Raw genomic sequence first — 72,089 nt, forward strand, 5'->3', positions numbered from 1 at the left:
ATCGGATTGATCGGAATGGATTGGTCGGATTGATCGGAATGGATTGGTCGGATTGATCGGAATGGATTGGTCGGATTGATCGGAATGGATTGGTCGGATTGATCGGATTGGATTGATCGGATTGATCGGAATGGATTGGTCGGATTGATCGGATTGGATTGATCGGATTGATCGGAATGGATTGGTCGGATTGATCGGATTGGATTGATCGGATTGATCGAATTGGATTGATCGGGTTGATCGGATTGATCGGATTGAACAGATCGGATTTGATTGATCGGATTACTGAGATTGATAGGATTGGATTGGATGGATTGGAGAGATTGGATTGATGGGATTGGATTGATGGGATTGGATTGGTGTCAGTCTACATGCGAGGGTAAGGTAGAAAGCGAATGCTCATTTTCATTTCAGATCATTTCAAATTATGAATCAGGGGGCTGCGCCCTCCCCCCCCGAACCACCCCTCCTCGCCCTACCCTCCCCCTCTCCAGACATACCTTCTCCAAAATGCAAGCACCCCGAAGGCATGCAAATCCGACTGTGCGACCTCCGCGGGGTGCATGTTGGATGACGCTAACGCCAGCGGTATGCAGACTTTTCGAATTAAACGCCTTTCATCCCGGATTGGTATTCGTGTTGACCTTAAAAATTGCCCTCAAGGTCAAAATGGTAAAAGTTCGTCGGCACCAAGTCCTACCCAAGTATTTGTTTGCCCATGAATCTAAAGTTAAAAAGCTTCCAGACGATTCAACATTTGACCTTCTGAAGGTCACATAAAAAAATTATAAAGTACCATTTTGGACGCAAAATTTCTCGCTCTTTCCAAATCCGGTGTCGAAAATAGGACTTTCCATTTAAAAAAATCAATGTCACCTTCAAATAACCTTGAACATTGACTTCAAGGTCAGAACCAATAATGCACAATTATTGCCCCCTTTGTCCTGAACAACTTTTGTTTGAAACATTTTTCTCTAAAACATTTACTTTTCAAAATATTTCGGGTGGGGGATTAAAATGGGACACCCTGTATATATACTGTACAACATACATATACACAAAATAAATAAACATATTAATAAAACTAAAAAAATAAGCATTTTTTTACATATAAATATAAAAAAAATAATCTTATATGTATATTAAAAGTTGTATTAATATATAAGAACAATAAAATAAATTTATTTTGTAATAAATAAAAAATATTTTTAATTAATTAAAAAAAAAATAATATTATCGACTTTTTTTTTCGATCGACGAAAGGGGAAAATGCATTATGCACACCTCGCTAGCCGGTCAAGCGAGGCAGTGTGGGATTCTCACACTAAAAACCTCTCCTCCAAAAACAAATAATTAATAAATTAAATTAAAAAATAAAATAAATTGAAAGGAATTAGGCTCTATGTATTAAATAACACGACAAGAAAACTAGCGATTAAGAGCCACAACGAATGGTAATGCCTAAAAATTCTTTAATTGTACGCGAAAATTTAAACGAGAACGAGGCATGCATATGCATATATTTTACTTGGTGCATATGCCAAGATAGATTCTCATTTTTGAGAATTTTATAAACCCTCTTTACCCTCCTGAAGAGATGTAGACGAGAAAAGTATATATATATATTGCGACATTTTCTCCTTCTTTATTCTATTTTAAACCTTTTTAAAACGCCGTCAAACACCGGATGAATATAATATTTCCGCGCTCGGAGGAACAGGGATGAAGGGTGCTCGCGCGGGCCGCGGCGGAGCGGAGGCAGTTTTGATATCTCGATAGGTTGGGCGCCAGATGCGGTCTTTTACGCATCAGTTTTCCACGAAATTTTTAAACAGCGCGAAAAATGATAGCCTGTTTCGCTATGGGCTGACTAGCTCGCCTAACGCTAGAGGGGAGGGGTTCTTAGAGCGAGCCAATTGATTATGCGGAGATTTCACTAATTCGATGTGCGACAGACACATAAACGGATATCGACGACCACAAGGGACTAACATTCAAATAAATTACACGAATTTAACAAGGCAATGTAACAGATTTATTAATAGAAAAATAATAGATGAGAGAAAAATATAAAAGCCAAATTGAATGACAAATCAGATTGAAAACGAGATTCACAATAACTTCGATTAAAGATAAGCAAACGAAATATATAATCCAATCAAAAATGGCACGAATAATAAGATGTTGTCCACAGCAAATGTTCGCTTGAGATAACTTATCGAAAAGAAAGCGTTAAGACTTTATAAAGACGACAAACAGAGTCAAGCACGTATGATTTTACAATTACAGTAAACAGACTCGAATGCGCGAAACTTTATCATTACGGAGAACAGCGAGAAGTGCACCGAACACTACAGTTACGGAGAACCGAAAGAAGTGCGCGAGCTCTTGCAATTACAGAGAACGGAAAGAAGCGCGCGAGCGCTTACGATTTCGGAGAACCGAACGAGGCGCGCTATTGCGAGTACGAAGAACAGAAAGAAATACAAGATCTTATAATTATCGAAAACGGAAATGAACACTTAATACTTTATATTTAATTGCAGTAACAGAAATAACGCCAAGACGATGTAACGTACTGAAAGAATGGCAATATAATCTGGTCAGTCAGAACGCAGAATTCGCGTATCGAAATGATAAGACGCTCCCGCCGGTGCACGCACGGCACGGCGGGTGTCGACAGCTTGCGCCTCCGACAGCCGATTGTTCGCACGTCCGCGGTCGGCGGACTGCGAGTCGCAAAACGGGACGCACGGAGAGAGATGGTCGAGAATCGAGGCCCGCTTTGGTCGCGCAACTTCCGGCCCGCTGCAACAATTTCCAAGGTACTCTCCCTTTCCAGTCGAGAGGGGTCGTCTCGTTATGAACCGCCTCTGTGAAACGCTCTCTCAGAAATTTGCCGTTCAAGCGGTCGCGGAACTTTCCCCCTTGGGTGACGGTCGACAGCACTTCCGATCGGTCGGAGTCGCTCAACTCCGACCGGCGATAACCTCGATTTAAAGGTTCTACACGTAGACACCAACGCGCGTCACATGGATAACGGAGAGGCGAACGAGTATATCGGGTAAGACCGATCGACGGTTCACTGTCGCCCCTTGACTACGGTCGCACTCAACTTCTTTTCACTACCGCAAATTTTATACAAACGAAACACTAATCGTGACCGGCCAAAGGAGTCGACCCGCGAGCCGTATCGGTGGACGGCGTACAAATTTTCGTAATTATACACGAAGATAGCCGGGTGACCTCACCGTTGAACTCTCCACTCGTGGTTTCCGCCAATTCGTCTCCTTCCGTGCCGAGCGTCCGCGATACTCTCTATCAGATTTCGCCGAAAATCTCGAAGAACAAGTCTCGCTTTCTCTCGGAATCGCCGTATTTATTCCTAGCTATTCGCCCCGCACCTCATCAAGAGGGGTGCTAGGCCCATTCTCGCGCGCTCGGATTTTCGAGCGTGGCGCAAGGGCGCATCGTGCGGTCCCGCGCCTCCGACGGTCCGCTGCTCCTGTGCGTTTTTCAGCGTCAGCTATTTAAGAATTTCTCATCACGGCCGATTTTTGCTGCCTCCATCGCTTGCCGGTGGAAGGTAGTGAATTTCTTGGATCTTTCCGATGAGATTTAGACCCTTCGCGAGGTGTTTTCGGCGCCCGTCATAGCAGGCCGGCCCTGGGATGCTGGGCCGATGGACCGAAGTTGCACGAGGCTGAGCGAATATCGCCGACCCTTGTTTTCCACGGCCGATGTTTTGATCGGTGATGATTCGGCGATGTTGCTCTTCTTGCTAGCTTCCGGGTTATTCTTCGTATTGCCGGCGATTATTTATGGCACCCGAAACAATATAATTTCGACAAATAGGATTAATAACAATACTTTTGATTACAAACGCGCTCGCCTCTCTGAAAATCCCGGCGGGGCTCTCGATTTCTCGACCGGCGCGGCCGCTCGGCTCGCGCCCCCCGGTCCTTTTGGCGGGTGGACGTCCGTCGTGACGGCAACGTCACAATATATATATATATATATGTCAGGATGAAGATAAAATATCATTGAGCTTTAGTAAGTTCGTAAGATGTCTTGTTGACATCTTATGAAAATCGTAGGCTATATTTAAGAACCTTCTTAAAACTAAAAAAAAGTATATATATATATATATATATATATATATATATATATATATATATATACAGGGTTGGGCAAAAGTCCAGAAACGGTCAAATATCTCGAAAAGGATCAACTATAGCGAAAAATTGTAAATAGCAAAGTTGTAGGGCTTAAAAAAATGTACCTAATGATGACTAAAAATTTTACTTTGAGTGGAGGACGAAGATCATATAAAAGTCAAATTGAATTTTTTAAATGGAACTGCCTACTTTTTATTGCATATTCTTATAGCTGACCTCGAGAGCTTTCCAGAACACTATAATAAAATATTTTTCCCTCAAGCATTTATCGAGTTATGAGGCTTCAAATCATTTCTTAATTTTACATAAACCGTAAAATATCTTGTAAAATATTCACTTTTCGATTATTTTACCTTAATACTTTTATGTACAAAATAATGAGAGGAATCAATTGGTCTAAAAAAAAACACATAATTGTTCCGAAGAAAAAATATGTAATTGTTAATTGCAAATTACATATTTTTTCTTCGGAACAATTATGTGTTTTTTTTTAGACCAATTGATTCCTCTCATTATTTTGTACATAAAAGTATTAAGGTAAAATAATCGAAAAATGAATATTTTACAAGATATTTTACGGTTTATGTAAAATTAAAAAATGATTTCAAGCCTCATAACTTGGAAAGTATTTAATGAAAACTAACATAATTGTAGTGTTTTGGAAAGCTCTTGAGATGAGCTACAAAAATATGCAAAAGCATATAAGGTGTCCCATTTAAAAAGTTGGAGCTGACCTTCACGTGACCTTCGGGTGGCTCTTCAAGATTAAACTAATGACACCATCATATGTCCCCCTTGAAACCATACAACTTTTGTCTGAACAATTTTTTTGTATTCGGCTTACCAACGGAGTTATTCAGGTGGCCTGTTTTAGATGCCTCACCCTGTATATATATATATATATATACTTTATATACAGGGTGTCCCATTTTAATCCATCCAATCGAATATCTCAAAAACCAAGCTTGAAAGAGAAAAATGTTTCAGACAAAAGTTGTATGGTTTCTAGGGGGACATAAGATGGTACCATTGGTTTGACCTTGAAGAGTTATTTAAAGGTCACCTTCAATTTCTTAAATGGAATCTACATTTTCTCATTACATATTCTTGTAGCTTATCTCGAGAGCTTTCCAAAACACTATAATAAAATATTTTTTTATTGAGTACTTTTCGAGTTATGAAGCTTGAAATCATTTCTTAATTTAACATAAACCGTAATATATCTAGTAAAATATTCATTTTTCGATTATCTTGCTTTAATACTTTTATGTACAAAATAATGAGAGGAATCAATTGGTGTAAAGAAAACACATAGTTATTTTTAAGAAAAAATATGTAATTTGCAATTAACAATTACATATTTTTTCTTTGAAACAACTATGAGTTTGTTTTACACCATTGATTTCTCTTATTATTTTGTACATAAAAGTATTAAAGCAAGATAATCGAAAAATGAATATTTTACTAGATATATTACGGTTTATGTTAAATTAAGAAATGATTTCAAGCTTCATAACTCGAAAAGTACTCAATAAAAAAATATTTTATTATAGTGTTTTGGAAAGCTCTCGAGATAAGCTACAAGAATATGTAATGAGAAAATGTAGATTCCATTTAAGAAATTGAAGGTGACCTTTAAATAACTCTTCAAGGTCAAACCAATGGTACCATCTTATGTCCCCCTAGAAACCATACAACTTTTGTCTGAAACATTTTTCTCTTTCAAGCTTGGTTTTCGAGATATTCGATTGGATGGATTAAAATGGGACACCCTGTATATATATATATATATATATATATATATATATATATATATATATACTTTTTTTCGAATATGTGTCATCATATACATTCTGAATAGTCCTTCACACTGAAAAAAAATTTTGTTGAATATTGCCAAAAAAATATTCTGTTGTAGTAACTGTACATCGTTGTATTGAACTCTCTGTTTTGATGATTTGAATAAGCTTCTTTACATCAACACATTATTTCGGAATATTTTAATTATATTTATTTCAACGTATCGGACAATATATTTAGTTGGGCAAAACAAATTTTGCCTTTTTCAATCAAGTTTTTTTTCAGTGTAGATAAACATTTTTATATAAAAATCTGAAAAACTATTCAGAATGAAGACACTAATAAGATACATCGAGTTCTATAAAGATGTCAATACGTTATAGAAAAAAAACAGGGAATAAGGCTCTCTCATGTACATTCTTCAACTGCATATTGTCCCACGTATGATCTGATCTATAGATAATTCCTATTTGCGCCAATTGTACGTCGTCTTCATTGTATACGTTGTATATATCAATCGGATATTCAGTAATTCAAAAATGAACAGCGTACTGTGAAGGAAATACACAGATAATGCACAAAAAAGTTATGTTCGCACAGATGAGATACAGTCCAAATAATATAAAATTGTAAAATATACAAGTGAGATCCTCCTGAAAAGGTAATATTGGATCTGATAATTAATTAAAACATAAACAAATATATTAATATTGGAAAAAATATTATATATTGCACATATCAGTTACATAATATTCTTTGTTTACAATGCACATTAATGTTTCTTATATATTTCTTCAAAAAATTTTTCAATTCTTCTTATATCTAAAAACTTAACAATTACGTTTTTCAAAAATGGAAAAGTACATCAAATTTAAAAAAACACACACTTGACATAATAAATGAATATTGTTAATTACTGTTGAAAAACAAAAAGAAATAATTATGTGCTAAAAAAAAATATTATTTTACTAAAGCACAGTTTTACAAATAAAGATATGTGAAACAAAAATGAAAATAAATCTATTGATATGATTTAAAAAATTAAGTAATTGTGTACGTAAATATAATATTTGGATGTAAACGCACGGCAGTCTTATATCATAATAAAATATATTAATTGTTCTGTAAAAACATATTTAAATAAAATTGTATTTACTTATCACGCATTGTTTCTAAATTAAACATATTTCTAATAAATTAACGATACATACAATATCCATACGAAGAATGAATATAATTTTTATACTTGTTATTTTTTATGAACTATCAGATTCACAAAAAAAAATAGAATAATAGTAGATATTATTACTTGTTATATTTCCTCACCGTCGTTGCGTGTCATGTTCTCATCAACTACGTTACTATTAACACTAGTCTCAGCAGCTGCGTTATTAGCCACATTATTGTTCACATTTTCATTGTTACTCTCGTTGATAGATTCATCATCGGCCACGGTTTCCGAATTGTTCGCAACACATTTCTTGTTGCAGCCTTCCTGAATTGATCGCAACATTTCTTGTTGCAGCCTTCCTGAAAAACGTTTTTTATATGTCAACTAATATTTTCTCTAAATTTATTTGTTAACCTACTTAGCATGTTCATAATTCATTTCATTCAACTTTACATTCATATATCATAAAATACGTCTATTTACTTTTTTTGCAGAAATTACGAAATAGAACGAAGTGTAAATTACGAAATTCCATGTTTCACAGAATTAAACAATATTACAGAAATAATACATAAAATTCTTTTAAACAGTGTTCTACAATTAATAATAAAAACAAAAAAGGCATATTCAGAATAAATTAAGAAAAAAATATCTTATAAACATGTGTCCGGAAATGCATCCTGTATATACATACAGGGTGTCACAAAAGTCCGGGACCGGTCGAATATTTCATAAACTATGCACTTTAGAAAGAAATGTTTCAGATAAAAGTTGTATGGCTTGAAGGGGGCCATCAGATAGTAGTAATGATTTGACCTTGGAGAGTCATTTAAAGGTGACGTAAAGGTCACTTTCAATTTCTTAAATGGAACCCTTTATTTTTTATTACATATTCGTGTAGCTTATCTCGAGAGCTTTCAAAACAAAACACTATAATAAAGTATTTCCTCATTGAGTACTTTTCGAGTTATGAGGCTTGAAATCATTTCTTAATTTTGCATAAACCATAAAATCTCTAGTAAAATATTCATTTTTCGATTATCTTACCTTAATACTTTTATGTACAAAATACTGAGAAGAATCAATTGGTGTAAAAAAAACACATAGTTGTTTAAAAAAAATATAATTGTTAATTACAAATTACATATTTTTTTCTTAAAAACAACTTTGGGACACCCTGTATACTGAATTTAGTAAAATTCAAAGTTCATATTTAGACGGTGCACAGGAAATAAAAATTTTTTGGGAAACTTTGGAAGCCTGTAACTCAGAGGGAATACGTTTCAGATACATATTCATAGGATATTTTTATCTTAATTTGTTCTGTAGAATATGCCCCTTTTGCTTCTACTATCAATTTTGGGACACTCTGTATAGTGAACTATATGTAAATATATAGTGTCCCATTTTAAGTGTCCACCCCAAATATCTCTCTCATTTTTTATTTTAGAGAAAAATGGTTCAGGCATGTTTTGTATGGTTTCGAAGGGGCTATAAAATGGTACCATTGATTTGACTTTGAAGAGTCATTTGAAGGTCACGTGAAGGTTACCTCAATTTTTTTAAACGGCACCCCTTATTTTTTATTACATATTCTTGTAGCTGACCTCGAGAGCTTTCCAACACTATAATCAAATGTTTTTTCGTGAAGTACTTTTCGAGTTATAAAGCTCCAAATTTACAAAATTTTGATAAAAATACAAAATATTTCGTAAAACATTCACTTTCCGATAGTCTTATCTTACATGATCCAGTCAGTCGAGGCAAGATCCGACAATGATCCAGCCAGTCCAGGCAAGATCCTGTATTGCCTGATAATCAATGAACTGTAACAATTGTGAAAGTGCAATTGTCAATTCTTTTAATGAAACAAATATCAAGAGGCATGTTTCAAATTTCTTACTTGGGCAACTTTCGGTATTTTGGCGAAGTCTCAGAGAGACTCATATTATTATCCATTGACTTTTTTTTGATAAGACAGGAAGTTTTGGTATTTTAGCGCTTTTTTCCTTATAATTATGGCTGCTTATCCACCAAATGAAATTGTGGACATGATTCGCATTTTGGGTGCGGCCAGGAATAATTACTCGTCAGCAGAAAGGCTTTATGCTGAAAGATTTCCAGACAGACGCTATCCTGATAGGAAAGTAATAAAAAGACTGCGACAGAGCTGAACAGGGTTTCCTTAGAAAAAACCGGCGAAAATCGGGCCCTGATGAAGTCACATCATTGACTGTTATGCCGTTGCTTTGAATCCTCAAATCTCTACGAGACAAATTGAGAGGCAACACGGTATATCTAAATCAACAGCCAATCGTGTGATCAATTTTAACAAGTTTCACTCATATCACATTCATCTAATTCAGCAATTGGAAGAGAGAGACTACCAACGCCGTGTATGTTTTTGTAACTGGGCTCGAGATCAAATCCAACAAAATCCCCGGTTCATTGTTGATACGCTTTTTTACTGATGAAGCCCCTTTTTGTAATAGAGGAGGCGTTAATAGACATAACTGCCATTATTAGATGTTAATCCACATTGGCAGAGAAGCCAAGAGTTCCAACGGCAGTGGTCCATTAACGTTTGGTTAGGCATCCTGAGAGATGTTATTGTTATTCCAAATTTTTTTAAAGAAAATCTCAATGCGGCAATCCATCTAAAATTTCTTCAAGATGACCTGCCAACCTCTTGAAACATGTCGACAATGATTTACTTAGATGAATGTGGTTCCAACAAGATGCAGCACCGGCTCATAGATCTCGAGCCGTTACACAATATTTAAACAATAGATTCCCGAATAGGTGGATTGGTATGGGCAGTCGAGTTCAAAAATGGCCCCCAAGATCACCCGACTTGACGCCACTAGATTTTTATTTCTGGGGCTACATTAGAGATATAGTTTATTCGCAAAAGCCTACAACCGTTGAAAATATGAAAAACCAGATCAGACAGGCTTGCAGAAATATTAATGTAGGTGTTCTTGAAAAAGTTAGGGACGACTTTCACCATAGACTAGAGCTATGCATACAAGTAAATGGCCAAGTTTTTGAACACTTAAAGTAATTGTACACAAAAGAAGATCTTGCCTTGACTGGTTGGATCATGCTCGGATCTTGCCTTGACTGACTGGATCATGTAAGATAAGACTATCGGAAAGTGAATGTTTTACGAAATATTTTGTATTTTTATCAAAATTTGGAGTTCTATAATTCGAAAAGTACTTCACGAAAAAACATTTGATTATAGTGTTTCGGGAAGTTCTCGAGGTCAGCTACAAGAATATGTAATAAAAAATAAGGGATGCCGTTTAAGAAAATTGATGTAACGTTCACGTGACCTTCAAATGACTCTTCAAGGTCAAATCAATGGTACCTTCTTATGGCCCCCTCGAAACCATACAAAACATGTCTGAACCTTATTTCTCTAAAATCAAAAATGAAAAAGATATTTGGAGTGGACGCTTAAAATGGGACTTGCTGTAGAGTGGCATTCACTTGGACACAATACAATTAGACACTTTGCAAATGGACACGTTTTAAATGGACACGAAATTTTGGACACCGTTCTTTTGGACACCATTTAGTTGGACACAGAAAGATACAACCTGTTCAGTTGGACACAGGAATAAGCATCCTATTCAGTTGGACACAGAAAAACGCAACCTGTTCAATTGGACACAAAAAGATGCGACCTGTTCAGTTGGACACAGAAAGATGCAACCTGTTCAGTTGGACACAGTAATAAGCAACCTGTTCAGTTGGACACAGAAAGATGCAATCTGTTCAGTAGGACACAGTTCTTTTGCGCACAGTTCTTTTGTCCACAGTTTTATAAACCTATGTGAAATCCCCTTTGCATTGCAAAGTACACGCACAGACTGCATCCGCCACCACCCCGTTGCAAACTCATGTGAAACCTCCCTTTGCATAGAAAAGTATATGTGCGCAAAAGAACTGTGGGCAAAAGAACTGTGCGCAAAAGAACTGTGTCCAACTGAACAGGTTGCTTATTCCTTTGTTTAACTGAACAGGTTGCATCTTTCTGTGTCTAACTGAACAGGTTGCTTATTCCTGTGTCCAACTGAACAGGTTGCATCTTTCTGTGTCCAACTGAACGGTGTCCAAATGAACTGTGTCCAAGTGAACAGCGCGCATTTTTTTCGTGTCCAAATGAACGGTGTCCAAAAAGACGATGTCCAAAATTTCATGTCCATTTGAACTGTGTTCATTTGCAACGTGTCCAAGTACACCGCCCCCACTCTGTGTATGCTGAACAAAACTTACTTTTCTTCTCGTGACAAACGCGCATGGCGCAACCATGATTTGATAGGACCAATTATATTTTTGTTGATGACGAGAGGCTTCATAAAGCGGCAGCGAACGACACCTATACAAACTAAATTTAATTTAATTTGTATAATTTATAATTACTAATTTAATTTATAATTTAATTTATATAATTTATAATTACTATTTATAATTATTATTTATTGTTATTTATATAATTGTTATTTTAAATATGCTATGATACATTAATAATAAAATCGAGAGAGAAAAGGTTATAGTCGAATCATCATAAAATTATACAGCATAAAATTATATATATTACTTATTTTGATATAATTAGACTTACTTGATATAACATCATAACGTCATAAAGTAACATCATTAATTTCTCAAATGCTTTTTTCTTATGAGTTCCGTGGAAGCTGTAATTAGAAGCCAGAACATTGCTCATGATTTCTTGCATTAGTTTTGACACGGGACTTTTAACATCGTTCTGCACAAAAATACCTAAGTCTTTAATCTGCAATAATATTCAAACATTTACGAAATGCACAGTTAACGTGATATTATTTGAGGACACTATTCAATAAAAATGCTCTGTAATTCTGTACCTCTATAAACAATGTAACTGTAGAGCAAGAGAGAAAGAGCAAAATAAAGAAAGAAATAAAGTTACAGAGCTACAGAGCCTATGATTTTTTAACAGAATATAAGGTTTAATTAATCAGTTTTATTTTTATGATTTACATGTGACTCGACCAAATGGCACGAATTTCCCTCTTTCGTAATGTAAGTAAAATACTAAAAAATATACACAACACATATATACATAATATATATACGAGTAAATCACAGACGTCGTTCTTCCTTTTGTAAATCATCTTCTGTCGATAAGGGATAGGCTTTCAAAATTTTACTTTCCGTTTTTTCTATTGCCTCGTCTGTCGTCTTTACTATTAATGTTTTTGTAATATTACGAATCTCAGATAGTAAGTTATCCATTTTTAAATCTATATTGGCTATTGCCCTAAGAACTGTTTTGTTGCAATTCTCATCTATAAAACCAATAAAAAATAGTTTATAAAGTTAAAGGATAAATATGTTATTACGAATATTTACATTTTTTTACAATTTTTTAAAATAAATTTACTCCTTACGATTATGAGTTTCATGCGTCAACATGCTTGACTCTTGAGTAGAGACAGATGGTTCCTCATTAGGAACATCTTTATTTTTATTTCTTTTTATATAAGCATTTGCACTTCGATCAGTATTTCTGCCCACAGCATTATCTTCGTTACTGAAGACACTTATTGTGTTGACACTTATTAAAATCAGGTATCGGAAAAGGATCAATTACAGATGACGATTTAGATCGTAACTTTATCAGCATCTGAATCAGTGTTAATATCAAACATTTTAAGACCATGTCTGCATTTCTCTTTTCCACGTTTAAAAGTTTCTAAAAATAAATAAAATAATATGGTTGGAAGATTAATATTTAAGTTTTGTAGAATCTGTTTTTGCAAATGCATTTGTGGACGGTATTCATAGTCTAATCTTATATTTGAGATCGTCTTAAGATTTCAATGATGCTATGTGATCATTTCACTGGCTGAATGGGATCTTAAGACAATTTAAGATACAAGATCGGATGTAAATACCGTCTTTAAAATTATAGAAAATATAAAAAATTAATTTAACATACTCGTCGAAGTCAATATTGCTTTAATATTAATTAAATTCCAATTTTCTACATCCGCAGCTTTTTGATTTTCTATAGCCTTCCAAATTTTTGCTTGACTTTTATATCAAAGCCAATAACAATGTGTCTTTCGAGGCGTCATCCATATTTCTGGGATAAGACAAACGCCATCCTCAAATTCGATAACCATATATCGATTAGGTGATGCCATCTTGGTAGGAGCTGAAAATTTAATAAATTAAAAATATTCCATGGTTTATATGAACGACATGTCTCATAATTGTATATAATAAATTATCTAATAGCGTAATTAAAATTTTAAATTTTATTTATCACACATTTGAAAATCTCATGTCACATATTGTGTGTGTTCGATCCCCGTGTTGTTATACGATATTTATATCAGTGCAATATTTATACATTTTGACCAGATATTGTAACATGTCTATAGGTTTCTGCACACGGAAATGTTTGCCGCGTTCTGTGGGCAAGAGCCCTATTGCTCCCTACTCTTATAATTCTAGTTAAAATTTATTCATTAGTGTGGAGATATGGAAACACAAGAAATCCTGATTTGTGTGGCTGTTTTACACATTTGTTTACAATAGCGCTGAGTGATCGTAAAGATAAGCTTTTACTGCTCGTATATTTAACTTTATATATGCCCAGCAATATTGATTGACATAGAATCGTGAAAAAAATCTTTCTTCGAAGTGAGTTGTCGACCTATTATCATTAATTCTCGGGTTTCACGACAGAAAGCTATATTTTGAACTTCAAATATATCATCATTTTTCAGAATGCAGCAATTATCAGCATTTCCAGTAATTTTGATAGTAAAATTTGACGATTGTATAATTGTTCAGGATTCGTCTAGCGCAGTGCTGGGATTTAGTTGCAACTTTCGGCCGGATTTCTCGACTCACTGGCCCCCCCTTACCGCTCGCGCCTTAGCAACCGCGCCGCCGAACGTCCGTAACTAAGAAGCGCTCAAGAGCGTACGCGCCACAAATGTAATATGACATAGGCCATGTGGCAATCTATCTGTCTAAATTCTTTTTATTGTTTATTAATAATAAAAATAATTATTTCATTATTAATTACGTACATGTTCTACAACAATTTAAAACAATTCAAAATAATTAAAATTAAATAATAAATAATTAAAATAAAATAATAAATAATTAAAATAAAATAATAAATAATTAAAATATTAACAAAATTCAAAATATTAACAAATAGTAATAATTTAAAATATTTATGTTTTATTCAAAACTTTTAACGCGCTGTTAAGAACATATCAATTTACGTGTAAATATTATTTATTTTTACAACATATATTAAAAAATATAAATTAAGTATAAATAAATATATTGAAATATATTTCGATTAAAAGAAGGCACGTCTATTATATGTGTAATTATATATCAAAAAATTTTAATTTTAATTTTAATATTAAAAATCATATTATATAATAATATAAAAAGGGGACAATAGATTTCCACATCACCCATGAGGTACTATTGTTGATGCGTTTTTTTTAAAGTGGTTTCCCCAGTAGGCCTATTCCACTAGAGAGGATATAACAAATAATAATAATAAAATGTGGGAAGGAAAATTTTATATATATTAATACAAAGTTAATAAATAATGCAAAAGTTAATAATATAAAAATATAGAATATTTTCAGAAATATTAATTTGATTTTCTAGGCCGTTTACAATTTACTAGAGACGAAATATCGATAGGAATATTAGATGAACTGGTTCGCATTAGCGAAGATAAAGATGTATCACTCAAACACGAACGTTTATCAGTTTTTATAGATTTTAATTTTGAAAAGGAGCATTCGCATAAATATGTGGATCCAAACATTGAAAAAATTCTGAGGCTAAAGTTAATAAGTCTTGGATAATTTGATCTATTTAAAATTTTAAAAAAGTCTATCCCTTTTTCTGACCGCGTTTTGAGACTTATATTATTTTGCAAATCGCAAAGTTCTTCTTGAAATTCTAAATTTTGTTCCTCAATTTTAACCGTAAAAGGATTTTCAAAAAGAATTAGATCTTTTCTAAGTGTTTCAAAATCACGGAAACGCGTATCAAACTGAGCTATTAATGATTCTATTAAATGGAGATGTTTCTTAAAGTTACAATCTTTGCCATGTTCTGTAAAAAGAATTTGGCAAGAAGGATAAAAATGAAAGGTATCGCTTTCTATATGATTTTTGAATAATAATAATTTCCTACGGAATGAGTCAATATGACTTACTAATTGCGAAATTGTTTGATTTGCCTTTTGCAGCTTTAGATTTAAATTATTTAAATGGGAAGTTAAGTCGGTGATAAAGGCAAGTTCAGAAAGAAAATCTAAATCTTCAAAAAGAGGTATAAAATCGTCACATTTTGCTAGAGACATTTCTTGCAAGAAAATGAAGATTTCTTTTCTTAGCGCAAAAAATTTCTCTAAACATCTTCCGGCACTAAGCCACCGAACCTCACAATATAGAGGTATATCTTTATAAATAGCATTATGTTCCTGTAGAAAAGATTAAAATTTTCGATGAGAGAGGGATTTATTACCGCCTTTAATTACATTAATAATTTTCGAAATAATTTGCATTGCGGTACACAGTTTAATTGCTTTTCCACATAATGCTTCTTGATGTATGATACAATGAATAATAGGAAACTTTAAATCTCGCTGCTTTATTTGGTCGAAGAATCCAATTTTTGAATCTGTCATCGCCTTTGCACCGTCAGTTACGATAGCGGAACATTTGGAAAAATCAATGTTAAATTTTTTTAATGTTTGTTCTACAGCTTTGAAAATATCTATACCCGTTGTTGTATCGTGCAATGGTACGAAATCTAAGAGCTCCTCGACACATGAGAAATCGTTTTGTACGATTCGAGCAAAAATACTCAATTGACTCACGTGTCGATTATCGGTGCTTTCATCGAGACATAACGAGAAATATGAGCACGTTGCCAATAAATATTTCAATTTTTCTTCTAGGGAAGACGCGATATGAGTAATTCTCGATGCTACTGTCTTTTTACTCAGTGGAATACACGAAGCTTCTGAAAGAGTTAATGAATTTCCGAATGATTTTACAGCTTCGATAAGACATTCTTTTACAAATTCGCCTTCAGTGAATGGTTTTGAATTTTTCGCGATAAGATGCGATATGGAATACGAAGCAGTAACTGCTTTTGCAGAAGATGTAGCGTCATTATCGATGTCAAGAACTGAAGTACAGTTTTCTCCGTATACTAATTTTAATCCTTCTATCAAATTAAATTTTTCTTGATCCACATATTTTGCATATTCCTCGAAATGTTTTCGTTTATAATGTTTTTCAATTACAAATTTTTTAACAATAGAAGGTTCATATCCGCACAAAAGACAAATCGTTTTATTAGAAATGCATGCAAAAAAATTATCTTCCTACACTTTATCATAATGTTGTACGTACCTCTGTTCACCGGCCATCCTTCACGTTTAAAAAGATTAAATGTGAAAAATATGCACAAAAAACACTCTCTGAATAAAGTAAGATACTTCGAACGCAAGTTTCACAAGAAACTGACTGCGCGGCGCGCACTGCAAGTACCTCTGATTTTTCGACCGTTAAAACAAGTGAATATTGCTTATCAGTGCGATATTCGGCGGCGCGGTTGCTAAGGCGCGAGCGGTAAGGGGGGGCCAGTAGGCGTGAGTCGAGAAATCCGGCCGAAAGTTGCAACTAAATCCCAGCACTGGTCTAGCGAATCGAATCGAAAATTCCTTTAACGTTAAACCCGAATCGATGGCACCATCCGTTCGCGATCGATTGTACTCAAACACACGTATAACCGTCCTTCTTTCTCAAAATCAGTCAGGATCTTCGCGATCGCGTAGGATTACATGGTCCTGGCCAATCGGGAAATCGCGATATCACGCGATTTGACGTGTCTAAACGGGATAGGCTCACTCTAATCACCCGACTCGCGGTCGAGCCCTTTTCATCACGGAGAAAGCTTTTCTTGGGTCGAGTCGTTTAGCTACCTCAGAAGCAGTAAGAACGCGAACACACAAGAATCTGAAAGTCATTGTCGCGAAAATCCACATAGTATCGTATTGGAATAACAGTATTCATCAATCGATCTCGTGGCAAGATAATTGCGCCCCTATTTTCGCGTGTGGAAAACGGCATCGGTCAGAGTCGTTATACTGCTCCCAGCGTCGGCTCTTCCGATATCAGTGCCGTCACGAACTCAAACGATTGAGCGCGAGTGCCTCCACTTTCTCGTGACTAGGAGGGGCCTTCTCTATCTCGGACTTCGCTCAATCTAGTGCGCTGTATAGCGCTGTCTCGCTTACTCTCGCGAACCGCTGTATAGTGCGGTCTCGCTTACTCTCGCGAACCGTTGTATAGTGCGGTCTCGCTTACTCTCGCGTACAGCCGTGTAGCGCTGTCTCGCTTACTCTCGCGTACAGCTGTGTAGCGCTGTCTCGCTGACTCTCGCGTACAGCCGTGTAGTGCGGTCTCGCTCATTCTCGCATACAGCCGTGTAGCGCTGTCTCGCTTACTCTCGCGTACAGTCGTGTAGCGCTGTCTCGCTGACTCTCGCGTACCGCTGTATAATGCGGTCTCGCTTACGCTCGCATGCAGCTGTGTATTGCTGCTTCGCCCGCTCTCGCGTATCGTTGTGTCTACCTCGAGTGAACCTCTGTGTATCGCTATCTCGATCATTCTCGTGCGCTTTCGCATAGTGCGCTCTCGCTTACTCTAGTGCGACTCTCGATCAGCTCAAAATTCTCGAATTCGCGTCTGTGCACGCTCAGAACATTATGCTAAATATTGTGAAATATCGTGTGCAACATTGCAATAAATCATAGTAACTCTTGTGGACGTCACTATGTAAACCGAAGAAGCAAGTTCACATTATTTGATCTTATTCCTCATCCTTTGCTGAGTGATTTGTCTTTCCATCTCGCGATACCCACTCAGGTATGTCCCGGCATTAACATTTCAAATTGCATTCTCAAACAATAATTTTATATTGTGGATTAATGCAGTTATCAGGTTAAGGACCGTAGACATGAAGAGAAGTTGCAACAGGTACTAAATTATCATTCGTGCTTTCATTATAATGTGAACATGTAGTTTTTGTATTTTGGATTTCTTCATATTGTCGGGCTATTTGTTGAAGTGGTTTCTCTGGTTTATCATCAGGTTCTATGGTTTATCAAATTTTTCAATTTTTGCATGAAATTCTCGAATTTAAATGCACTAAACTTTTCTATAGATCCATGTAACTTTGCATCTTCTACGAGATGGATAATACCATGTTGTGCGTATGCATGATGGACACCGTATATTTTAGCAAATCACCTGATAAAATGTTTCGCAAGACTTTCTACATAGTTCCATTTATTTTGATGCTGTTCCGCATTGCATAATATTTTTATCAAAATGTGGAGCGTCATGAAATGGTTGTACATCGCTTTTGGCAAGCTTTTTCTTAAAACAATTGGCCCTGTGTGAAGAAGAAATTGCCGAAATTCAGCTTTCCATAGCTTCAAAAACTCCAAGCTTTAAGGTCTTCGACTGAATTCTTTTGAAATAAATGGTTTCATATCGCTTTCAAGTCGTTTTGAGATTTTTAGAATCTGTAAACGACCGAGTCTATATGTGTTTTCGCCATGAATCCATAATGTTAGCATCTTTTTACAACGCCTAATAATATTAAGTGCATATAATCTAAAGGTACATTAGATACCAATCTCAGTCCTAGTATAGAGTCGAGAACTGTTCTCTTTTCATAATATTTTTTATCACAATAGTCCAAGAAATCTTGATCCCTTCGTTTTTCGGCATTCAATTTAGGAAAACACCTATGTTTTTTTGTTTTCCCTTTTGTAACAAATTTAGTACAACTATGAAATCCGGTAAAACCTTTCACGCACAAAATAAATGATTTTGCAGGAGTAGGGATGCCGTCAAGATTCGAGATTTCAAGAATCTCGTCTTGTCTCGTCTCGAATTCGAGACAAGATCGAGACGAGATTCTTTTGTTGAGATTTCAAGACAAGACAAGAGTTTGCATTCAAGATTTTCGAAAATCTCGAGTCTTGAAAATTGTTGAAATTTGTCTATATCTTCGTAAAATATTTCCCAGCTTATAGAAAATGTTGATTTAAATCGATATTTATTCCTATTATATATATATATATATATATATATATATATATATATACATATGCAGGGTGAGCCATTTTAATTTATCCACCCCAATAACTTTTTTATATTTGAATGTACAACAAAATGTTTCAAATAAAAGTTGCTTGACATCGAGGGGGACAGAAGATGGGTAGCAAAAATTTGACCTTGGATAGTCATTTGAAAGTCACATAAAGGTTACCTTCAATTTCTTAAATGGAACCTCCAACTTTTCATTACATATTCTTGTAGTTTGGCCGCATTTGTATTTTATATGTGTATTGTATCATCCGAGATATTTCCACACTTATTTCCAACGGGAAAAATTGCTGTAATTGACACGAGATCACATACTATCATGGAAGCACACCCACTGGCCAATAAACTAGCAGGGGGCCCACATGGTTTCAGTGTGTCTCTGCAATTAATTTTAACAAAGTTTTTCCGTTTTGTTTTTATTAATGCGCGCTTTTGACCATAATTTTTTAACTTGTAATTTTGTTTAGTTTTTATTTATTGACGATTATTTTATTGCGTTATCAGACAACCATATTTAATGCGTTTCATTTGGTCATATTTTTAACTCTTTTTCCGTTTATTTCACTCGCTGTTCATGTATTATTATATTTTTGCGCTGAAGAGGATCGAAAAATCGATTGAACCGTTCGCCTTTAACATACCTATATTTTGATCTTTTCTGTATTATTGTAATGTCACCGTCGACATAAACTTATTTTGATGTACATCATGACATAATTAAACTTTTGTAATATACTTATTTTCTCGCTCTACAAGCCCTTTATAACTAATTGTAATTTTGTATAAGTAGAGCCTCGATTACTTTTATTTTAATATTCTTGTAGCTTATCTCGAGAGTTTTCCAAAACACTATAATTAAGTACCTTTTCATTAAGTACTTTTTGAGTTATAAGGATTGAAATAATTTCTTAATTTTACATAAACCATAAAATATCTAGTAAACCATTCATTTTTTCATTATCTTACCTTCATACTTTTATGTACAAAATAATGAGAGGAATCAATTCGTGTAAAGAAAACATACAGTTGTTTTTAAGAAAAAATATGGAATTGTTAATTGCAAATTACATATTTTTTCGTAAAAACAACTGTATGTTTTCTTTACACTGTCACGGACGACTTCCGCGAAAATGGTATCGGATAACCCGCAGTCTGGATCAGGATTCGCGATTTCGGATAGGCAAGCTAAATGATCAGGCGCGGTGCTCAGAGAAAAGATAAATGTCTTTATTACAAAAAAAAAGAAAAGAATACAAAGATGTGGGTGTAGTATAAATTCAAGAGCGTATGTGTATAATTGCCGGAACGTGTGCGTAAATGTGAGAACGTGTGCGGTGTGATTTTCGGTATGAATTTTGCGCGTGAGAATCAATCGAGGGCAACGGTATCCGGGGTATAATCGGTAGCTTGGTATATAAGGAAAAAAAAACGGTAGCTCGGTAGCGTTTATGCGGTAATTCGGTATCGTTAGTGCAGTTCGGGAGAACGGTATTGTTTATATATAATGCGGTAATTCGGTATCGTCAATATATCGCACCGTTCGGGAATCGGAATGCGTTTAAAGCCCGTCGTATACACCCGTGCGTCAGCTATGTTGTTATTTTGATTGAGGGCAATGCTCTCGCGAGTCGTGTATCTCGGCTCGTATAACGGTCTATATTCGGGCGATGTTCGGATTTCGCTTTAACTTATTCGCTTTTCTAAACGTTTCCGCGAGGAATGGATGTCACGGGATTCCGCCGGGCGAACGAGAACACCCGTTGGAGGCAGCTCGGTTCTCTACCTCCTGATATTTTGCAACGGCGGTAGGGTGGCGGGATGTGTTGCCGGGGTCGAGATTTTTCGACGGTGCCGGAGTACGCTCCAGCGCGATTTTCCATAGGCAGAGTAGTTTGAGTCTAGGAACTGCGGCCCTAAGTCCGAAACTGCGAAAACACAGCTGAGGCAGAGTACTCTCTACCTTCTGTTCGGGGCTCGGCAGGCTTTGCTTCTAGGAATGGATTGTGATCTGGATTATTGGCTTGGAGTAAGCGGAATCGGGGATCTGTGTCAGATTTACTCGAGGGCCCTTTTTATATCCCGGCTAATTAGTCTCGCGCCGGCGTACAAAACGGGTGTCCCCTCCCAACGAGAGATTAAAAACGGTAACGGTACGGTAAATCGGGCGCCTTCGGCTTTCCTCGGTTCGATTTTAATCCGTTCGAAATGTTTGAATTTTAACGGAAATTCGGCGCGGTGCGCCTCTGCCTTTGCTCGGCGGATCTTTTCCCGGGCGGTAGCTGTGTTCCGGGAATTCGTAACGTGCACTGGGGGTGCATCGTTACAACACCAATTGATTCCTCTCATTATTTTGTATATAAAAGTATCAAGATAATCGAAAAATGAATGGTTTACTAGACATTTTATGGTTTATGAAAAATTAAGAAATTATTTCAAGCCTTATAACTCAAAAAGTACTTAATGAAAAGGTACTTAATTATAGTGTTTTGGAAAGCTCTCGAGATAAGGTACAAGAATATGCAATGAAGAATAGGGGGTTCCATTTAAAAAATTGAAGGTAACCTTTATGTGACCTTCAAATGACTATCCAAGGTCAAATGTTTGCCACCCAACTTCTGTCCCCCTCGAAGTCAAGCAACTTTTATTTGAAACATTTTGTTGTACATTCAAATATAAAAAAATTATTGGGGTGGATAAATTAAAATGACTCACCCTATATATATATATATATATATATATATATATATATATATATATTTATACAGGGTGATTCAAAATAACCCCTGTGTCCGTGAAATGACACATTGTTGAGTCAATTCTAACAAGGAGAGGTCGCGACTTTCGGGTCACCAAATTAAATAAAATTTTAACTGCATGTAGTACTCGACCAAAGAAGTTTTTGAGGAAAGTGAGAGGACGCAACGCTCAGCCGTTTAAAAAAAAACCAAGTGAAAAATAGACCGTATCTTGTATACCGGTAAGTTTAGACTGATCGTCAAGTAAGCGGCGTAGCTCGGGCGGTAAAGCCCGATACTATTATGCTGCTGATCACAGGTTCCCGACCTGTGGTAGTTTCTTTTTTTTTCATTTTTTTTACGCGAAACGTACAATATTTTTTTAATGAAAAAAATTAAATAAATAATTTAATTTTTTTGTTTTTATTTTATTTTTATTTTAGGATAGGCAATTATTTACGATATGTTAATTTATATTAAATTTTATAAAACGTCACAATTCTATATATTCTACTCGATACTAACAAAAAAAATATATAAAATTATATTATGCCACTTATTAATTAATTATAAAATTTAATATAAATTAACATATCGTAAATAATTGCCTTTCCTAAAATAAAAATAAAATAAAAACAAAAAAATTAAATTATTTATTTAATTTTTTTCATTAAAAAAATATTGTACGTTTCGCGTAAAAAAAAAGAAAAAAAAAAGAAACTACCACAGGTCGGGATCGAACCTGTGACCAGCAGCATAACAGTATCGGGCTTTACTGCCCGAGCTACGCCGCTTACTTGACGATCAGTTTAAACTTACCGGTATACAAGATACGGCCTATTTTTCACTTGGTTTTTTTTTAGCGTTGCGTCCTCTCACTTTCCTCAAAAACTTCTTTGGTCGAGTACTACACGCAGTTAAAATTTTATTTAATTCGGTGACCCCAAGGTCGCGACCTCTCCTTGTAAGACGATTTTTCCATTTGCAAAATGTCTTCCGAAGCTTAGTTTTCGAATTATTAAAGAAAATAGTTAACGCATGACGGGTCGGATACAAGAGGCAGGCAAGGGTGACGCGATTCACCGTCAAATGCGGACGCTTACGCGGGGCGCCTGCTGTGATCAGCTGGTCGCTATACACATACAGCCACACATGCGAACACATACATTCTCTCTCTGTCTGCTTTCTCTCTCCCCCTCTCTCACTCCTCTCCCTCCCCCCTCTCTCTTTCATTCGCTCACTCACGTGTAATTTTTTTTTTTTACGAGAGAGGGGAAAATGCATTTTATGCATACTCACCTGTCGATCCAGTGAGTTAGTTGTGGGACTCGAGTACCAAGTCGAATTACCAACTCGGTACTTCCTACCCACTAAAAACCCCTCTCTTTTCACGAATTTTCTTTGACGCACTGTCCCTCTGTCCTTCCCGAGATCCGTTTTCACATAACGTCAAAAAATAGTTATTATTATCTTGTTCGATGACTTCTGATGTATTGCTGTAATTGCTTAAAGGAGAAATGAATTTTCCGATAGATCGTACGTTCTCAAATTTAACGTAGATATCACGTTGCACAAGACAGAAATCCACACTAAATTATTAACTGAAAGTTAAAGTAAATTATTAACTGAAAGTTTTTCTTCTTTCATGAACTGCATTTTTTTATAAACTTTAACGTAATCACATTTATTTACTCACTCGATGAGACGAGAAATTTACTAATGACTCTATCACTAATCACTGTCGAATAATAACTGTTGGCGATTAAAAATCACTCGATGAAAGAAACACGCGCGGACACGTTACTACACGACGCAACAATGCGACGATAATTACTCGGTGACTACAAGCGCCGCTTTCTTGTCATGGTAGGTTGCGATAGGTTAAGGTACTACTGGCGCTATCGAACGCGATCATGTGTTCGATTGAAGAATGCGTGGTAGAAATAATAAACATTTAGCATATTAATATTATTATCATGAATGTGTGTGATGTCCATACATCGTATGATATCTATTTAAAAATTAATTAGATTAAATAAGTGTTTTTAAAATATTTATTACTTTTATCATATTAAATATTAATATTAAATATTTATTTAACTATTTGATTTATTTATTTATTTATCTATTTCACCTATTTATTTTTAACTATTTATTATCAATGATCGAAAATCGGTCATTGATAATAAATATTTAAAAATAAATAGATGAAATAGATAAATGAAAAAATATTAATTAATCGCGTTTTATTCTCTCTCCTCTCTTTTTCTTATGTTTTTAATTGCAAAATAAGATACTCCATACGTTAAAAAATTGGTCGCTCTGTAAAGAGCGGATTGTTTTTGATCGCCTTAAAAAGGGCGGATTAATTTTGAACATTTATAATAAATGTTCGAAGTGACCTCCATCCATTCTAACGCATGCTCTCATGCATTTCAATAAATTTTGTTGAACATTTTCCATTACGTCTTCTTCTATGGACCATATGGAATATCGCAATCTTGTTTCTAATCTTCTACTTTCAGGAGCGTTTGTATATCGTTCTTGCAGTATCCCAAGAAAAAATCCATGATTAATCGTCCGGGGGAATCTAGCAGGCCAACGTATCGGACCATATCGGCCCATCCAACGTCCAGAAAACTTGTTGTTTAGAAAAGTTGTCACAATCCTGGCATTGTGTGGACCAGCACCGTCCTGTTGAAATATAATTTCTTCTCTTTCCGATAGCGGCACTTCTTCCAGGAAATCTGGTAAATTATTCTCAAATAATTCCAGATATGCTCCGCTGGTTAAAATATCCGGGAAAATAACTGGGCCCAGTATTTCTGTTCCCATAATTCCTGTCCAGATATTGAGCTTCTAACGAGTCTGAACATTTCTGACTCTTGTAGCTCTAGGATTTTCTTCGTTCCACAAATGTATGTTATGTGGATTAAATATTCCTTCTCGTGTAAATAGCGATTCATCGCTAAATATTAGGAGTACAAATAAGTCTCCGCCTTTTTTATCAAAAATTGAGCATTTATTGTGAAAGAACGGTACCTTATGTTTTATTCAAAGTATTGTCCATCGCTAGCCATTACTTTTTCCCATCTTTCTGGCAGCATACGGACACCGCGTCGGAAGAACTCTTCATCTTTTGAGGCTATCCACGAATCGACCCAATTTTTGGTATCTTCATATGATGTGAAGTGCTGCTCAGACAGGCCATGTGCCATCGATCGGAACAAGTGATAATCTGAAGGGGCAATGTCTGGTGAATACGGCGGGTAGGACTTCCCAATTGAATGTTTCCAAGTAGGTTTTGACCGGCGCCGCAACATGTGGACGAGCATTATCATGCAGGAGAATAATTTTGTCGTGTCTGGAGTAGTGATGGGCGCGTTTTTCCTTGAGTGCTCGGCTCAATCTCATCAATTGTGTTCGGTAGAGAGCCCCAGTAATGATTTCGTTCGGTTTGAGCAACTCATAATACATAACACCAAGCTGATCCCACCAAATGCACAACATGAGTTTTTTTTCATGAATATTCGGCTTGGCTGTCGATGGTCACGTGGTTCCCATGATTTCCTCTTCTTTGGGTTATCTTAGTGGATCCATTTTTCATCACCAGTGACTATACGATGCAAAAAACCCTTTCGTTTATGCCTGGCAAGCAGCATTTCACATGTGCAAAATCGGCGTTCAACGTTTCTCGGCTTCAGTTCATATGGAACCCAATTTCCTTGCTTTTGAATCATTCCCAACGATTTTAAACGATGTGAAATTGCTTGTTGAGTCAATGTAAGTGCAAGTTCTTCTTGCGTTTGGCACGAATCTCCCTCCAATAATGCTTCCAATTCTGCGTCTTCGTACACTTTCGGCCTTCCGCTACGTTCTTTGTCTTCGACGTCAAACTCACCGTTCTTAAACTTATGAAACCACTCACGACAACTTCTCTCACTTAAAGCAGCCTCACCATATGCTTCTACAAGCAATTGATGCGCCTCAGCTGCAGATTTCTTCAAATTAAAGAAGTAAATCAAAAGTTCCCGAAAATGACGCTTATTCGGCTCAAAACTCGACATTTTCGCACGAAAAAAATTATGTGCTGCTAATACAAAATCGCTAATATTTCAAGGTTATCGTGTTGCCAGATGTCCAAACTTACGATATGACGTTTTACATCTGACAATTTCAATCATAACTTACTGGTGAGGCCATCTTTTGTCAAACGGCGGATACTTTTTTTTCTCTTTTGCTTGTGGTATGTCATTTCTGAAGATTTTTGATCACATCTTAATAAATATATAAACAATTTTTTTCTTAGAATAATAAGTCATTCTTTCATATTAATAAATCACTTTATTGCACTAATTATAGATATTTAAAACGCAGCAAAAAGATAAAATAGATCAGTAAAACAGCTGTGGTTTAATGCACGAAGAAGAATTAAACATGTTTAATAATCGCTTATTAACAATCGACGGCAGGCTGGTAACCGAACGCGGTTCGCACCGACTTGCGCACGCGCGTGCAGAGACGGCCAAAGTGTCGGGACAAGCACACACACACACAAATGGCCGGTGAAATGGTCAATCTCGTATCGGCGAGCAAGTATTGGTCATACAGTTTTCTACTTCACGTTGAGCAATGCTGCATGAGTCCGTCATTGTATGCAACATTCACACACAGCACTTTCGTAATAACGTGTATATATATAAGAGCGTATAACAATATGAGTTTTTGTTGTCGAGGATTAGCATAAGCACGTGGCACACGCGAGCAAACAGCTCGCGTGCTGTGAGCAGATATTCTTATGGTGAGCAGATACTAATAGATTCCGACACCGATGAGCAGAAGTAAGCGTACTAACACAAGCAAGCGCGGGGCAAAAACACAGAATGCAATTAAGAGCAGCTAAATAGTGAAAATGATAAGGGAGCGACACAATGCACGTGCACTAGAACTACGTTTTGAGAACGACAGAATGGAGCTTCCGGAAAAGAAGCCCCACTTTTGGGTCCATACAGGGCCAGTGCAAGCTCGAGAAATGGTGCCGCCAAGCGGGCGTTACTTGTTAGGCGGCTAGCAACAGCGCGCTCGATTCTAAATCACCCTAATGCTGCTCGAATTATTCGCGAACGAAACATGTAGCCATGAATTTAAACAAAGTAGATATCTCGTCGATTCCTTGCATAATCTATTTTTTTGTTTAATTATAATTAGCCCTGCTACAGAGAATAATCTCTCTGATGCAACGGATGTTGCGCAAATACTCAAAAAGTCTTTTGCCATTTCAGATAGACATGGATACACATGGGTGTGCTTTGACCACCATTTTAAAATATCTTCATTTTTATCTGCTCTTTTACAATTCAAATATTCATTAATTTCTTTATTCCAATCATTGTCATTTGAAGCTGAATTGTTCTCATACAGTGAATATATATCAATTGTATCTGGATCAGAATTAAATGTTGCATTGGTTAAATCTGGAGAATAACTTTGTTCGGAAGATGTTTTAAAGTAATTTTCTTTATATATTTTTTTGAATTTTTCCAACGATTGACTTAGCAACTCTTTTCCCCAATTAGTTAAATTAAATGTTTCTAATTTATATATATATATATATATATATATATATATATATATAGGATCTAAGAGTATTACAATGCAATAAATCCAATTTGTCTTATTATAATATTTAATTAATTTATCCCTTGCTGCTTGAAATGCCAAAAACAAATTTTCATCGGTTCCACATTTTTCTTCTTTATGTTTTAATAATTGCATCATATTTTCTATTTTATCTAGTAGCATATTAAATACTACTATGACTAGCGGCAAAATAGCATACTTGTCTCCTCCAAGAAAAATGGAAACTAATTTTAAAAAATTTTTTAAAAATACGCTAATCTGTTTTAATAAGTACCATTCATCATCTGTTAACAGAAAACGTTCAATGTTCATATCATTACTAGTGCTACAAAGTGCATTCAGAGCTGAACGCATTGATAATTCACATTCGATCATGTCATATGTTGAATTCCAACGCGTTGCTACGTTAATTATCGGCGATGAGTACTTCGTGTTTGTTATGTAATAACTACTTTTTAATTTATTGCGAAGTTGTTTCGATCTGTTTAATTTTATAAAAATGCTTCTTAATTTAAGAACTGGTTTTAACAGATTCATAATCGTCGTCATTATCTATTTTCATCTTCGCGCGTCTCTTCACTGACCAATTTCTTTAAAGAATCCTGCAAAATTTAAAATGTGCGCAAAGCAGCGAAACTGTTGGTTTACAACCTCAAAAACTAGTGAATTGTTTATCATAAGTTTTCCGAATTGTTCAATGAATGTAGAATTTGACGCAGCATTATCTAACGTTATGCCTTGAATTTTTTCTAAAATGCCTCTATCTTTTAAACATGCAAAAAATATTTCTGCGATATCTTTTCCTGTGTGGCGACCATTCGAAGCGACGAAATCTAAAGCAACGGAAACCAATTTCCAATCATCATTGATAAAATGTGCAGTTATTCCATAATATGATTTTCCTGCAACAGATGTCCAACTATCTAATGTGAATGATATTTTAGATTTGTTTTGCATCAAGGTGTCAATTACAGATTTTTGTATATTTGTAAAGACTTGTACAACTTTTGCACGCATCGTGGTACGCTTTGGCATATTAATTTTAAGATTGAAAAGTGTAAAAAATTCTTGCGTTTCTTGATCATCGAAAAAGTTAAAAGGTAGATACTTCATTGCTATCCATTTCGCAATCTTGCGATCTAAATAGATCTGATTTGTTATAATTGGCATGGACTGTAATAAAAAAAATAAAAAATGAATTAAATTACCGGTCATCGGTCAGTTAGTAAAAATAAAATAATTAATAATCGTATTTCATATTTATATAAAGCATATATACATTATTCAGTTTTTAAATTTAAATGAAAGATAAAATTAATTATTTAAAAAAGATTATATTGTATATATGTGTGTGTGTGTGTGTGTGTGTGTGTGTGTGTGTGTGTGTGTGTATTGTTGATTGGATAAATATGTATTTTATATATATTTGTGAGAACATTATTATCCAAAATTAATGCGTAAATTCGTCAGGTTTTCATTGTATCATAATTTTTCCACCTCTAAATTACGACTCTGTATATACTCAATTAACTATTCTCTATCTTTTGTAATGTAACACTACAAAAACATACCTGCTTAAACGTATCATGAATAGATAATTGTTTCGAAGATACTCCTGGAGAGTTGGAATTTCCGAATATGGTTTCATAAATCTTTGCATGATTCCTTTGCAGATGTTTCTTAAGACCAGTTGTATTAGAATTTGTCATTTTTATTGTCTTCTTTTGAGTTTTACACAACTTGCTCTAACTTTTGCGTCTTTTATAATCTTGATGTCAAAATAACTTTTAACTTTTAAGGTTGTATTTTTTTTATTGATTTCGTTAATTTCTTGTTTTTCACTATAATTACTTGTCACTTCGTTTACATCTATGTCACTGTCATTATCACTGATATCTAATTCATTTTCTACGCTTCTTTTTCTTTTTGTAGACATTTTAAAAATTCAGTAAAGCTCCGTAGTCTGCTGACGTTTGGCCTTACGAAACACAATACTGATTTTATGTGATGCTGTAGTTCGATTCTGAATTTAACGAGTGCTAGAATCTGTGATATATCGTGCGAGCGAATCTTCTGCAACTCATGGCGTGTACATGCCACATGCTTATATAAGCTTATTTTCAAAAGCTTCGCCGCCGTTTCCGCCGGCTAACGGACTTGCGGTGCGGCTTCTGTCATCGGATCTAAGTGAACGCCGATCAGTGAAATTATGCCGCTATCGCTATACGGCAATTGATAAAATTACGCCGCTATCTTAAAAAGTATCACTATCTTAAAGAGTCCGTTTAAACAAAAGGAGGAGAAATTGTGACTGATCTTTCTGATCCTACAAACCAATTCATTCAGATCCATAAAACAATTTCTTTTGCAAATGGCATTTTGGTTTTCGAGAAATTTCGAGAATTTCAAGACGAGACGAGATTCTCGAGTTCGAGATCAAGACAAGAATATACATTTCAAGATTTTTTCGAGACAAGAACGAGATTGTCCAGAATCTCGTCTTGTCTCGTGTTGTGGCATCCCTATGCAGGAGCATCACAAATGATAAATTGAATCGAAAATTTATACAGTTTTTCCTCAATAATAATGCCATTTTTGCATAACTCAATGGCTTTATGGACAAATTCGTCTAAATATCTTCAGGTTTTTTGTGTCCATAATATACTCCAATCATAAAAACTTCTTTATAAGGTATATTTCCCAAAATAGGCCAAAGTAGCTGCCGTAGAAGAATTAAATAAGGGAACTCCATCAATATTTATAGCAATAGCTATTTCATCAACAATTAAATTTCCAATTCTATTGCAAGAGTCCCGAATACTTGCAGCAAGACCGAAATGGTAGTACTCTCCAGGAAAGACTTCTCGAATATTAATCTGTTTTGCAGTCTGCAATAATGTACGAGGACCATGTGGTAATACTGTGGATAAGCTTGGAACTAATTTTAAAATGGCAAGCAATTTTTTCAAGCTGTTATGCAAAATTCTTTTAGTAACAGCCCATTCTCCCAGGTTCGCTTTAACATAATCCATGCTCTAAGAATTATTTATCAATGCCTCATTTATTATGGGAACTTCAACGGAGGTGTACATCTCGATTAATATCGATATTTTTATTGCTGCTTGAATAAGTGTCTGTTGAAAGAAATTTATGTATAGGTTGCACTGAAATATAGCTTTCATTCGACGAGGAAATATTAGGCAAGTCATTTGAATTTATTTCAATGTTTTGTGGTCAAAATGAGTCGGGAATAAAATTTTACGTAAAAAGCAAATCAGTTGATGTATTTTTGAGTTCAATTACTTATTTCAGATACAAAGTTATATTTGAAATGTTAATGAAATATTTTGTTAATGAAATATTTTTTGAACATTACAATATTTTAATAATATTGCATGCCGAGTAGGTTAGTACTCATGCACATATAAGCGTTGATTTCACTCAGTCAAGATAGTAAAAAAAATGTTCTAAAATTATCCAAAATGTATCCAGTATGTTTTAGGAAGAAGTTTTATAGGATGTATTCGGGATGTCCTCGGATTATTAGGATTTTTTATGTTATATTTGAATTTAGTTAATATATAGTAGACATTAATAGAAGACATACCTTATTGAAATTTTAAATATTTTAAAATTACTTTAAATATTTCATTATAATTAATAAGTCTCCAAATATACACAAAATATACAAAATATTTAACATAATACACTTAAAATATTTAATATAAGTATCCTAGAAATATCACAGGACATTCTGGACATATTTAGAATGAACTTCAGAATGTCTTGTGCTATCTGACAACTCCGATATATTTCGCGTATAGCTATATGTAATGCCTCGCTGTTGCTGTGCATAAACTTGGCGCGAGACACTACCGTGTTTCTTGATTATTAACTCATGTATATGATAATTTATAAAATATTTGTTCTAAAGATTTAGAAAAATGATAAATATTCATAGTAAACATGGTAAATATTTATTAGTAAATATTATAGTCTGGCCTCGCAAATGTCAAATGATGTTGACGTATTATCAGAGGTCACCCTTCTAAGCAATCTTAAGTCGTCGCTTATTATTTAAAGAAAATTATGACCCAAAAAAGTTTCATAAATCATATATAATTTTTAAAGTTTCATAAATCATACATAATTTTTAAAGACCATATACATTGGTTGAAATGTCTTACAAAATACATGCGTGAATACAATGAGTTCTGCCTCTCCTACAGAGAGCTCTATTTTTTTATGAGGGAAGAGAAAATGCGTTACGTATACCCATGGGGAATTTGCCCCTGCGGATTATATGGGACTCCCCTGAGCCGGAGCTAGGTCCAGATATACCCACTAAAAACTTTCTTCAAGTAAGGCCCCACTGCCTTAATGGCGAGCGTCTCGAGAACCGTTAAAGCATTATTTCCGGAGCGCTCGTTAGTGACACCATTTACACGGTGGCCACACTCTGTGCTTAACTACTCTGGTTCTAATCGACTGTGAAGGAGTCTAGAGAAGAGGCTTTATCAGCTACCATGTTTCCCCTTCTTACCTCATCTTTAACGATTTCCATGCACATCTATGACGACCATGTCATCGGATCCGGAAGTTCCCGCAGATAGCTGAGTCTCCTCAGCTTTCAAAGAGCCCTCCCTTTGGCTTTTTGGTTGGAGGATTCACACACCCCCAACCTCGATCAAAGTCGAGATCTATCAAAATATGAGATGTCCAAAAATATTTGTAAACAATAACTTGACAAAATGTTTGTTACAATAATTTGCAAACTACATATAGACAATAAACAGAACCATTGTGATACGTTCACTTACCATAAATACCAAATACTCGTTCAATTGAGTAGGATAACCAACTATCTTGAGGCGATTGCCGTTTCTTTATCGCTTTATTTATGTCTTATCAGTTTTAAAATTTGGACCAACATTCATTATTATCTTTGTATCCAATTATTAGGTACAACCTGCACCCCATCTTCAAATTTTATCAAATGAAATGTATTTTTTAAAAAAGCCATTTCACGAATGTAATATATTATATCTGAAAAATAAAACACATATACACAATGTATATAACAACAGGACATGCAAATACATACACACACAACAGATGTACATACATTATGCAATAATGATAAAAGTACAAATGTATTAGAACTGCATAAGTCAAGTTTCACATATTTTATCTTAACAGATGTTAGAGACCAAGCCGATAAATTTTCATATCCTTTCGATTTATATATTCCCAACAAGGAGGAATTACATGGTTCAGAATATAGATCATTTAAACCGGAGGATTTTCGATCAATAATGAAAAAATCATTAGCAGTAGTAGTGACAATATTCTCTATCTTAATAATCGAACCATCGTTTAAACCACAACAGTTATTTGGATTATGAATAGACAGAGTGAAATCTGCTCTATAGTATGTTGAAGACCAATTATTCCAAGTATCATTGGGCCTGCTTTGTGTATTCCATGTAATTCTATTTTTTAATGTTCTTTTTGAACCGAAAAGTAATATTCCAATTCTGTTAAACTTGTGAATTTGTTGTAACGGATGTTCAGCTTTTTTAAGTAATTGTTTTATTTTTCTTAAATAATTTTCATATCGAAAAGCGCTGAATGTATCCAGTGCGCCAAATTTTTTAACATCATCTGCTAAATGAGTTAGTGCATGTACATTGTGATATATATGCTGTGGCTCATATAAGATTGCGAATGACTGCACAAAGAGCTTCAGCAAGGATTCCGCATAAGAAATATGTGAAAGATCTGGAGAACATAATAGCCGAATGGCTACGTGCAGTGTTAAAAAATTATTGTAAATTATATCTTTATTTACGTAATTCCTCAAAACGATGGGACTAGTATATAAAAGAAATTGTCTTAACTCTGTGGCTTTCCAAGCTTAAGAAATTTAATTCTCGTGGTTTACGAAAAAATTCTACAGATATCGATATTCGATATTCGCATTTCAATTAACAATTTCGAAATATTCTTTATTAATCGTATCAGCAATTGGACATTTAACGGTCCGGATAACCAAAAATTCAACATTTTTTTACCACACCAATGCAAACTAAGTGCATATATAATAATCCAACGGAATGTGAATTATCATTCCGAAATTCGATATATCTAATAAAATACTCTTTCCAGTATGGTGCTCTATTTATCTTTGTTCAAGAAAGCTTTCATTTGTCCGTTTACAACAATTTATATCCAGGAAGCACATTCTTCCATCGATATATTCACCTTCAGTTGTACATTTAACACAACTAAAATAGCCTGTATGTCCTTTTGTGGCAATTACAAAAGATTTCGCGGGCGCATCAGCAGTTAATAAATGTATGGCTACAGATATATGTTTTCCTTTATATTCAAGTCCTTCAGTTATAAGAATTTTTGCTTCATCCACAAAATCACGCAAAAATTCGTTACAATTGTACGGTTTCTTGGAACCAAAATAACAGCCAATCGTAAAAATGTCATTAAGACTGGGTATCACTGACCCTAAAATAGGCCACAATTGATTAGTGAAAGAATTTGAAATTGGTAAGCCATCTATGCTGATTTACATTTCAATTAAATCTACGTCATCTTGACTTTTTTGCAGAAATGCCATAATTCCTGATCTTAAGCCATTGTGAAAGTATTCGGACATACTAAATCCTTCAAATCAATATTGTCGTAATGAAGATCATGTACATTTTCTTTGTCAGAAGTATTAATATATTATTGCGATAGTTCATTTCTTAGTGTAATATTTGTTTGATCAAGATTGCTACTAATATATCCGGCTTTCAAATCGTCGATATTAGGCCATTCATGCTTGATATTTATATCGCATGTATATTATTATTTTTTCGTATTACTTACATTTTAATCGTCTTTTTGATATTTATGATAACAACTTTCGTTTTGGCATGGCTGCAATATCCTAGAAAATAATAGAGTATACCATTGTAACGTCCAGACCCTGAAAGGATGGGCTGTATGGAAGAACGTAACTTACCCCGTGACACACTTTATTCGGACGTGTGTATGGATCGGGTCGAACGAATGTGAAGGGCCTGACACAGGTCAGTGACCGAAAATCTCTTTAACTCTGCGTTTTTACGCCTATTCGTTCGGTGGTCCCTTTTCGGTAAAGGAATTTAATCCTTGTTACGCGGGATAGGACCTAGTGCGATCTCAAGGTTTAGGGAAGAGAACGGATTAAATAATTAAATTCTACATTAAATTAAAAAATACATATATTATATAAAAAAAGATAAGGAAAGAAAAATACATCTTAGCAGTTGTAGTTATGCATAAGTGAGTATGTGTGCGTATATGTATATATTCTCAGGTATGTGTATAGTTAGAATTAAAATTTTCTAAATTCGGCGAAACACAGGTTCAAATTAAAATACAATAATACAATTAAAATAAGATTCGCCAAGTCTAAGTTCGAAAATTATTCATCTATTTCAATGATTTCTCCCAAAGTAGTGATAATATAAAGGAAAATAATATAAAGAGGAAGAAAGAAAGAAAAAAAAATAATAATAATAATAATGCAAGGAATGGGAAATTAAAAGAAAATGAAAGGGAGTAAAGAAAAAAAATAGAAATGAAGAGTTAAATATATATAAAGAAGGGCTTAAACAAAATATAAAGATAAAAAATAATACGAATTCTTGGTAAATAAATCAGAAAAGGCAACTAAAAGGAAATGAAAATTAAGGAATCATTCGCGAACCGTCTTACGGAGATTCTCGACGAATGGGGAATTGTTCGTGAACCGCCTTACGGAGATTCTCGACGAACGGAGAATTGTTCGTGAATCGCCTTCCGGAGATTCTCGACGAACGGGGAATTATTCGCGAATCGCCTTTCGGAGATTCTAGGCGAATTAGCAAGAACAAGGAATGAGACTGGAGGAAAGACAAGGATTGATTGATTGATTGATAGCAATTAGTAAAGAGTTAATGATTATTAAACTGTTTAAAATTATTTGTCAAACATAGATTTTTAATTATGAGATAGTAAGATATGGGAAAGGGAGAAAATAAAAATTACTCAAAGTAGTGATATAGGGAGAGTTCTAATCCAGGTCCTCTCAGGGGAGGTGAGGCGCGCGGGGGATTACGGTGGCGCAGGGGAATGACGTCACGCGGGACGGAGGGGATTTCGGAGGCAGCGCGTGTTAGATGTTTTATCGCAATGATACACAATATTGTATTACATGCCCGGTTGATAAAATATTTATAAACAATATAAACAGCGGTATTCCTTAAGCAATATTGTATTACATATCCTAACGCGTTGGAACATGTTTTTGCAAAACAAAATGGCTCTTGCGGTACACCCCCACCTCCCAACCCATCCCCCTCGCCCCCAATATAGGTACCTAGCCCCACCCCCACTCCCTCACCCCCGATATAAGTAATTCTAGATTTTTTTTCCGTTCGACGTATCCTTATCTCTCTCTCATTGAATTACTCAGTATGCGAATTTATAAACAATATAAACAAATGGCACCTCCCAGAATCGTCTTCCGCGATTTTTTCTCGGAAGAATTGTAACGTGTCAGCGCCGATGTTTGGCTGCTTTGTACCCTTGCTTCCACCGCTCGTATATCAGCGCTTTCGCGGTACACCCCTCACCCCCAATATAAGTAACTCTAGATTTTTTCGTTCGACGTATCCATATCTCTTTCTTTTCTAGTGTTTGCTCTCTCATGATAACTCTCTCGCGAGGAGCTATGCGTGAAAGCTGGGATAGGCAAACGCAAAGAAAGTACACCATGATATAGTAAACTTAAAACTCTTTATTCATGTTTTTACATATTTTTTTCGTCTTACATATTATATGAACTAAAAGCTAAAGCCGCCAGCTCGCAATCGATGAGTTGATGCTTGTTGAAAGCGTCACTCGCGCGTATTACATACGATACTTCTTTAGGATCCGTTACAGCGGACGCGATATTGAAGAGAATTGCGTAAATTTGGCATCGACTGTTTGGATAATTTTATCTAATCGATCAAAAGTTACATCTATGCATTGATCGAGATCGAACATACGGTGTAGCGTCGATTCGACCATCATCATGCATACGTTCGAAGATTCGAGACTTATGAGTTTAGCGTTATTAATCGAACGAACTCGCACTGTTAACGGTCCAACGCTTATAAAATTATAGATGTCGTGAGAGTCGTTCCGAAGGAGATTTAGAATATCGCGACGTTGCTCGCAGAGTCCCTTCCACGTTTCGAGAGATAATATCAGTCCTTTTGCCTGATGATTTTCTATGACAATCTTCACGTAACTCGGCGGACCCACGTTGATACCGATTTCGAGGAATTTGAATTCCGTAGTATGTCGTATGTCTGCTAGTATACGAACCGCACGACGCTCCGACGAAATGCTACGGGAAAAATTAAAATTAAGTAATACTAATAATACAATTTGTAAAAATAGAAAAATAGAAAAATAGAAAAAAAAATGTTAAACGAAACTTACTCGTCACATTTGTTCTCAAACGATGGAGTTTTATCACGACTCGGCACGTAATTATTCACGTGTCTTCCGATGCCGCTGTTACTGCTGCTTCTTTAAACGTAGTACATTTTTCTGGGAGGTTATGAAAAGTGAATCCACGAGCGGTTAACGCGACACTGATCGTACAGGAATTAATCGATTATACCCGACGTTCGTCTATCAAAAGTATAATGTAGTGGTGGAGGATCAATGCTTCTAACGTATAACGAATTTAGGAGAAGGGGGAGGCGGTGCTCGAACAAAAGAATTCTTAGAAACGCAAGCAAAGGATTAGGGTGGGGGAAATAAGAGATAACGCATATTAATGTTTACATATTTTATTTTTCTCGCAATTCTTTCTGGCGTCGCGACCACCAGTTAAATATTTTGAATACATTTTGTAATGCGCAATTCTTAACATGTTTTCCACATCGCATACTATTCGTATCATCTAATTTATTTAGAGAAGATCGATATCTTCGTAATCCGCATCCAAGGTTTCAATAATATAGTCGTTCCCCGCATCGCCTAATATATCGGCTAGCCATTTTCGCTTTTCAAGTCCTTTGACGTACACGAGAGACGATTCTTCTTCTTCTTCTTCTTCTTCTTCTTCGTGTATCGTACCAAAGACAGCTGTTGTAATCGCATGCTTAGCCAAGCCATATGGAACGTTTCCGTCTTCCCATTGTAATCCGTAATGATTTCTAATCAACCATGAGACTTAACATCGCTCAGATTTTGTAAGCACGCTCCATGGTACGGGACTTGCGAAAAAGTAATGCGATAGAACGTATCCTTTTCTCAAGACTGCCGCTTCCTTCACGAAGAATAGTTTGCCGATGGTAAATCCTTGCAGATCCACAAACGTTGGTACGGACATGAAGAGATCTCTCTCTCTTCGTCAGTCGAGAGGAATGACAAAACTCTAAAACCATCTCGCAAGACTTTGATTTATATCATGCTCCTCTTCCCCCTCTTTCTTGCGTCGAAGTTGTCGCAAACACTTAGGTGATTTTGCGTACAACGTTGGTCAACGGATTGTACTGGATCACGCGATCGTGTATGATGAGGCAGTACGCAGTGGTATTCGGCGGTACGTTCTCCTTACACTCGAATTCCAATCTCACATCCACGGTTGCGCTCTTGACCGATTCGTTTTGTCGAGAACAATCGATAATCACGAACGGACCATAAAATAGAAACATCTCGATGGAGAGACTCGGCTCAAGATACTCGTATCCGTAATAATTCTTGCAGAAGCGCATATACGTGTCGTACAGAATGGAATATCTGTTTTTATCGAAATCCAGATTCATATCGTCGTACGGATAATATTCCGAATTCAGATAGAGTTTCACGTTGATCAATTTGCAGTTGTCGAATTGACTCACATCCTTAGACATGACATTCTTCCGACCTGTCTGCAAAGTGAAAACAACGTATCGTGGTTTCTCCAGCTGAGTCGCGGTCTTAATGGCCCACGAATGCTTGGTTGTAAGCTGCAATAGCGGATACTCGTACAGATCCCATGAGCGAAAAGCCACGCAGAGATATCGTCCGCTTTCCAGAGCACGCAGCATCGACAACTTTTTGATTTCGCTCAACAGCACGTGAGCCATTCGCCATTGTATCTTGAATATGTTGATCACAGGCTCCTGCGCCGAATTTCCAAACAGACAATTATCGTCATTGCGCGATCGTATCAAGATCAATTCCTGACGAGCGTTAATCACCACGCGTCTGTAATCCTCGCAAAATCCCAACAACATGTAGAGCGGTACGCAAAAATTGAAATGTCCATTCGCGTTGGTCGACGCATCCCAGCCGGCATTTTTCATAATCACGTTTCTATCGGATGATACCGTTACATAGTTTTTGAGCGTAGTAGTTATTCCTACGTTTCTATTGCGATCAATCTCAACGCGTCGAGTTCGTATCGAATCTCATCGAACATGAATGCGACGCAATTATTTCCCAGTGCCAATTCATTTTCTCCTTCGGCTGCTGGTCTGTTTTTCGTTAATTGTCCCTCGATGTATAGGAAACTCTCATGCGGCAGCGTATACAGATCCTGTTGTTGTATGGGTACTCTTATCTCGTCATTGTGTCCGAACGTTGTATTGGCGAATGGGTTGTACGTGTGAGTCTCAATCTTGACGATACGATCGTCAAAAATAGGTTCGTCACCGATGTGATGAGAACGTCGGTTATCGTTCAGCTGTTTCGCACCGCGAATCCCAAAGATTGCAAAAACGCAACGTTCGATGCGCTGAGTTTCTTTTTCTCGGATGATTGGATATTAGCGAACGTCAACGTTGTTGTTGATGTCGCTGATTTCGTAAAGATTGCGTTATCTTTCACGTCTTTCGATCCGTTCAACACGAGCATCTCATACGTTGCATACGTACGTTATCGCCGCAGCTGTCGTACATGCAATCTTACGGTGATCTCTTTTCCTCGAAAATCGAGCAATCGTCCGTTCTGGTTGACAACGCGTAACGTTAAATCCGTAATGCTCCGCGCGATGATCGGCAGGTAAATGATCTGCGCCGGCGTTTCCGATATCTTATATCCCGGCGGTACCCTCGGTGAAAATTCATGTATCGTATGAACGAGTTTTCCATTGTTGTACGCGCCCGCGGTCACGTTACATTCTACGCGGATAATATTAACGTTGATAATGTTAATCGGCATGTTCGATTCGTACCATTTTCCCGGCTCGAGAATACGATTCGAGAATCCTAGCAGCGATCCAATGTTGTCGGGTTTGCTAAAGTTTAATCTGTATGCGCATTTGATCTCGCTCCTCATCGTATTGTAATTAGCGCGAAGCACTATCGACTTCATAGTCACCGTCGTCAATGTGTTTCTTATCGCAATGTTTCCGTGAAATTGCACGTTTCAAAAATTCATGTATATCTCGCAACTCGTACGATCCCTCGGGAATCGTAATTTCCGCGTCGTCTTTACCAAAATAAAATTTATTATTCGAAGAATTCACATTCGGTATCGTGTGATAAGTCTCAAAATCCGTTAGACCGAGTTCGTATTCATCGTCGCTCAAATCTACAGAGGGCAAAAAGTTTGCCGCGAGAACGCTACTTTTCCCAGTCAACGTGAATGTCATAAACATGTCGACGAAACTGTTTAACGGATACTGAGTTAAATAGCGCGATATCCGTCTTTAAATTCGCACGCATCGATCGTTCGAAGAAACTGCAAGCACAATTGTCCGCAGATGCTCTGATCGCAAGTTTGAACAGGTGTGTGATTGTACTGTATCTTCGTTACGTTTCGTCCGAAATATCGCACCAATTCGATCGGTGGTCGAAGATTGCCGAAACTGTCGAAATATATAACGCGATTCCCCCTCTTTGCGTACGCTACCCAATGAGTACCCGGTCCTTCGACGCTATCTAATAGCGATTTCGGCTGGTCTACACTGACTGCACATTTCGGGTGTTGTATGTTCGGCTGGTCGAATGGTGCAGTCCCTCACTGGAGTTGCGTATTCGTCTGGGCTAAAGTACACCGCACAGGTGCATGTTGGGTGTACACAAAGTGGCTCTCACAAATTTGTTGGAGCCAGTTAGTGTAATCGGTAATTGTCGATAACATTGATGGTAATTTAGGTGAAACTACCGACGAGAAGATACTATTATAAAGACTGTCAGCTTTATCTCGTCGGTGAACTATCATGATGAGTGATTTATTTGTGTTGATGGAATTAATAACATCCTCGTCATCAAGTGATGAAGACGAATTAATGTATCTGGATGTAGTACAATGTAAAGAAAGCAGAGCGAAAGTGAAAAATTACATAGAAGAGGTTGTGCGAAAAATGTCCGAAAAAACAGTGAGTTTTGTAGGTTAAGTTTACTATTAATGTGAATTTTATTGTACAGAAAATGTTTACTTACAGTTTAAAAGTCATTTCCGAATGTCACGGGAGACGTGCTACGAAATAATTGAGAAATTCGAAAGATCAACATTCTATCCGAGTGACAGGTCTCATGGTGGAACGCCAATTTCATCAGCAGAAAAACATGTGTTATTGTTTTTATGGTTAGTGTAATAATAGTAATTTTTTATGATTAATGTAATAATAATAGTAATTTAATATAAAAGAAAATGAATTGAAGAAATTAACATCCATAGACATTGATTTTTTTCGTGACTCGTGAGTTTACGCCTTAATGATTTAATTAAATTAATGAATAATTTTTCTAAGTTCTTTCTGATTTTTCTTTCTGACTTTTCTTTTCTGAAATTTTTCGATGTTCTTTCTGATATCATTTCTATTGACATTTTCCATGTATGTAGCTTACATAAATGTAGCTTACATAAATTTTTATTTTCTTAAAATGAATGACAATTTCTTTTTATTTTCAAGGTTTGCGGGAAACAAATGCTCGCTTCGGCAAGTAGGAGATCGGTTTGATGTAAGCATCTCAACTTGTGAATGTGTGCTGCAAAGGGTGATGGATTTTCTGTATGATATATCTAAAGATATAATTATATTCCCGCTTACTTTAGAAGAGAAACATACTGTTGCCGAAAATTTTAAAAAGGTATAATATATATTCTGTTTTTAATTAATTATCTATTATACAAATAACTGTACTGTTTTTCAATCATTTCTATCATTCAATAATTAAGGCCAGAATTCCCTTTTTTATGTTTAAAACAAATTAATTTCTTTTTATTTTATATTTTCTTAAAGTTTATCTTGAAAATATTTCCTCTCAATATTATTCGGAAGGAAGTCGTGAGCGTACAGGTAGAAATTATTGATACTTTTTTTTATATATCCCCAAAGTTTAATATAAAAATCCCAGTAAGAGAAATAAAAATATACCCGAAAAAGGGAAGTGTGGCCTTAACACATATCGATATCATTAAAAAAAGTGTTATACATTTAAAAAAAAACGACGATTTGTTTTAGATTTCTGCTTTTGATAGAGTAATTGGATGTATCGATGGTTCGTACATCAACATTCGTACTCCTGCACATAAATCGCGGACGACATACGCAAACAGACATCATACGACAAGCATAGTTTTGCAAGCAGTATGCGACGACAGAAAAAGATTTCTTGATGTCTTCACAGGAGTTCCTGGAAAACTTCATGATAGTCGAACTTTCAAATTATCATTTTAAAAATAGAATATAGAGGAGATTTGCGAAAATGGAAGTTTTCATTTATTAGGTGACAGTGCCTATCCTATAAGAGAATTTCTCATAACACCTTACAAGGATTTCGGAAATTTAACACCGTCACACATAAAATTTAACGAAAAATTGTCAGCAACTAGAGTTAAAATCGAAAATGCATTCGGATTGTTAAAAAGTAGATTTCGGCAACTAATGTTATTAGATTTTCACACTGTTTATAAAATGAGTCGTTTCATTATAGCGTGTTGCGTATTACATAACATGTGTATTGATTCGAACGATTTATTTCGATGTGATGACGTGTTAAACGAAGAACAGTTTAATGAGCCAGTAGAACTTGAAGATAATGAAACTATATTAAGGCAACAGGGTGAAAGAAAGCGCGATGAAATCCGCAACCGCATGAATAGATGACTGCAAATGAATATTGTTATTTTATGTTTATAAATAAAAATATATTTAAATAATGTCATGTTTATAAAAAAAATACACTGCACTTACTATTCTTGCATGTGATGTTTTATTTAGCTCAGTATGCCGGAGAGATAGCATCGCAAATAAAAATTAATTCTCAAAAATTTAATAACATTTTTTTTCAAAGTACAAAAGTCTTAAACATACATTTGAAACACTTTTTAAACTCTTAATTCTATAGAATCTTTAAATTCTATCCAGACAAATGTACATAGTATGCGATTATATAAATTCCAGACAAATTTACATAATCACATACTATGCAAATTTGTCTGGATAGGTTCTAACACCTACAAACAATTTGATTGCATCGGGGATTTCAATTCTTATTTATATACTTATAATCAGGTAACATACAATTTGCTGTGTTGACTAGCATTAAGAGTAGTTAAATAATAATTTGCAACCAAAACTAAATTATGCTGGAAAATTGAAACTTAACTTCTTAAATTTCTTAACTATTTAAGTTCTTAAATTCTAAATCACATTTTTTATTGCAACTAAACAAAAATTACAGCCTTTTGCAAAATGTATATATTACTGAAAAGAATTTAGAGAACACCTAATTTTTCATATTATTTTAAAAGCCATGTAACGCGATAAAAAATAATGAAACAGTGAAATTAAAAATCAACATCTACTCTAATTTCGTCTTTTTTTACATTTGTTTTATAGTCATTTTTCATCAAATTATGTATGACTTTAACAACTATAATATATTTATAACTATACATATGAAAAGTTAGGCGTAAAATCTAAATCTTTAATCTTAAATCTTTTCTTTTCTTACTATACTAATCTTTTCTTAATATACTTATAACTATAAATATGAAAAATTAGGCATAAAATCTAAATCTTTACTTTTTTTCTTAACAATATTAAATCTTAAATCTTTTCTTTTCATGCATCCAAAGGACCAACTTGTTTTTCTATAAATTTCATTAAGAGTTCCATTTTTTCCTTGTGCCTTCTTTCTTTACCTTCTTCTTTTTTGGCGTAAGCTTCTTTCAAAATATTATTAATGGATGTATCCTCCTTTTTCTTCCTTTTTATCTTTGATTGCTTCTCATCATTGTCATTTATATTTTCTAGCAAGGAATTATCAGGAGTCTTTTTGTTAAGAATTGTACGTTTTGTACCCATCAGTACCTGTAACATAAATATAAAATGCAGAATAGAGAACATGTATTTCGCAAGAAAGTAAGAAAAATATGAATAAAACTTTTAGACTTTTAGATTATTGGACAGTGAAAGACAAATTAAAAGTTCATAAAAATAAATTATTAAATATGTATATATCAATAACAGTGAGTTTGTATAGTGAATATACATATAGTATATACACTTATGACATCACAAATCCTTTAATAAATTCATTTAGAATTAATTACTTTCCTTATAATTAATTATTTTTCAGTACAATACAGAATTCTATGATTGCCTGTTATTTTCATCAACTAATCAAATGATTTCAAATGAATTCTATTCAAATATATTTAAAATAATGTGAAACACAAAATAAAACATTACATTACAAAATGTAACTGATAAAATTAACTAAAAACATTATATAATGATATCTGTTTATTTACTTGATATACGAATATGCAATGTTTTAGCATGTACAAAAAAATAAAAAAAAATTTCTTGTGTTTTAAGTATCTTATATATTCAACTTAAAACATTACCTCTGGTAGGATACTGTCATCCTTAGTCGCTATTTCTGATAATTCCGCTTCATAAAGCACAGTTATACGATTTCGACCCGTTGAATTATTATTATTAACAGCGTCTTTCTTACGTCGCATTATAGTTTTATAACGATTCTGGCATTGCGACCAACTTCGAGTAATATTCAATTCTTCTTTCAAATTTTCCGATATGCGTTGGAACATACTTTTCACTGTCCTGAAGGTCTTGCGAGGGCCGACGGATGTCATGTAGTCGTTGTATTTTAATAGCAAGAATTTTGTTGCGGGTTCATCCCATTCATCGATCGATCTTCCTGTTATAACATACATTATTTATAGTGTAGTTAGTGTTCAATTTCTTATAAAGTAACTAATAGCATTAACAATATCTTTATCTTACCAGACTTTATTTCGTCAGAGTTTGTAGTTTTGATGTTATTATTTTCATGATTCGACTCGTCGCTGTCTACGATGTCGTCATCGAATGATTGAGGATGTTCCTTTTTCATGTGATTAAATATTTGGATCATTGTTCCCCACATATCGCAGAAACCACATTGCAGGATATCGGAATCATTATTATCTGAAAGCAATGATTATTTGTAGATATTTCTGTACAATTTTAGAATTTTAGGTTAGAGGAAAATAAATCTCTAAATATTGAATGCGTATTAAATTTTACATATTGATATAAGTATTTATGTTTTTATTACGTTTATTTATATACTCACTACTCGAAAACGAAGATGAAGCCATCGCGATAAATTTTGAAACTTTAATTTTCCTTTATCATAAATGTTGTATGCCGATTCGCGTCTCATTACTCTTTGTGTTCGGCTAAAAAGATATACACTGTCGTGGTGGTAGTCGAAATATCGAGTGCAACACTGCATGGGTGTACGCACTGCACACACTTGCACCAACTCTACACAGGTGGCACACCAGTGCAGACCAGCCGAAATCGCTATAAATTTACGATGCCGTTCTCGTTTTAATAAATACCACCGATCGGTAAAGAGTTGTGCATGAAAACACCTCTAAAATATGGAATGCGCATACGTTTCGCCAGTTGTAGCAATTGTACGTTGGTAGTTGCACCCTGCGGCATTTTTAACGTCTCTTTGACGTTTTTTTTTCTTCTCGTTGAGACTCCTCGTCCGTGTTTGTAAGGAGCGAGATATAATCCGCGACCTTCCATGGCGCGATTGTGACGTAGCATCTCTTGCATCTGACGTTGCGCGGCTTTTCCGTCGTTCATCGCCTTCGCTACACCCGCCGCTCCGCCGATCAGGGATCCGAGTGCACCCAGCATTGGTAGAATCGGCAATACGCCGCCGCATTTCGCTACCGGAAGTATCCGTTTCTTCGCAGTTTTCTTCTTCGTCTTCATCTTCGTCCTCTTCAAGCCCATACCGAGCTTCGTCTTGGCTTTCATCGCCGCCCAGACAGCTGTGGCAGCGGCTCTCTCAGCGAGAGTCGAATCTTTCGCATCGATACGATTTCGCACTTTCTCGGCGAGTATCCTATCCGCCACGTGTCTCTCGATGAGATCGTTGCTCCGAGAGTACGCTATATCGTGTTCGCGACACGCCGCGTCCAATAAATTTATACCTCGATCGCCTCTGGCTAATCGCTTCTGCAACCGCGTGCCTGGACTGCAAAACTGATAGCCGGGAATATGGAATTCGATCGGAAGCGCGTTTATTGCACGATTTAAGAGACCGCTGCCTCTTACGATTCTCGCTGACATACGTCGCAATCTTTTATCAACGTAGGCGGACCGTCGATGTGCGTTCGCTGCCACGGCTGGTTGTAATGTCGCATGCACGAACGATATTGTCGAACCTCCGGATCAGCCTTTATATATTCTGGAAGCTTGTCCTACAATCGTTCCACGTAATCACCGAAATTTTGCAGTAAAAGAATCTTCGGGATATACTGCAGTTGTTTGGCGGTAAGCCCGAGAATGTCTCTCTCGTCCGACAAAAGGAGAAACATTTTTGATACTGAGCGGTTTCGAGTCGAGACACCTCTATAAATAGGTCTCCCTCTCGCGATCATTCGCAAAATTAGTTCGAAACAGAAAACATGCGGTTCGTACGACAGCCTTTGACGATACGCGTGACGAATTGCGACGACGGATTACGATCGATGGGGAACAACGCGGAGATGCGCAGACACGGTACGATGCTACCGACTACTATACGCGCGATCGTTTGCGGTCCCTCGAATTGAATAAAACCAACGTTCTGATAAGTCTACTGGAAAGTCCACACGGTGTACGTTTCGAGAACGTGTACGTGTACTCGAAGTCGCTGCAACAGCCGAAATATCGATATCTGGAGAATTTATTGACGCCGATCGACGAAATCCTGCTACTTTACGTTCTCGAATAACAGTGATGTCATTCCACCGAGCGAGGCACATCCAAACTCGATTTTTGTCTTCGATGACGTGGCGTGCGACAAACAAGATACGATAAGAGAGTACTTCTCAGTGGATCGTCACTCGAACGTCGACTGCTTCTATCTTTGTCAGACGTACGCGAGAATACCAAAACGTCTTATACGCGACAACGCAAACCTGCTGATCTTGTTTAAACAGGACGGTACAAATGTGAAACACGTGTACAACGAAACGTGAATAGCGATATGTCGTACGAAGATTTCAGTGAATTATGCCGTACTTGTTAGCAGCAAAAGTACGGATTCCTAGTGATTGATAAGGACAGCGCGCTTACGAACGGGCGATACAGAAAAGGATTTAACATGTTCGCGATACCGCGAAACGATTAGTCGCTGCCGACATTCCGTCGAGAGGGGTGAAACGCTCGATACTCCGACAACATGACTGGAAGCGATAATATTTGCGAGCGTGAAAAGATTGCGCGGGAGATTGAGAAAACGAGCGAATCGATCTGCAAGAAACATCGCGCTTTGAAGACCGGTAAGATCGACGAAGATATCGTGGTCACGACCATCTTTCGGACTGGCTAAGATCGTCGACAACTCTAGCGCAATCGCGGTGAAAAAACGAGCCGGAGAGTAACGCTGACGCTATAATTAAAACGTTACCCATCAAGCAATACAAGGAGGAGGAGGAGGAGGAGAAGGAAGATGCGACACCGAAAAAGAGGAAATCGAAGGCGAAGCGTTTATCGATGCCGCGTATATCCGATCTATCAGATGCTTTACCGGATAAACCGCTGATATCTTCTACACCGTCCGCGACACCGAGAATCGCGCAACCCGCGATACCCGAATCACTCGCGATTGAAGATGTTTTCGAAACTACGGGCAACTCGCTCGAAACATCCGTTCGAAACATGTTACAAACGTCGGAAGATCAAGAGGTATTACGAGAGGACTTGGGACCACTGGGACAAAAATACATGGGCGCTCTTCTTAGCGGCGACGAAAGAAAAAACGCGATCGATCACGTGTACGGCGTCTATTTCGACGAGAATGGAATGCGTCTCGGTACAAACGATTCGACATTGACAAAGATGACTCTATAATCATAGACAATGTGAGATACATTGGTACACCAGGATTATACGAGTTGATCTTCAAGAGAATTCCCGATGACGTCGTATACACTGAGGACGATGTGCAAAAATATAAAAGCATATTGATGGCGACGAGTGCGCATAAACGTCGTCGATATGATGCGCAAGGTCAATTAAAGAGCAACAAGGGATACAAGTATAAACAAATAATCGCGCCGTTGATGTCGATCGAATCGAAAAAGAAAAAAAACGGGAATGGGAGTATTCACGCCTCGCGCGATGACGCTAACCGATAATAAGATCGATTACGTGCACTGGGACGAGCCCAACGAGCTAGTGGATCGCCTACGATTGCTCGATGCTTCGCGTCGAGCTGACCACAACGCTCACGACAACGAAATCCTGTCGATCATAGAGGAACTTCGCGAAGCCGGTCTTATTATGAATTAAACGGTGTCTCGACGAAACTAATCAGTCGATCGACGTCACTAGCATCGAGAAACAATGCCTATCAACAAATTTGGATTATTCGAACGGAGAAACGAAGAAATCAGCACGAGCAATCATTGGAGTAAATTGGTGACGAGTTACTTGCGTCAAAACGCTCTGTGTCGCGTCGCTACGGACTATGACGCGAGATCGCGCAAGATTCGCCGTGTAGCGCAACCTGAGACTGATACCGATGCAGTCAACAAACTGTACGTGGAAGAATGCGTTAAAACGTTGAAGAATCGACAGAAAGAATCAGACGAGAAGCTGACTGCGTTCGAGAAGGACGTGCGAGCTTTGCAGACTGCGATAAGCGAGCTTCGTCGATTAACACTACTTCAGAAACGGCTATCAACCTGTAATGTGTTGTAGTGAACGGCTTAGGAGCGGCTATTGTACAATTATTAAACATCTAGAAAGATTTACCGAACGGCTACGAACGAGTTATCCAACGGTTATCGAGTTATAATGAGTGGCAATGATCGAAGAGGAAACGGCCTCGAACGAGGCTACGAACAATTCAAGAACAACTGCGAACGAGGCTACGAGCATCTCAAGGACGGCTGCGAACAAGGCTATGAATACATCAGGAACGGCTACATACAGTGATGGGAAAAAGTTCCGGGACGGCTGGATAATTTGAAAAATACGCATCACAGAGGAAAATGACCTAGACAAAAGTTGTAGGATTTTTCCCGGGCAATCCGATGGTGACCTTAGATTTGACCTTGGATAGTCATTTGAAGGTCACATAAAGATTACCTTCAATTTCTTAAATAGAACCCCCTATTTTTCATTGCATATTCTTGTAGCTCATCTCGAGAGCTTTCCAAAACACTATAATTAAGTACCTTTTTATTAAGTACTTTTTGAGTTATAAGGCTTGAAATAATTTCTTAATTTTACATAAACCATAAAATATCTAGTAAACCATTCATTTTTCGATTATCTTACCTTCATACTTTTATGTACAAAATAATGAGAGGAATCAATTGGTGTAAAGAAAACATACAGTTGTTTTTAAGAAAAAATATGGAATTGTTAATTGCAAATTACATATTTTTTCTTAGAAACAACTATGTGTTTTCTTTAAACCAATTGATTCCTCTCATTATTTTGTACATAAAAGTATGAAGGTAAGATAATCGAAAAATGAATGGTTTACTAGATATTTTATGGTTTATGTAAAATTAAGAAATTATTTCAAGCCTTCTAACTCAAAAAGTACTTAATAAAAAGGTACTTAATTATAGTGTTTTGGAAAGCTCTCGAGATGAGCTACAAGAATATGCAATGAAAAATAGGGGGTTCTATTTAAGAAATTGAAGGTAATCTTTATGTGACCTTCAAATGACTATCCAAGGTCAAATCTAAGGTCACCGTCGGATTGCCCGGGAAAAATCCTACAACTTTTGTCTAGGTCATTTTCCTCTGTGATGCGTATTTTTCAAATTATCCAGCCGTCCCGGAACTTTTTCCCATCACTGTATAAGGCAGCATACAAGTCCGGAACGGCTACGAACGAGTCAAAAACGATTGTCAACGAGGCTACGAACGGGTCAGAAACGACTGTGAACGAGGCTACGGACTACTTAAAAACGACTATCAACAGGATCAATTGCGCCAACAAACGACTCAAAAACGGCAGCTAGCGAACGGCAGTGAGCGGCTAAGGAACAGCTATAAACGACAATCAAACGGATCGGCAACGGCAATCAAACGGCTATTGAACGGCTATTGAACGGCTATAAACGACAATCGAACGGATCGGCAACGACAATCGAACGGTAGTGAACGGCTATAAACAGCAATCAAACGGCTATTGAACGGCTGTTGAACGGCTATAAACGACAATTGAACGGGTCGACAATGGCAATCGAACGGCAGTGAACGATTATAAACGACAATCGAATGGCTATTGAACGGCAATCGAACGGCAGTAAACGATAATCAAACGATTATAAACGGCAATTGAACGGGTCGGCAACGACAATCGAACGGCAGTGAATGGCTATAAACGACAATCGAACGGGTCAGCAACGGCTAAAGAGTGACAACGAATAATAAAACTCACGGTGATACACGTATCATTCGATCGACAAATTGAAACAACAATGAGTCGACGATCGGGAATAACCGAGGAAACGAAGAAACAACATAGTTTAGAGAAACGGCAGTTGGTGAACGAACTGCACGCACCGGCGAGAAAAAATTTCCTTAGAAGACACGTCATAGTGTGAGGATATGATGATCTGTAGCAAGCCGACATCGTCGAGATGCGTCCGTACTCTCGTTTCAACAGAGGTTACAACTACATACTCACAGTCATCGATGCGTTGAGCAAGCACGCGTGGGCCGTACCGCTCAAGAGTAAAAGCGGAAGCGAGACAGCTGACGCTATCGCCGAGATAATTCGAGATAGCGGAAGGTGTCCGAAAAACATACAGACCGACATGGGGAAGAAATTTTATAACGCCGACGTGCAACGGCTCATGCGAAGACACGACATCAATCATTATTCTACGTATTCGGTATTGAAGGCATCGATCGTCGAGCGATTCAATCGCACGCTGAAAAACGATATGTAGAAGATGTATACGCTGAACGGATCTTACAAGTGGGTCAAGGCGTTGCCGGGACTCGTATCGGATTACAACGCGCGCAAGCATCGAACGATCGGTATGCGACCCGTCGACGTTACTCCCGCGATCGCCGAAAGACTCTTGGCTACTGTATACAACCGTGTAAATATCGCGGGTCCGGCGAAATTCAAAGTAGGTGACTCGGTACGCGTTAGCAAGTACAAGACAGTTTTCGAGAAGGGTTACACGCCAAATTGGACAACCGAGGTCTTTAAAATTGTAAAAGGGCAGCATACTAATCCCGTAAGTTATCTACTTGAAGATTATCGCAAAAAACCTATCGCTGGAGCGTTTTACGAGCACAAGTTGCATCGCGCGAATTATCCTGACGTGTATCTCATGGAGAAAGTACTGCGCAGGAGGGGTGACGAGGTTTACGTGAAATGCCTGGGATTTGACATTTCGCACAACTCTTGGATACATAAGGACAATGTGATTTAATTTATACAGTGTTTATTTTTCAAGAAATGAAAATATACATAAAAATATATAAAATATAAAATATAAAATATAAAAAATGTTTATTAATATTTCTTTCAATAATACTATATATGTATTTATATTCTTAATATAAGTATGTAAGATATGCGTTACATAAAATATATGAAATATAAATGTGTAAGATGTGTATTATATAAAACTATATGAAATACAAAATATATACAGTAATAAATATATATATATACATGTATTTACAAAGGTATCCTATAATGTTCCCATGGTAACGTGTCAGTCGAATCAAGTACGATATATCGCTTGTCATCGTACGGACTCAGAGCAATTTTCGTCTCGCGGACGGTATACACTTTGTGCAATTTCGATCTTATACACGACTGCTGTCGCGTCATTTCGATCTCTTCGTTTAAACATCGCGTGTAATCTTCGAAGGTTATCGTTCTCGCGACAACGTTGCTCTTGACACCTTTAACTTTCTTCGTGTCTTTCTTTCCGTCCACTCGTAACGCGTACATATTTGCCCTGAGCCCGACGAATTCGGTCATTATTGCACCGTTATTTTCGTCCTTCATCAGACCCGGCACTTTTTTATTTACAAGCGGTATATCGTACGCATTATCCACCGCATAATCGCTCGTGTCAAATCTGGCGATATCGCGCTTCATGTTCTCATAGACATCCGCGCACTCAATGTGATATATGAGACTGTCCGTATCGGTGTACATGATCTTACATTTTTGGCGATACAGAGGATATATGTACTCGTGATGAAATTCGTATAGACACGTCTTGGATATGTCGAGTATGCACATACCCACGTAAATCGGTTTATAAAATTTCACCTCGAGTTTACGCAATTCTACCGCAATCAGATTTTCCGAAAAGACGCTTCTGCTGTGGAAATTCGGTTTCGCGATCATCGCTTCCGTGCCGAACCGACCGTCCCATTTTGTTAATAATTTTACATCGACACGATTCCGCACATTTTCCATCGTTTTGCCAAACACCGCGTTGTTCATTAATTTATATAAATTTTTCTCGAAATCATTTTTCGCGAGTGTTCTGAAATGTGTATTTAATTCTATGTAATTTCGAAGCCATGGAGATTGAGAAAACTGTAAAATTCTATGTATTTTTGTTACACGAAGGCCGTGACGCATACACGGCTGTAGGTTACGGTAGTGTATCACGTAACGCTTCTTATCGTACAACGTTGCGAGGAGCTTGTTCCGCCGCTTGCCGGGCGGCTTGTCGCGTGTCGAACAAAACGGTAGGTCAGTGTGCGTATCGTGAAGATGTTGCGGGTACTCGAGATCGACTTCGAGGATATACCCCGTGGGTGAATCTAACGCTATAGATGATGCGTTAAAATTCGACGCGTCGTCGACCCATCGAAAATCAGCGTAAGGCAACGGTTGACACATTGCCGATCCGTATAAATTATTAACGTAAAAATACATCAAATACGACGATAGTTTCGATGGATCATACGATTGTCGCATGTACTTGTTATTAGCGCGCGCGTATCTGTTGGAACATTGGCTCAGACCACCGCGTATACCGCGTTCTATAAACATGACCATGTCGATATCTGTAAGCAACTCGAATGTAATCTTTGTATGTTTTAACATGACGTCTCACGTGTATCCGGGAAGAGTATAGTAATACGCGGGGTCGAGTCCGTAACTTTTGATGCAGCTATCGTGAAAATTTTCGAAAATATCGGCTAATAACAAGTCGTCGATTTTGAGATACATGTCGCTATATTCGCCCAGCGTTCGAATGGAGAATCGCGTCCAAATGTTCTCGGTATGCGCGTAATTGCTCTCGGATATAGTTTCACCGGTCAAGGAACTGTAAAACGATTCGCGCGATGGTAAACGCGTATCTTGCAATCTATCTACCGAGTCGACGTATTCGTACGGAAAGACGCCTTTCCGTGTTAATAAATTGAAATTTTCCGCGGATAAATTTTGAAATTCCGATTTTAAAATTTTGAGCTTATCTTTGTCTAGATAAGATGCCAATTTATCAAGACTCGATGTAAGAAATTTGTACGAATCGATGAAGCGTAATTTTACATGATTTTTCCAATTGCCTTCCTTAAGGTCGACATTTTTCGTAAACGAAATATATTTCTCTTTCGTTATCGGAAGTAACTCGACTCTCCCTTCGAATGCTGTGGCTATTTCCTCGATAAAGTGCGAATCGTAACCGGATAAATTGTGGAAAACTATCGGAATACAAAAAGATTCTTTGTAATTTAAATTACAATTTGAATGCGCGGGGCCTCTGTACCGCCTGGTCAAATGACAATGATCGCGAACGCGTGTATCGTCTTCCGCGAACGGTTTTTCGCATATATGACATTGAATGGCGTTGTGACATTTTTCACACTCTTCCGATGTTAAATTTACCATAGGGACATTGGTCGTTAAAATATTCTTAACGCGAATCGCTAAATTTTTAAGATCTTCGACGAACCATGCTATACAATCGGCACTACGACGCGAATGATACGCCGATAAAGATTCATCGTACGAACAATGTACATAGTAAGCTATGCTAAATACTTGATGATGTTGGTACAATTTTTGTTGTTCTTCCTCCGTTTTGGTCAGAACGCATTCCAGGTCGGCGTACACGACGAATGGAAGCCGCTCTTTCCTGTTGTAATTGTTGAACTCGAGTCACTTGTCCTTATCGCTCGGCAACCGGATAGCGCAGTCGTTCATCTCCCCGCAGTCGACCGTATGCGCCTGCAACTTGTCATCTGAACTAAAATAATGCAGGCATCTGTAAAAGAAAAATTTTTAAATTAAAATTAGAACAATTTTTATATAAATTATTTAATATAATTATTTTATATTAATATATACATACCGATCGCAGATATATCTTTGACCGTTGTGTTTGCTCAGTTGCAAGCTCACGAGCCGGGATAAATTTTTTATCCACGCGAAATGTCTGACGCTGTTGCCGTCTTCCACGTATAGCAGATTCACATGCTTATCTCGCTTCTGCTCCGAAAGACGTATCGAGACGATACTGTTCTTGTCTTCGATGCCGTACACGTTGATCAAGATACTGTTTGCGAGTTCAAACTTTTTAATTTGATTTAAAGTTACTGGAAACTCAATGTCCCGGAGATTCAGCACTGTCGCTTAAGGCGGGTACGATGATTCCCGTTCCGCGTGACTTTCGGCGGGATATAGAGCGGCGACCACTGCCCACGCGAAACACGCATTGTCTTTAGACTGTACGTTAACCACCGCTCTTTTCATCATAATTTCCCGCGACAATTTAATGTGGCATCCCGCGCGCATTGGATTATATTTATTTACATTAATAGTCAAATTCTGTATTCGCGACAATGCCCAGCCACTATCGCGTTCCTGAAATTCCTCCAACGATGCTAAAGTGGGCTCGATAACGCGGCGCTCGAACCACTCGCGTAAATCCGATGTGCGAAAGAGTTCACAGTTTCTCGTATTTATATTTTTATTCGCGCGCTTATCACCCGACACAAATTCACCGTTGAATATAGTATTTACTTTTACAATGTTGTGTCTTTTTAGAACGTCTTGCACTTGCTCGAGCACGATGTCTTCGGCATCCTCGATAAATTGACGAGGTTCGATATAGTTTGCGTTAATCACGGCACCGGTCAGAATACGGCTGTCAAACGCGGTATCGATTTCTCGCTAAACGAGTCTTTCCGCGTTATTGTCACCGCTGTAATCACCATCACTGGGAATAAACCGTCTCTGCAATCGAGTCTTCGCACTTTCTAGTCGCGCGATTTTAGCCACCAGAGATTGTCTATTTCCGATCGAGAGCCGCGGATGCTTGACACGACTGCGTTCTTCGAGCTCTTGGATCAATTCCTCGCAACGCTACAGCCACGCGAAATACTCGCCCAAGGTGGCAATTCGACGAGATCCCTCCACCAGATCGCGTTCGGTCTGCTCGATGTTTTCCATTTTCCTGTCTTTTTCACACTTTTAAAGCACTATGTCACAGTTTTCTACGGATGACTTTTGCAGGCGATAAACAATACCGTTCTCTATCTTGAACGTGAAATCGCGCAAAAATCTTTCTAACGGAACACCGCTATACTTTTTTTACAACCGACGCGTCGATGGGCGTTCAAATCACATACTATGATTTGATGCGCTTCAATCCTTCTTATATATGAAGGAGAAAACAAAGCAGCCGAACATCGGCGCTGATACGCGTCGCAATTCTTTCAAGAAAAAAATCGTGAAAGACGATTCTGCCATTTGTTTATATTGTTTATAAATTCGCATGCTGCGTAATTCAATGAGAGAGAGATAAGGATACGTCGAACGGAAAAAAAATCTAGAATTACTTATATCGGGGGTGAGGGAGTGATGGCGGGGGTGGGTACCTATATTGGGGGCGAGGGGGATGGGTTGGGAAGTGGGGGTGTACCGCAAGAGCCATTTTGTTTTGCAAAAACATGTTCCAACGCGTTAGGATATGTAATACAATATTGCTTAAAGAATACCGCTGTTTATATTGTTTATAAATATTTTATCAACCGGGCATGTAATACAATATTGTGTATCATTGCGATAAAACATCTAACACGCGCTGCCTCCGAAATTCCCTCCGTCCCGCGTGACGTCATTCCCCCGCGCCACCGTAATCCCTTGCGCGCCTCTCCCCCCCTGAGAGGACCTGGATTAGAACTCTCCCTATATGACTACTACTCAAACTTACTCACAACTTGTTGGGATCACAAAAATAAGTGCGTTGATAAAATTGCAATGGTTGAAGTCGGAGGTTTATAACATGAAGAGCCGAGTAATGGAGATGTTCATCAGAAATTTCACATGATGCACAATTAAATGTTAACAAAATCTTTTTCACTGTGATATAAAACAAATTAATAACTTAATTGCATAATGCAAGAAAAGAATTCCCGAGGCTATAATTTTAAAATTGAATGACTGAATCTTGACTGGAATGAACTGTAAACTGGACTGTCGACTGTACTGCTTATAGTGCTAGTTAGTGCTTATTAGTGAACGCTTAGTGAACTAGTGAACTAGAGAGCAAGTGAACTAGTGAACTAATGAACTAGAGAACTAATGAACGCTCGCGCCTTGCGTTTGCATTTTTTAAAGTTGTTGCTCCTCCTTCTTACTGAATGGTGGGAATCTTTTTATAATAATTTCAATACTCCCTTCTTAAGGACAAAGAGGCTGATTTTTGACAGGAGAGGCGTTTCTTAAGTTTTTTTTGGTTAAGCCCTTTTGCTCGAGATTTAGCTCCATCCAGTAGAGAGTGGGAGTGAGCTGATTATCTTATCGCTTAATGATTTGACGATTGAGGTGGCCTGTGGAACGAGCGCACGTGCAGTATTAATTTCAGAGGGTTTGTTTTATGTTTACCTTTGGTCAATTTCTCGAGGACCACAGGCTCTTTGTTTAAAATCTCTAAGATGAAGCAAGTTATAGCCATAGATACGGGTGGTTCGAATTTCCTATACTTCCGAGTCTCATAATTCAAAAGTTTATTTAAAGTTTCTTTAGCGCTATCTTGACTGGCCACTCTCAGTATTAGATTACCTAGTTATTTACGCGAGTTAAGTTCCATTTTCCTATGTGCTATTATTCTAAGAAAGGATTGTTTATTTTCAAATTCGAGCCTATCTTTAATTACTTCTACGATAGTGTTTCGAAGAAAGAAAAGAATTGTGGAGTCCACCGGACGTAACATTTTCCTGTTCCATATTCAGATATTTAATCTTTTTCCCTTTTTTAGTAAATTACTTTCATAATCATTAATAAAATAACGTATGTTATCAACATGACACAATTAAAATGCACACTTATAACACTCTTATAATAATAATAAATGCAAGATGAATATTAAATCGCAAAATTATTAACGAAAAAATATATTTTTGACTGCACACAAATAGCAAAAATTGAAAAGAATTTTAACTGTAAATAAAAAGATTGACTAATTAACTAAAAAATATGGTAATTATTCGGAAAATGGTACACCTCATCGATTTTATTGCTCTTTGGATATGTTGTGGAGAAAATTATTCTGAGTAAATCTCTGCAAAAATCAAGTGGGGGACGACATTGGTTTAGGAGATATAACAAGTTAAAGTTTCAAAATTTTAATGCTTGTTGCCGCAATATCTCACCATTATACGACTCTATTTAAAAATGTAAACATGTTTAGTTTTGTGTGATATCGGTGTTATACATTTGCAAAATTCACTTCTATCATCCTCTGCTTTCGGTACTAAGCGAGGTCCACCTTTACCATCCCCTGCTTTCGGTACGAAGCGAGGTCTATAATTGTACTTTTCACGCGAAGCAAGGTTCACCCCTACAAGTACACGCCCAGACTGCACACCCCCCCCCACCCCCCACCCCCCGTTGCAAACTCCATGCAAAGGAAGATTTCACATGGGTTCGCAACGGGGGGGTGGGAGGTGGGGGTGGGGGGGGGTGCAGTCTGGGCGTGTACTTTGTAACGCAAACATGTGCTTTTGAGAACGTAAACATGTTTACATTTTTGAATAGAGTCGTATAATGGTGAGATATTGCGGCAAGAAGCATTAAAATTTTGAAACTTCAACTTGTTATATCTCCTAAACCAATGTCGTCCCCCACTTAATTTTTGCGGAGGTTTACTCAGAATAACTTCCTCTACAACATATCCAAAGAGCGATGAAATCGGTGAGGTGTACCATTTTCCGAATATTTACCAAAAATATAACTTTATAAATTAACACGATTTATTTAAAAAGATAATATAGATAATTAAGATCTAAATAATAAGAATCTAAAATAAAGAATTCCATGTATTTTTTCAGTTTAATAACTAAAATGATGATGTACAAATTAAAGAAAATATGCAGTGTTTAATTTAAAAATACATATTCGATTGTTTTGAAAATAAAACATTTTCGGGAAAAATATTTCGTACAAAAGTTTTGTAATTTCAAGAGGGACATAAGATGGTGGGCTTGATTTTCAATAGTAGTTTGAAGATTACATGAAGGTCATCTTCAATTTCTTAAATGGAACTCCTATTTTTCATTGTATTTTCTTATACCTTTTCTCGAGGACTTACTAAATCACTATAATAAATTATTTTTTATTGAAATATTTTCTTATACCTTTTCTCGAGGATTTACTAAATCACTATAATAAATTATTTTTTATTTAAGTATTTTTCAAGTTATGAAGCTTAAAAGTTCCAATATTTTGACATAAAATACAAAATATCTTGTAAAACATTCAATTTCGGTAATTTAATCTTAATATATAATATAATATAATATAACTTTTATATATAGAATAATGAAACGAATCAATTGATATAAAGAAAACACATTCTTTAATCTAAAGAAAAAATATGAATTTGCAACGAACACTTATGTATTCTCTCTTTAAGACAACTATATATTTTCTTTACAACAATTAACCTTCATGTAACCTTCAAATGACTATCTAAGGTCAAACCAGTAGCATCATCTTATATTTTCTTCGAAGTCACAAAACTTTTGTACAAAACATTTTCAAAATAATCGACTGTATATTTTAAAATTTAAATCTTAATATTAAAATATAAAAAATAGAAAACTAAAATAAGGATTTCATTTATTTATTCAATTTAATAACTAAAATGATAATGAAATAAAGAAAATATACATATATATCAAGATAATTGTAACATATATACAAATATTTACTATACAGTTTTTTAACATGAATATCGCTTCTGATACTACATCAGACATGTGATAGCACGAAGGGAAAAATATGCATTTCGAAAAAGTAAAAGTATTAATGTCAATACATTCAAATTTGAAATAAAGAACTGTAGGAAACAGAAAAATTAAAGCAAGCATTTCAGAACTCAGAAGACCACATAATTCTTTATCAAAAATTGCAATTTCACAAAAAAATTCATAAAATCAGTTTTTATGTACAGGGTGTCTTATTTTAATCAATTTACTGAAATTTCTCAAAATCTGTAAGTTTAAGATAAAAATATTTTAGACAAAAGTTGTTTGGCTCGAAGGAGGACATAAGATGATATCATCGATTCTTATGTGTACATGCCAAGATCATATGGAGGTCAACTTTGTTTTTTTAATGAAACCATTTTAATTTTTTTTTATACAAATCGATTCCTTACAACATTCTGCGTAAAAAGTTATAAGGATATGATGGCAAAAAGCTCAATAGTTTACAACATATTTCAAACTTTAATTTGACATAATTTTGCATAAACTCTGAAATATCTTGTCAAATATTCATTCTTTTATTATCTTACCTTAATACTTACTATTATATATATAGAATAATAAGAGAAATCAATTGGTAGAAAACACATAATTGTTTTAAAGAAAAAAATATGTAACTGCTCGTTGCAAATTCATATTTTTTCCTTAAAACAACTGTATGTTTCTATACCAATTGATTTCTCTTATTATATGTATAAAAGTATTGAGGTAACATAATAGAAAATAAATATTTGACGAGATATTTCATAGTTTATATATAAAATTATATGTCACAGAAGTCACAGACATTATATGTCAACAGAACAATTATTTTTATCCTTTTTCAGCTTATATCTCGGAAAGTATTTGAATCCAACCATTATATATATATATATATATATATATATATATATATATATATATATATGAAATTACTCGGGAAGACCTGTCCTACAATATATTTAAAAATAAATCAAATCGGAGGGAGGGCCCCTTTTATGCATAATTGCCAAAGTAAATATTTGTAATCTACTAAATATCAATATAATTATAGACTGACTAGCGTTTAAACATAAATTAATCGTTTAAACATAAATTATTCAACATCTTCTAAGAAAAAACTACTTTATTTGTTACGCTGATAAAATTTAAATTTAGATTTTATCTAAAAAAGAGAATTTTGCTAGCATTGGTTTCCATATAACATTCAATATTAAATATTGATAAGGAAATTTAAAATATGTTTTGCTTGCATTCGGATGTTACATTTTTAAATAAAAATTAAATGGATATATCTATCTAATTAGATTCATTATGCGATTAGTCAATACGAAACAGAAAAACAATAATAATCTTTCAATTATATCTTATAAAATACTCAGACAGCACACATAATATTATGATAAATATTCATAATGTTTGTAAATATATATATTTTTTTATATAATATATAAATATTTCATACATATTTTATAAAAGACTTTATTTGACGATTAAATATTTTATATAATATTTATGATAAGCAAAACAATAAGTATTTGTGATAATATTTTGTAAACATTTTATATTATGTACTGTCTGGGTAATAATAAGAAGGAATAAAGAATAACATGCAGAAACTTACATGCAAAAAGAACGGTTCGGCAAAACGCTATTGTGTATTTTTTGCCACAAAGGTAAGACAAACACCACACTTGAATAGCGTGAAAAATATGAAAACACTAAATAAAACAGTATATAAAATGTTTAAAAAATGTATAGTGTTACGTCCAGATCCTGGAATGGATGGGCCGTGTGGAAGAACGTAACTTACTTATCCCGTGACACACTTTATTCGGGCGTGTGTATGGATCGGATTGAACGAATGTGAAGAGCCTGACACAGGTCAGCGACCGAAGCTTTCTTTAATGCTGCGTTTTTAAGTTTATTCGTTCGGTGGTCCCTTTTCGGTAAAGGAATTTAATCCTTGTTACACGGGATGGGGCCTAGTGCGACCTCAGGATTTAGGGAAGAGAACGGGTCAAATAATTAAATTATACATTAAATTAAAAATATATATAATAAAAAAATTAAAGAAAGAAAAATATATCTTAGCAGTTGTAGCTATGCGTGAGTGGGTATCTGTGTGTGTGTATGTATATATTCTCGCGGGTGTTACAATCGTTCGGAGGTCATTAGTCAGAATATACAGGGAAGAATTTACGTTAAGAGTTAAATTTTGACTGGTTAATACAATATACATATAATTAATATAATATAAGAAATAAAACAAAATAAAAAGTGAATGTGTAATAAAAATATGAATAACGTTTATTCATTAAAGGAAGTATAGAATTTGTCGCTTGTGCATATGTGTTATAGTTAGAATTAAAATTTTCTAAATTCGCCGAAACACAGGTCCAAATTAAAATACAATAATAAAATTAAGATAAAAGATTCACCAAGTTTAAGTTCGAAAATTATTCTATTTCAACAATTTCTCCCAAAAGTAGTGATAATACAAAGAAAAATAATATAAAGAGGAAGAAAAGAAAAAAAGAAAAATAATAATAATAATGCAAAGATGGGAAATTAAAAGAAAATGAAAGGGAGTAAAGAAAAAATAGGAATGAAGAGTTCAATATATATAAAGAAGGGCTAAAACGAGATATAAAATGAGATAGAAAAAATACGAATTCTTAGTAAATAAATCAGAAAAGACAACTAAAAGGAAATAAAAATTAAGGAGTAATCGCGAATCACCTTGCGGAAGTTCCAGACGAACAGGGAATTGTTCGCGAACTGTCTTGCGGAGATTCCCGGCGAACATGGAATTGTTCGCGAACTGCCTTGCGGAGATTCCCGACGAACAGGGAGTTATTCGCGAACCGCCTTGCGGAGATTGTCGGTGAACAGAGAATTTTTCGCGAATCGCCTTGCGGAGATTACCGGCAAACAGGGAATAATGAGGAATGAGACTGAGGAGAGGACAAGGGTGAGACAAGGATTGATTGATTAATTGATACTAATTAGTAAAAATTTAATGGTTATTAAACCGTTTAAAATTATTAGTCAGACATAGAGTTTAAATTGTGAGATAGTAAAATATGGAAAAGGAAGAAAATAAAAATTACTCAATTTTATTCACAACTCGTTGGCATCACAAAAATGAGTGCGTTGATAAAATTGCAATGGCTGAGGTCGGAGGTTCATAACATGAAGAGCTGAGTAATGGAGATGTTCATCAGAAAATTCACATGATGCACAATTAAATGTTAAGAAAATCACTTTCACTGTGATATAAAACAGATTAATAACTCAATTGCATAATGCAAGAAAAGGGATCCCCGAGGCTGTATAATTTTAAAATTGAATGACTGAATCTTGATTGGAACTGTGAACTGAACTGTCAACTGCACTGCTGCTCGTCGGAAGAATTAGCGTACTGAACTGTCAACTGTTGTGCTTATTAATGCAGCGTCGCGCCTTGTGCTTGCATTTTAAAATTATTACTTCTCCTCCTTACTGGATGGTGGAATCTTTTGTAATAATTTAAATACTCCCTTCTTAAGGACAAGAAGGCTTTTTGGGAGGAGAAGCGTTTCTAAGATTTTTATTGGTTAAGCCCTTTAGCTCCATCCAGTAAAGAGTGGGAGTAAGTTGATTAGCTTATCGTTCTTAATGATTTAACGATTCGGAGAACGCTTGAGGGTGACCTGTCGAAGCGACGAGCGTACGTGCACTATCAATTTCAAGAATATTACTGTATGTTTAGATTTTGACAATCTTCCCGAGAACCCTATCTTTATTTTAAAAATTCTTTAGATAGCGAGGCTTCGAACATAAAGCCATACCAATAGATACGGGACAGTTGGAATTTCTTATAACAACTTTCCGTCTTATAATTCACGAATTTATTTAGAGTTTCGTTAACGTTATCTCGACTGGCCATTCTCAGTATTAGGTTAGGTTTAAATGATCATATACGCAGGTTAGGTTGCGTTTTTCTATCATTATGCGCTATCATTATTCTGAAGAAGGATTGCTTTGTGTTTCAAATGCAAGTCGATTCTTGATTTTTTCTTTCACGATATCGTTTCGAAGAAAGAAAAGAATTGTGGAGTCCACCGAACGTAAGAATAGCATTAAATATTGATAGGAATAAGAGATTTAAAATATATGTTTCCTTTGCATCATATCTTAAATAAAAATCGAATGGATACATTATCTAATTAAACATATTATGCAACAAAATTAGCCATGAATAAGTAATCATGAAACGCAAAATAATAATGTTGTATCTTTTATATGAAATAATGAAACGGAATAAAGAGTAGATACTTATATGCAAAACGGCTCGCTACAACGTGGCGTTTTTGGCGTCACTCGTCGCTATTATGTTACAATAAATGTCTATATTTTTCCACAAAGGCAGAACGAAACACGATAAATATTCATTATATTGTATTAAGTGCTCGATAGTACGAATTCCTAGGATTCCTACGGATTCTTGAAACATATCAAAACGCACAACACAGAATTTATATATACGTGCATACTTCACACATTCGATTCGTGTCGACGCAAAAAAAGACTCTATTTCTCCTCTAGAAAGGATGGAATGGCCGTTATTGTTTTTTGTCGACAATCAACAATCGACATTCTACATGTTTTTGCGCCAACGATAATTCAACCTAGAGTTATGTGTAAACTTACAAGGAAAGGGTCGGAAGTGTCCCCCTCCGATTTTAATGAGCTTTGAATATGTTGTAGTCTAGATCAAAATAGGAGATACGTATTTTTTTATAAGTGCTGAGTCGGCCGTTAAGGGGGTGAAACACCTTCTTGAAAAAAATCGATTTTTTCATTTCTCAGCGGATACCGTCGAAGCGATAAGAGATATAAACAAAAGTTTCAAATAAAAGTTTTATGGTCTTTAATGTACTTCAAAATCATGTAATCAGATTTGTCGAAAATGTCATATTTTTCAAAATCCCCCCCCCTCCCTTTTAATGTTTGAAAATTTTTAAATTTGTCTCATAACAAAACTTATAGCTCATTTAACGACAAATTCAATCATATATAATAAAGTTGTATTCCGAAGTCACATTTTTCAGAAATAAATTAAAAATATCCCTATACACTACTATACGCCCGCTTTATCCGCCTTATGACGCTCGTTATTCACAGCGACAGTCATTTTTCTTCGCAAACTCACAGAGGCAACCATAAATTAGCAATAAATAATTTATGAGAATATATTTTTATAAATTATAGAAATTATATTTATAAATATAATTATAAATTATATAATAATTATAATTATAATATATGTCTATATTATGTGACAATAAATATACATATAATTTATATGGAAAAGTAATGTTTTTAATGCATGAAAAATAAAACTAGTCGGACAAGGAAAATTATTGATCAGATGCCGATGTTAATAGATTCAATTCTATGAATAAACAGATGTCGCATTCGCGAAATGAGTTGGTGCAATATATTATTTTATTAACAACTGCGTGCAGTGGAACACATATTACTATTAAAGCGTCTATCGAATATACGCGAGCGCGATAGTAAATATATTTATATATATAAGAAAATAATTAAAAGGATTATAACTTATAAAGCGAGCGAAAAAATGCGTCGCGATAAGAAAGTCAGCTGCCCGAAGTGCTGATACAGCCAGTATCACACGGCCAAGTCATCAAACAGAGGAAGAAATCACTCTCGAAATAGCGCTGAATTGCAATAAAATGCGAGGAAGTCTTCGGACTTCCTTCGCTTGCATTTTGATCACGCCACTTTAGAAATAACCAATGATTTTATTTGGTCATGCCACCGCGCGATCCTCCTCCGATAATCGTTCAGAACCGGAGGCGTTAAAAGCCACAGCCTAGAAGCGGCGGACAGTCACAAATCAGTTATCAAATAATTAACAAGTGCTCGAGTTAATTAACAAGACTAGCCGTTATCCTGAAAAAACAATTGTGCCCCACGCACACAACAATACAGTATGTATGTACTTTTTCGATTTTTAAAACTTTTATAGTTTTTTGCTTTTACTTACACTTCATTCAAAATTGCGGTTTATCTGTTTTGTTTTAATGTATTTAAATTATAATTAATATTTTATTACTTTATTTAAGTTATGTGATAAAACTGTTCTATTTTTCATGAAACTCGGAAAACGTAACAAATTATTAATACGCATTAAATAATAAAATATTTTTGTTGCTAATAAGTATTTTTTTACTAATATTTATAAAACAAATATACATAATGTTAATAATTTTTTTAGATAATGTTTAATCCAAGAAATGTAGCAGTACTGCTATACACTGCACTGTATATGACTGGGGAATTCCCAGAAAGTCCTGTTACAACAGATGAAAATGAAACAAAAGACATGATGGAAAATATGCTTCGATCAATGTATGAAGAAGCGTTTGAAGTTTATGAAGAATCATCATTAGATTTTCAAAACAAATTTGATATACCTGAAGTAGAACCTGTAATTGATGAAGAAAGAGAAGAAGACACATATTTTGTAAAAGAAATTGAATGTGTTGCGGATTCTGTACCAATAGAATATAAAAGAAATGCAGTAGAGTTATGGAGAAGTGGAACAAAAAAGTCAAGAACTCTTGCATCTATAAGAAATAGATTTCGGAAAGTCACGTCATTACGTCAATTAAGAAGATGGGAGCAGCAAGTAAATCAAGGTGGCAACAGATTTGATAAACTGAAAGAAATTTCAACATATACGTTAAATAAATTCCATGAAGGTATTGAAAAGGGAATAATTATTCATGACATTGATATTGCTCGATGGGCTCTTCGCGCACAGAAGGAAGTAAATCTACTTGGGTTTACAGCATCATTATCATGGGTAAAAAGGTTTAAGCTTGCACATAATATCGTATCTAGAAAAATTACAAAATTTATAACAAAAAAAAATTTAGCGTCAGACAAAGATTTAGAAGCACGAAGCAAGTCATTTATCGAAAATGTTAAATCTTCTATTATACAATATGGAATTGAAAATGTATATAATTCGGACCAAAGTGGATTTCAATTAGAATTTCATTCCGGTCGTTCACTATCACCTATTGGTATTAAAAAAGTAGAGCGCATAGTACAATCCATATCAGCAACTACACATAGTTATACTATACAACCTATTGTTTCAGCTGATGGTAGATTATTATCGCCTCTGTTTATTGTTTTAAAAGAACCTACTGGAACATTTGGTCCAATAGTAAAAGAAACAATGTTTAAAGATAATAATATCTTTGTCATGGCATCAAAATCTGGAAAATTAACATCGCATCATTTTGAGATCTGGATAAAAGAAGTGTTTTTTCCAAATGTTGGACCAAAATCAGTGTTATTATTAGATTCTTGGACTGGTCATTGTCCTGATATAATTCAAAGAAACAAACCAGATTTTATAGACAATATTAATTTGTTAACTATACCAGCTGGAGCAACGGGAAAAATACAACCTTTAGATGTATTCGGTTTTCGTTTATGGAAAAATTTTGTTAGACATTTTTCAGATACCATCATGCTTTTAGATCTTGACGTCAAGCTTCATTCAAGAAACAATATTTTAAAATTACAATCATTAACACATAATCAATTTTCATCACCAAGGTTTAAAAATTTATTCAAATATGCATGGTATAAAAGTGGTTATTTAGAAAAGAAACCAGAAGAATTTGATACACCAGTAGATTTTTGTTTCAAAACTAATTTAAAACCAACATGTGATATTTGCGGTGAAATTGCTGTAATTTCTTGCGCATGGTGTAAAAAATCCCTTTGTATAAATCATTTCTTTCATGATCATCATCTTTGTAACCGATATCAACCATGAATATTTGTTATTCTTGTATGCAATAATTATGTACGGTATTTTATGTAATATTTCCATATACATATATATAATGACTTCGGAATACAACTTTATTATATATGATTGAATTTGTCGTTAAATGAGCTATAAGTTTTGTTATGAGACAAATTTAAAAATTTTCAAACATTAAAAGGGAGGGGGGGGGGATTTCGAAAAATATGACATTTTCGACAAATCTGATTACATGATTTTGAAGTACATTAAAGACCATAAAACTTTTATTTGAAACTTTTGTTTATATCTCTTATCGCTTCGACGGTATCCGCTGAGAAATGAAAAAATCGATTTTTTTCAAGAAGGTGTTTCATCCCCTTAACGGCTGACTCAGCACTTATAAAAAAATACGTGTCTCCTATTTTGATCTAGACTACAACATATTCAAAGCTCATTAAAATCGGAGGGGGACACTTCCGACCCTTTCCTTGTTAGATAGACAATTTAAATCTGGATTTAGATTATCTTAAGGCCGGTATTTATAATCCGATCTTACATATATTTAAGATCGCCTTTTCAGTACAGTAATGCTAATACGGTTTATCTGAGATTGGTTTACAATCATAGACATAGTAATACTAGACCGAGCGTGTCTTCTTGTAAACATTGAAGCTTAGAAAAGAACGGAAAGTAGATACCGTCTACCTTCCTCTCTTTAACAAGAATGGGGGTAAAAATATATGGAGAAAGTTTTCTCCTCACTCGTTTTTACCCCCACTCTCTCGTCATTAAAGAGAAAATGGTGGACGGCACCTACTTTCTGACCTTTTCTATTTGAGCTTCAAGTCTGGCGCTTCACGCTCGGTCTAGTATTACTATGTGTATGTTTACAATAATGGACAGTATCTTAAATATAAGCTCGGACTCTGCTATTATCGCGCGGTCAATAATTAATAATATTCTAATTCATAATCCATCATAGAAATACAAGTTAGAATGCGCAAGTCATCCTATGCTAGCCCGTAATAATAAGTAAATGCGATAGAGGAATAAAAAAAAACGTTGCATATGGGCCACTTTTATAATCCTGATTTAATCGTGTGAGCGGAAGAGGAAGAGCTTGCGTTTGAGCATGATTAGACAAGAACACAATAAAGAAACTCATATATAATATGCGCAGCGTTTTCTTTCTATTCCTCTATCGCATTTTCGACTCTCTCGCGTACTTTATTTTATATACCTCACACTATATGTTATAATAGCAGATAGTAGTCTAATCTGATATATTTAAGATTGTCTTAAGACCCCATTCAACAATATGAAATAATACTGTGCGATCATATATCATATCTCTTGGTTGAATGTGGGATCTTCAAACGATCATCTCAAATATAAAATCAGACTATATACGAATAATATCGGGGCTAAAACTTCGCGTTCTGCAACTAATCAGAGGTCAAAAAAATCTCATGATCTTATACTTATTAAGACAATCTTAAATATAATATAAATAAACATGTAACGTACGATTTTCCGTGTTCGTATATCGCGAGATATAATTTAATTTACGGATAGCCGTCGAATTCAGATGGCGGTGAATAACGAGATGTGTGTGTGTGTGTGTGTAAAACAAAATATATTTATTTTAACTGTATGTGTGGTGTACAAGTGTAAATGTGTGTGTATACGTGTGTGTGACTGTGTGTGAAAGTAAAATACAATGTACGTGTGTGCGAAAGTGTAATGCAGTGTGTGTGTGCGTGTGTGTATACGCGCGCCGACAGATCGATATCGTTGATCTATTCGGGCCGAGAAATCGCCGTAAGTCGGCGCGAAATGTTGTCCGTTTATAATGGGAGGCGGTTGTTCTTAATTATGCAATTCGCGCTATGCAAGGTAGCGTGTCTCGAAGCATGAGAAACAATTGATAGCGCGATATAATAATTATTCGGCGTGTGAGATACAATTACATCCGTCTCTGACGAGGTCCCACACGGACTCATTGTTCTTAAAATTGAATTTTCAAAATAAAGTTTTGCAAATGTGACTTGTGCTTGCACAAGATTATTATCTATGCCGACACTCTGATTACTACTATTTCGGCTAATTTTTGTATACTTGATAAGGACCACAACCATATGGTCGAAACGTCGTATTGAAGAAATTATATTTCTGGCTAGTTTGGTCGACTACACAATTTCATTTAACCTTTGATCCATAGGATATCTTCGGTGACTATTTGATGGACATGAATATGTGGATGATATATGAATATCCACTGGATATTTCTAGTGGTTATTTAATGGATATCACATGGATATATGGATAATATATAACATGGATATATGGATAATATATGGATAATATATGGATATGACATGGATATATGGATAATATATAAATATCCAGTAAATATTCCCGCTGGATATTCGGGAGATATAGATATTTTACACATGCATTAGATATCTATTAGTTGTCCACAATAAATATGGATATTAAATAGATATGTCGATATTCATTAGGTATCTATTGGATATATTGTTCTGTATGTTATGTTCTGTAGTTATATATTTGTAGCGTAGTCATAATAATAAATAGTACAACAATAATATAACATAATGAGAGAATCTTAGCCATATATTTATGACTATATGATATTTCTACAATCATTTTTGGCTACGCAGCAAATATATAAACTTCTATGATTGCAGAAATACTATATAATCATAATTATGTGGCTACGCAGAAGATTATTTTCTGTCATTATGTTATATTATATTATTTATTATTATTATTTATTATTATTATTATTATTATTATTATGACTTTGCTGTAAATAAAATAAAAATAATTATTATTAATAATAGAAAAAGAGAAAAGCTTAGAAACACTGTTTAGAAACACTTGCTTCAAATATATCCATATTATCTATGCTGATTTAAACTTTTTTTAATAACTTAATACAAATAATATAGTTTTTCACAACAATTTATTATCATTAATCAATAATAATAATTTGACATGTAGGGTTATGTCAATTATTATTGCCGCCAATACTTCGAGATGTCTTCAACTATATTTTCCTATACGGATGCTTAGAACGAATCTTATTGGTGAATCAATTTTGCTTCTTAGTTTCGCTCGCAGCCAATGAGAGAACGTATGGATGAAATAATATTACTTTTCCGCTTTTTATTAATAGAATAAAGAATAATAATTATATGTTCTAAACCATCCTTGGTTAATAAAAAACTGATGTACAAAAGATGATACCGAACTATATTATTGTTATCGAGAAAAGCCGTTATAACCGATCCGAGCTCGGTGAAACGCATACTCCCTCTGTCTTTTGCCAACCATAGGTTGGCAGCAGTCGGAAGTAAAAATAGAAGTGTCAGGATCAGAATATGTAAGTAAATACGATTTATATAATTTTATATAATTCTTTCAAATTTGAAAAATTATTAACAAATATATGAGAAATCTGAATTTCAGTTGTGTGGAATGTGACAAGATTATAGAAGGTGATATATGCAACGAATGTTCCGTTTTAGAAGACGAGGAATACGAAATATGCTTTGAAGAACTTCTCATTAGCGAAGTGTCAAGGAGACGGGAGCTATGAGAGCCTTCAATAGAACTGAAATTAAGAAGACCTGCAAAATCATGGGCTGCTATCTATGAGGCTTTGAGTACGTTTAATTAAAATTCTTGCTTCATCATACACTCATATATTTATATGATTTTCCTACATAAACCTTGGATTAGGCACTGCAAAAAAATGCTGGAAGACGTTGTGTGACATCCATCCACGCAAGAGGAAAAAAATATGTTCTATCAGGGAGTGGTGTTTCTCAGATGTCGACTGTAAAATGGAAATATTTTACTTCTCTCGACTTTTTGAGACCAACTATAGGTTATCGAAAGTAATAAATATTTTTTTTGTTTCTTTCTTATGTTATTATGTTCTCTACAAATTTTTATACTTTCTATTTTTCAGGACTTCCACGAATAATATATTATTGTCCCAACCTTCTACATCAAATGTGCCTGCAATGGATAATGGACCATGAATAAAATGAAAGAAAAAAAAAGAAGAAGAGTTAGATACAATCGATCCGTCGCAGAAATTGGTTCCCTGTAATTAATGACTTGCTTTTCAATTAACGGTTGCACTCGTTGTAGTAAAGCATCAAACACATTCATACGGCAATATTGAAAATGTGCATTTTGATCACCAAAATGCATTTCATTTATAAGATAATGGACATCACCTTGAATAATTCGTTCACGAATTATAAGTCCCGCCCAATAACATCTATTTCTTCTAGCACTTATGATAAACATATAGTAACGGTAATAGCAATAATCTCCGTCGATTTTGATGCAGCTCGTAATCATTAATTTTTATTTTGTCTAATCCAATCAATTGTTGTCAACAAATTTTAGATTATGTTATAGACGGCGCTAACGCTTGATGTTATCTCTTTTAGTGTGAATAGCGACGGCGCTTAGGTTAGCAGTTAGCGCTTGCTGCTCGTTGCTTGACGTGTCTGCACCAAGCTTACTAGTATTCCCGTTGAACTTCGGGAGCATAAGTTTTTTCGCCATAAAGGCGAATACATGAAAGGACGAAGGGCTCCACTTCGAAAAGATATAACCTAACTTTATGACCTAATCCAACTCATGTCTGAGGTATGAGATATATTTTGTTTCACATAAAAAAT

The 72,089-nt window shown here is 35.6% G+C and overlaps 1 protein-coding gene and 1 pseudogene across 1 annotated transcript; one reads left to right on the top strand and one right to left on the bottom strand.

Annotated features, from left to right (window-relative positions):
* Positions 1 to 41,141: 41,141 nt before the first annotated feature.
* LOC109610050 lies at positions 41,142 to 42,736 on the top strand (annotated as a pseudogene).
* Positions 42,737 to 43,850: 1,114 nt separating this feature from the next.
* On the bottom strand, positions 43,851 to 44,890 carry LOC112638393. Its single transcript, XM_025410023.1, has 2 exons — positions 44,639 to 44,890; positions 43,851 to 44,099 (listed from the first exon to the last, which is right to left on the bottom strand). The coding sequence occupies exons 1-2, from the start codon at positions 44,888 to 44,890 to the stop codon at positions 43,851 to 43,853; spliced, it is 501 nt and encodes a 166-aa protein (XP_025265808.1).
* Between the last annotated feature and the right edge of the window lie 27,199 nt (positions 44,891 to 72,089).

The sequence above is a fragment of the Camponotus floridanus genome, unplaced genomic scaffold, assembly GCF_003227725.1.
Source record: "Camponotus floridanus strain SB8 unplaced genomic scaffold, Cflo_v7.5 scaffold101, whole genome shotgun sequence".
Lineage (NCBI taxonomy): Eukaryota > Metazoa > Arthropoda > Insecta > Hymenoptera > Formicidae > Camponotus > Camponotus floridanus.

Coding starts and splice junctions, on each gene's coding strand:
- LOC112638393 (XM_025410023.1), bottom strand. CDS start 44,890: ATGACATCCGTCGGCCCTCGCAAGACCTTCAGGACAGTGAAAAGTATG. Junction 44,100..44,638: donor ATGACAGTATCCTACCAGAG/GTAATGTTTTAA, acceptor TTTATGTTACAG/GTACTGATGGGTACAAAACG.